General features: G+C 37.1%; 1 protein-coding gene across 2 annotated transcripts; it reads left to right on the top strand.

The window, feature by feature from the left end:
• Nucleotides 1-8,821: 8,821 nt before the first annotated feature.
• On the top strand, nucleotides 8,822-51,628 carry SLTM (SAFB-like, transcription modulator). 2 transcript variants are annotated; one of them, XM_012658068.1, is made up of 21 exons: nucleotides 8,822-9,064; nucleotides 10,029-10,116; nucleotides 20,159-20,223; nucleotides 22,823-23,020; nucleotides 23,902-23,949; nucleotides 32,893-32,920; nucleotides 34,284-34,698; nucleotides 35,317-35,366; nucleotides 37,532-37,650; nucleotides 39,507-39,656; nucleotides 39,897-40,000; nucleotides 40,095-40,258; nucleotides 40,731-40,816; nucleotides 41,042-41,205; nucleotides 43,632-43,812; nucleotides 44,532-44,656; nucleotides 45,473-45,643; nucleotides 46,174-46,488; nucleotides 46,597-46,741; nucleotides 48,450-48,610; nucleotides 50,573-51,628. In XM_012658068.1, the coding sequence occupies exons 1-21, from the start codon at nucleotides 8,903-8,905 to the stop codon at nucleotides 50,679-50,681; spliced, it is 3,048 nt and encodes a 1,015-aa protein (XP_012513522.1). In that variant the 5' UTR covers nucleotides 8,822-8,902; the 3' UTR covers nucleotides 50,682-51,628. The 2 variants fall into 2 exon arrangements, with proteins under 2 accessions (XP_012513522.1, XP_012513521.1); XM_012658067.1 differs by having other exon boundaries at nucleotides 34,230-34,698.
• The last annotated feature ends 13,411 nt before the right edge of the window (nucleotides 51,629-65,039 follow it).

Here is a 65,039-nt window from a genome sequence, read left to right as displayed (position 1 = left end):
GTGTTTGTTTTAAAGAAGGCACCCAAATATAAATTCATTCCCACTAAGTACACAGTTAGCTTTTGGTTAGTATAATTCTTTTTTTTTTTTTTTTTGAGACAGAGTTTCACTCTCTTGCCTGGGCTAGAGCACAGTGGTGTCAGCCTAGCTCACAGCAACCTCAAACTCCTGGGCTCAAGCCAGTTTTAGTATAATTCTTTTTTTTTTTTTTTTTTTTTTGAGACAGAGTCTCACTCTCTTGCCTGGGCTAGAGCACTGTGATGTCAGCCTCGCTCACAGCAACCTCAAACTTCTGGGCTCAAGCGATCCTCCTGCCTCAGCCTCCCAAGTAGCTGGGACTATAGGCATGTGCCACCATGCCCAGCTAATTTTTTCTATTTTTAGTTGTTTGGCTAATTTCTTTCTATTTATAGCAGAGACAGGGTCTTGCTCTTGCTCAGGCTGGTCTCAAACTCCTGAGCTCAAAGGATCCTCCTGCTTCGGCCTCCCAGAGTGCTAGGATTACAGGTGTGAGCCACCACGCCTGGCCTCTTTGCAGTTTTAAGATGCAATATCCTGATTACTAATAAATTTGATATCTTTTTCACATATATATCTGAATTTTATACATACACAGATTCATACCATTTGAATTGAATTTTCTCTTTGGTGAAGAGCTTTTTCAAGTCTTTTTTTTTTAGTTTAAAAAAATACTTATTTACTTACTTATTTACTTGTTTATTTTTAGAGATGAGGTCTCGCTATGTTGCCCAGGCTGAAGTGCAGTAGCTATTCACAGGTGTGATCAAAGTACAGTACAGCCTCAAACTCCTGGGCTCAAGCGATTCTCCTGCATCAGCCTCCCAAGAAGGTGGGACTACAGGCTCATGCCACTGGGCTCAGCATTTTCTTTTTTTTTATTTTTTAAAATTAAAGACAGGATCTCACTATGCTGCCCAGGCTGGTCTTGAACTCCTGGCCTCAGGGATCCTCTTGCCTCAGTTTCCTGAGTCCCTGGGATTACAGGCGTGAACCCCCATGCCTGGATTTTCTTTCTTTAACCTGTTAATTTTGCAAATGATATTGACTGGTTTTTCAAATATCTAACCATCTATCCCTAGAATAAGCCGATTTTGTCATAATGAATTACCTTTTTAATATATTACTGTATTCGGTTTGCTAATATTTTGCTTCAGTTTTTTGTAAATTGCATTTTTACTTTCATTTATATTTTCAAATATTTGGCCTGAAATTGTTCCTAATAACTCTTATTTTTAATGTCTGTAAGATGTATAAAATTCTTATTTTTAATATTGATTATTTGTGCCTTCTCTCTTTTTTTCTTTCACATTATCAGTATTTAAATTTTATAAGTTTATGTAAGAATCAGCTTTTGGCTTTGTGGACCACTCCACTGCATTTTTATTTTATATTTCATTCATTTTTGCTCTTTATCCCCTTCCTTCTTTTCCTAACTTAATAAGACATATCCTTGGCTTATTTTCAATCTTTCTTCTTTCCTAATAAATGCATTTAGTTTTATAAATTTCCTTTTAATCACTTCTTTGGCTGTTTTCCACAAGTTGTGATATGCTATATTTTCATAATCATTGTAATTTCTTCTTGACCCTTGGCTTATTTCAAAAGTAATTTATTCATTCACTCATTCATTCATTCATTTATTGAGATGGGGTCTCATTCTGTTGCCCAGGCTGGAGTGCAGGGATGTCATCATAGCTCACTGCAGCCTCGAACTCCTGGACTCAAGCAATTCCCATCTCAGCCTCCTGAGTAGACAGGAATATAGCTCAGTACCACTGTACCTGGCTAATTTTTTTTAAATTTATTTTTTGTAGAGACAGGGTCTCCCTGTTTCCCAGGCTGGTCTCAAATTCTTGGGCTCAAGTGATCCTCCTGCCTCGGCCTTCCAAAGCACTGGGATTACAAACTTGAGGCACTGTACCTGGCCTCACAGTGTATTTATTAACTTCTATACATAAGGTGATTTTCTAATTATCCTTTTGCCTTTTACTTTTAGTTACATTGCATTGTGGTCAGAGAATATACTCTATAATTTCAGTGCTTTGAAATTATATTGAAGCTTGTTCTATGGGCAGCATATGATCAAATTTTATGACTGTCCATGGATCCTTTTAAAAATATATATTCTACATTTGTTGGAACCAATCCTGTATGTTTGTCTATTAGGTCAAATTTGTGAACTGTGTTTTCCAAATCTTCTGCACATTTTCTGATATTCTGTCTGCTTGTTATATTAGTTACCGTGAGAAGTGTGTTAAAAATATCCCACAAAGACTGTTGATTTCCTTTGTAGAATTGTTAAATGTTAAGTTGTATTTTAAGGCTTTGTTATTAGGTGCATACAAACATATAATTGCTACATCTTCCTGGGTAATTACTCGCCAATATTAAATGAGCCTTTTGTCTTTAGTGTTTTTTCCCCTTCAATGGTATACAAGTTGAATATCACTAATCCAAAGATCCAAAATCTGAAATGCTCCAAAATTCAAAACTTTCTGAGCACCAACATGACACTCAACACAAATGCTCAGTGGAGCATTTTGGATTTCAGATTTTCAGATTAGGGATGCTCAATTCATAAATATAATGCAAATACAGTTGATCCTTGAGCAACACAGGTTTGAACTACACTTATGTACAGATTTTCTTTTGCCTGTGCCACTTGTGAAACAGCAAAACCAACGCCTCTTTTTCCTCCTCCTCCTCAGCTTACTCAGCATGAAGATGATGAGAATAAAGACGTTTTTGATTATCCATTTCACTAAATGAATAGCAAATATATTTTCTCCTCCTTATTATTTTCTTAACAACATTTTCTTTTCTCTAGCTTACTTTGTTGTAAGAATACATTACATAATACATATAACATACAAAGTATGTGTTAATCAACTGTTTGTGTTATTGGTGAGGCTTCCTGTCAACAGTAGGCTATTAGTAGTTAAGTCTGGGGGGAGCAAAAAATTATACACGAATTTTCAATTGCGCAGTAGTTTGGTGCCCCTAACCCCTGCATTGTTCAGTGGCCAACTCTATTCCAAAATCTGAAGAAAAAAAAAAAATTCAAAATCTGAAACACCTCTGGTCCCAAGCATTTCTAATAAGGGATACACAACTTGTACCAGCTTTCTATTGGCTGATGTTTACAAAGTATGTCTTTTCCAAATTTTTGCTTTCAACATTTTTGTATATTTCTTAAATGTGTTCTTCTTACTAGCATATAGTTTTTGAAAAAATCTAGACTGATAATCATCTTTTACCTGGAATAGTTAACCCACTAATCTTTAATACAATTACTTGTGTGTTTGTATTTAAATGTTTATCTTGTAACATGCTTTCCATTCCTGCCTTGTTTTCTTTAGGATTGATTTTTTTTCCGTTAGTTTGGAAGTTACACATTTTTTAAAATATTTGATTAGTGGTTACTCTAGGAATTAGGACATTCATCTCTGACTTTCTTTCTGTCTAAAGATACCATTTAGTATTTCCTTCAATGCAGATCTACTCATGGTTAATTCTCTCAGTTGTTTGATATTAGCAATTAGTTTCTTTAAGAACAGGTAAGAAAGATATCAATCCACTATCTTCTTGTTTCCATTTTTGCTGTTGAAAAGTTAGCATTCAGTCGCATGTTTGCTCCTTGGAAGGCAATCTAATTTTTTTTCTCTGCTTTTTTTAAAGATTTTCTTTTTGATTTTCTATAGGTTCACTATGATGTATCTTGGGTGTATGACTTTAAAATGTATCCTACTTGGGTTTTGTTGAACTTGAATCTATAGATCAATATCTTTCATAAATTTTAGAAAATTCTCCCCTACTTCAGAGATTGGTTCTGCCCCATTCTCTTTTCTTTCTGAAACTCTAACTAAAACTATGTTCAACTTTCTCTCTGTATCCTGTCTCTTACTCTCCGTGCTGGATATCTCTAGTTTCCCTCTTTTGCAATCCTCTATTCTGTGTCCCAAGAGGCAGATATTTATGGACCAAATTAAGTGGTTTCCATACTCTCACCTCAGGCTTCCAGCTGGGTTTGGCCAATGGGAGCACTGGTAGGAAATTAAAGTGTGGAAGAAGATTGAGCTTTGTGTATTTATTTTAACATCTATCCCCCCACCCCCCATGGTGTCCTTGCTGTGAAATTGCCATGGCTGAATCCCTCCGTTGGAGCCATAGCCTTTCATGTAGCCCTCTCCATGCAGCTACTTTTTCTGTGCTCTAGAAATCATTCCTTGTTTGCCTATTTAGGCTTAGAGGTAGTAACAGCTTCCAATGATTTTAATCCAAACATACTGTCTTTTGTGATTTCACTACATCCTGCCCACATCTTTGTAAATAACCCCATTATTAAACTTTTCTGAAATTATTCAATTTGAGTTTGCAATCTCTTTCCTGCCAAGACCCTGACTAATATCCTTTCTTCTGTACTTTCCATCTTTCTGCCTTTCCATGGTTCATTCCTAATAGTTTCTTCTGACCCATCCTCCATCTCACTAATTTTCTCCTCAGCTCTGTCTAACCTCCTGAAAAACCCATTCACTAATTTCTTAGTTTTCTTTATATCATTGTTTTAGCTCCAGAATTTCTACTTAATTCTTTCTCAAATCTGAAATGGCACTTTAAAGTTTAAAGTTCTTTAGTTTTCTCTTTTTTCCCCTCGAGTTTTAGTTACTTGCTTGCTCATAATCTGTGTCTTGTAATTCTATTATTCAGAGAACCAAAGGCCTGTTTCTGTTGTCTGTTGTTTGTGCTGGTTTCCATTCATGGAATCTTGCCTTCCTGTAAGCTTGATTGAATGCTAGACCCCCTAATTTAAAAAATATATGTAGAAACAATTGGTGGACACAGGTACTATGTTTTATATCTCCTTCAGGGGTGATTTACATTTGCTTCTGCCAGAGTAGCAGTGGCACTAACATGTATTGAGACTTCACTTCATGTCATTAGCATGGCATCGAGCATGGCTGGAGTCCATGGAAGGGTTTCCTTACTTTAAATTCATTTTTTCTTCTAGAGAGCAGTCTTTTAGTGTCCCAAAGCTAAGCGTGGGATGGCTGATTAGGCCCTCTTCCTTTGGCAGACCCTAGACTTCAACTTTTGTACTTTTTGTCCCTCAAATCACTTGAAAGTGGTGCTCAATATCTCAGTGGCCTTTCAGCACTAGCAAATACCTCCTCTTACTCCAAATGGTGGGCTCATCTCTCTAAATTTCAATCTTCTCTCAAATTTTGGCCTAGGAATTTGTCACTATCTTGTTAGTTCTTTGATGGTTTTGATGTTTTAAAAAGATTTTAAAAAATACTTTGTCAAGCATTTTTGTTATCTTCGGAGGGATATCTATCTGCTTTACCTCCTCTGTCATTACCAGAAGCTATGCACTTTTCATTAGGAGAAGGTCACAATAATGCAACTGTTGCCAACAAAAAATAGCTGGATCAAGTAAAGATGTTTCAAGATAAGAAATGTTTAAAAGCCTGTTTGAAGGTAAGGGTAAGGAACAATGATGTTGGACAGGAAGATGGTAAACAGTGTAAGTTCTTCCCCCCAAAATGGAGTGAACAGTATAAACTGGGGCTTAGCATTAGGAGAAATGAAGAAAATCTCTTCGGGGATGCAAATAAACTTTGATAGAAAACAAGAGGTTATAATTTAAGAATACAACAGGTTTGGAATCATTCTGGATCTTTCACAAACTTCCAGTATATTCTTGGACTAGTTATTGACTTCTTTTTTTTTTTTTAATTGATAGAGTCTTGCTCTGTTGCCCAGTCTGGAATGCAGTGGCACAATCATAACTCACTGCAGCACTGAACTCCTGAGCTCAAGGCTCAAGTGATCCTGCCACCTCGGCCTCCTAAGTAGCTGGGACTACAGGTGCACTCCGCCATGCTGGTTACTTTTTTTTTTTTGGAGACAGAATCTTACTCTGTTGCCCCAGCTAGAGTGCATAGCTCACCACAACCTCAAACTCCTGGGCTTAAGCAATCCTCCTGCCTCAGCCTCATAATAAAAAGTTTAAACAGTATACAGTGAACAATCTTATACCCTTCACCTGGATTTTCTAATTAATATTTTGCCACATTTGTTTCCCCAATTATTAACATTTTGCTATATTTACTTTAGTCATTTATAACACATTGCACATTGGCTTTCTCTTTCTCTTAAACACTTACATGTAAATTGCAGACAAAATGATATCACATCTCTAAGAACCTCAGCATGTGTCTCCTAAAAACTGAGACATTCTGCACAACCATATCAAACTCCAGGTATTTGTACACATTGGTGCAATCACACAATCTAATATAAATCAAATTTCTCAATTGTTCCCAGTTGTTCTTTTAATAGCTTTTTTGTTCCTTTTTCTCTCCCCTTCTTTTTTTTTTTTTTTTTTTTGCCAACCTAAGCAAGAAGAGGTCTAACTTTTTTGTTCTTTGATCCAGGAACCAAACAACAGTCACAGACACAATTTAGCTGTCATGTCTCTTTAGTCATCTTTATCCTAGAACAGCTCTATTACTTTTATTTTCATAATATTGCTCTTTTCAAGAGTCCAGAATGTTTACTTTGTCCTACAGTTGGAGTTGCCTGGTAGTTTTCTCATGATCAGATTCAGCTTAAACATTCCTGGCATTTTGCAAATGCTGCTGTGTCCTTCTCAAGTACACCACGTCAGAAAGCACAGATTACCATTTTAAGATAACTCCATTATTAGATTTGTGTTTGTTTTAAAGAAGGCACCCAAATATAAATTCATTCCCACTAAGTACACAGTTAGCTTTTGGTTAGTATAATTCTTTTTTTTTTTTTTTTTTAGTGTAGAATCTTCCTTTTATTTTGGTTGAAAACGCACAGTAATTTTGGGGGATTATAATTAAGATTTAACAACATTACAATTCTAACGAATAACTTAAAATCAGGGATCTCGAGATAAATATAAATATTTCACGGATATTTTGGAACCTTGGTATTAAGACTACATCTATTGCCAATGACTCAGATGTTTCTTTCTAATGAATTGACCATTACATTTCCAAAGTTCTGAAATGGCCAACAGACCATAGAAAGATAATTCTTTAGGCTCCTGTTTGAAACCAACAGCTTCAGCAAACTGCTGGCCTTGATTGAGGGCCAAAGTATAATTCTTTTTTAAAAGTGTCCACAGAAGGTAAGAAGAGGATGCCTGAGCAGGAAAGACACTGGATTGAGATCTGAAGTTTATTATTTTTTCTCTTTCTTTTCTTCCTTTTTTTTTTTTTTTTTTTTTTTTTTTTTAGGAGATGAGGTCTCAATATGTTGCCCTGGCTGGCATCTTAACTCCTAGGTCAAGTGATTCTCCCACCTCAGCCTCCTGAGTGGCTGGGATTACAGGTGCATGCCTCCATGTCCTGCAAGATCTGAGGTTTAGTACAAATGCAGCCAATAATCAGTTGTGGGCCCCTAGATAAATCTCTTAAAATCTCCACCTATAAAAACAAAAGAGGATTGGCCCAGAAGATTTCTAAGCAGCCTTTGAATTCTAAAATTCTATGATTGTGAAACCAACGTTGTAGTAGAAACAGAGCTGGATTTGGAATCAGGAGGCCAGGATTTGAGCACAGCTCTGCCACATACCAGCTCTGTGAACATGGACGAGTCATTTAATCTCTCTAAGCCTAACAGAGATTTACCTCATAGAGTTGGGAAGGATTAAGGGAGTTATTGTATGTCAAAGTGCCTTATAAACTGTGAAGAACTACCCAAATGTCAGGCATTATTCTATAGTGTCCAGTCTTCCCCCTTTTGAGCTAGTCAAACAGAAAAAGTAACCTAAAGTGAGTCAGATCTCATGAATTTAAGTTTTAAAAACCAAAATAGGCCAGTATAGTTAATTGTGCATGATAATCAGCTTATGTAATTTATAGAATAGTTTTAGTCCATAAATGCTTATGCTTTGATGATTAATGATACAGGCTAAAATTACAAATAGGTACTCACTTATACAGGGTGGTCCTCCATAAGAAGATGATCACTGTTCTTGGAATCCCAAACTTGGGAGGCAAAACAGTGAACACGGTCTATGATAATGGCAACAAGTATTTATAAACTAGTTTCCTCATTCAGTGACCAATTTCATGTTGAGCCATCAGGTTCACCAGGGAGGATGGCAAATCGAGGTCAATAGGAAGGGGAAGTTTTCTTGTTTTTCAAAGGGGAGGGGCAGCCCTAGAATAAACTAAGCTTCCATGGGCCAAAGGCATGACATTTTCCCGAGACAGCCAGTGGGGCATGTCACAAAGCCCAGCGCTTTATATTCTCTGGACTCACAGCCGTAGGATATCTTTGAGGCCTTTTGAGTGAAACTCATGGAACCTAGTTCCATAGTGTACACTGGCCGCATTTTTTTGATTTTTCACTGAACTGATCAAGTAATTCCCAGGGAGAGGCTCAGTGCACGCACTCACGCGCCCCCTTGGTTTGTGTTGAGTAACGCGCGAGCCAGCTATGCTGTGTAGTGCCTCGCACACCGTTGTTGCTCAAGACTCGAGACTCTGCAAGGAAATGGTCGATAAAGCGGCGGGGGAACGGCGACGCCGCGGACGTTGGTGCGGTTGGACGCGCCTGACCTCCCAGTCCACGCCACGGGTGGCACCGCCCAGGTGGTCGCGGCCGGGTCGGCGGAGCACGTAGCGGCCGTCCCCCGCGCGAGTGCGCACGCGCACCCGTCATCCGGGTGCTGGCTGCGGCTGCAGGTTGCGCTAGGGTGGCGGACCGGGGGCGGGGCCAGCGGCTCATTGTGCGCTGCGCTGCGCGGCGCCGCCGGCCGCCCAGGCCTGGGTGGAAGTTGGCGCTGCTGCCGCCGCCCTGCAGCCCACTCGCTGCCTCGGCAGCGCGCTGCTCTTCTAAGATGGCTGCCGCTACCGGTGCTGTGGCAGCCTCGGCCGCCTCGGGTCAGGCGGAAGGTAAAAAGATCACCGATCTGCGGGTCATCGATCTCAAGTCCGAGCTGAAGCGGCGAAACTTAGACATCACCGGAGTTAAGACTGTGCTCGTCTCCCGACTCAAGCAGGTGAGGCCCGGCGAGGTCCAGGAACGGGAGCTTAGGCCGCGCCTCGGCGCCCCTCTTCGCCGCAGCCCCCGGCCGCCTGCAGCCGCCCGTCCCCGCGGGGCGGCGTGGTGGGGAGGACCCCGGCGGCGTCCGCCCGCGCGTGGAGGGCGAGGACCCTCCCGCGGCGCCCTCGCCCCCGCGGGCCGGGTAGGGCCTGCGAGGAGCCCGCGAGCCGCCCAGGACCGGCCTCCGCAGCCCGGCGTGCCCCCGCCTTCCCCGGGACGTCTCCTCCAGGCTGCGAGGGTTGCGGACGGCGGGCGCGGCCTTCCAAGGGCGATCGTGGAGACCTGGGAGGCGCTCGGTCCCCAGTCTTTAGCCATGGTGAGCGCGTGCATTTCTTGGCCTCGATGGGAATGGTTACTTTGGTGACTTCTGTGAAGTTACCGTTTAATTGTGCCCAACCGTTTCCTCCCCATCTTGGGGAGAATTGGTAATGGGAGTTGATGGGTGGGTGAGAGAGGTTTTGTTTTCCACTGTGCGTTTAGTTTTTGCATCAGCACAATAATCTGCTTTTTGATCCCTGATTAGCTTTCAGGTTTGAGTGAGTGTTGGAATTGTAGTAGAGTAGCAGTAAGTTTGCATTACAGAAATTAGGAAAACTCTTTTTAGTTATTTACTTTAGTAGCTAGCAACTTTTCTGCAATAGAGCATTTAGATTTTTGTTCAGTATGATAATATGTGATATTTAATTATCTCGACTGGGTAGAATTTAAAATTCCATGTGATTTTGATACCTAACGATTTTCCCCCTGAGTTTCTAGCACTCTTTCGTGTAGTTTAATTGCTCTTTTTTGAAGTCGGTTTATGAAATGACTGGCAATTCTAATGTCTTGAGGCTTGAGGTTTGCTAATTTTTTTTCATTTCGTTTTTATAAAATAAGTTTAGATAGATTGTGTAGCATATTAACTTCTCTTTCTAATGTAGGCTATTGAAGAGGAAGGAGGCGATCCAGATAATATTGAATTAACTGTTTCAACTGATACTCCAAACAAGAAACCAACCAAAGGCAAAGGTTGTTACGAGTTATGAACATATTTTAAAATATATTTTGGTTATATAACTTGCCTCTGCTCTTGTGCCACTTGCCCTGTTTATATAGTGCTACTCTTTGCTATTTCCCTCTGGCACTCTGCCTTCTTGGGTCAAGGAAGAAAAGTTGCTGTTGCCAGATTCTGGGTGACTTGTAGCCCTTTAAGATTCGGCTGAAGCTGACCAGAAAGTGAGAACAGTTCTTTATTGCATCCGAAAAAATTACAAAGTCAAGTTGTATAAGGATCCTTCATAGTGTGAAGACCTGAAGAATAAAATACAGTTTAATACATGTCTACCTTGCCCCACAATTGGCAGAGTATTGTTGGAATTCCTACCAAATCTTTCACCTTGGCTCCTTGCTATTTTCTCTAGTATATTAAAATTCTGTAACCTTCATATTTAGTATTTTGTTTGACTTAGTGAACTTAATTTGCATTTATGCCATTATACATTCTAATTTTCAGTGAAATTCAAAAGACTTCACCAATCATACTAACAAGAGTAGGGGGAAAAATCTATCATTAATTAGCTAAAAAAAAAAAAAAAGTTTTAAGTTACAGGGATGCTAAAGATTTTTATTTTGTAACTTTTAAACTAAGCCAGAATATATTTCCAGAATATGGTGATTTAGTCAATAGCTAAAAGTGGTTTTAAAGAGCAGTTTGACAATGTAAATGGGACTTACATATTTTTAATAGCGTCTGGTGAGTGAAATCTTTATTTGAATAGTTGCAAACTTCTCCCTCCTATAAGGATAGTGGTAGAGGGTGGACATATGATGTATCTGGATTCTGGTACCTGCTTACAATTTTCTGTCAGAGTATGTTGTGGACAGCTGCAGCATTGCTTTGTTATCTAATTTTCTTTACTACTCTAAGTGATCCAGTTGCTACCCCAGCCATCAAATTATTGCAGCTAGAATAAAGTGGTTGAATGGATTAATCTTGAAAAGAAGGGAATATTTAATTTTGAATGTAACCACCCTGGGTCTAAGGACCAGGCCAGCTCGCTATTTGAGTCTTCATAGTTGCTAAAAGGAAATTGAGAAAGGCTAAGAAGCAGTCCCTGGAAGAGGGGGAGATGAAGTTTAAAGAAGTAACAAAGCTATCTTGAAGGAACTTACAGTGTAACTCCAACTGAGTGTCTGTCACTTTGAGAGATATATTTCCCCTGTTTAAAGAAGCTTGTCCTGAGAAGACTTCTGACAAACCAGAGGCTATTTCTAAATGAAGAAGCATAAAAATTCAGAAATAAGTATATCAGGAATTAACTGTGGTTCTTGTAGTGGTTTTGATTCATATCATTTACTTAGCATATTGTGATAGTTTGACATATGCTGTGTATTAATCATAGTCCCAAATTATTTGAATTGACAATTACTTTAGCATTTAAAGTAAACTTTATTTGATTTATTCGGTCGTCACCTACTTCTGATTTCTCTGTGTATCTTTTTCTTTTTCAGTTTTGATTAAGAACTTCATTTATCTTACTGTTAGGAATAATTTCAGCAATAAAAAATTTAAGGAGTTTTTCAGTACATTTAAAATAAACATTTTTATCAGTGTGTTAATTTTTCTTTTATATGGATTATAAAGATACGTGAACTTTATTTTGTAACTCTGACTTTAAGGTGCCTTAAGTTCTTTAGTTAGATGTTGTAACAATCATTTGTAGCTGGCTACTGAGTACTTTGAGTCTGGGAGCTGCATGGCAAATAGCTCTAGTCTCCTTGAATTCCATCTATCATTGTTATGAAAATGCTATGAATTACAAAGAACATAATGTAAATCTCCATCTCTGAACCAGTTCAAATTAATTTACAATTAAGGTGCTTATTGATAAGATTATTTTAAATTAAAAAGTTTAAAGAATAATTTTTAGAAATCAAATTTGAATAGGGAAACTTGTTAAAATATCAGTGATTAACAGATTTTTTAAAACCAAGGATATAAGGAATTAAATATTGCTTTAATGTGGTATCAGTTTTTCAGTCTAGTTGCTGAATTACTACATTAAGTTCTTTTGTGCCAGATCGTATTTTACTTAATGGTATCTACCTCGAAAATAATTTTGTCTTGGTCATGCCGCTTTTCCTCAATGAGTCTGTTTCCTCTTTTGTAAAATTGGAAAATTTTAATAGTTTATCTGTAAGGCTTTTTTAGTTCTGAGATTTAATAATTATATATAGCCAGAATCGAGAAGAAAATACTTTCTATTTAACTAACATAGATGTCTAAGGAAGGAACAGGAAAGCTCATAGGCACTCAATCAATATAGTTATTCTTCAGCGCAATTTATTAGAAAAGGAAAAGAGCAAAGCAGGATTACTTAGAGGCAGTTATGTAGGCATCAGCAAACCACAACATATCTGGGTCCAAGGGTTTCACCAAGAATTTGTGGACCTGTACAAATTTATGTTGCATAAATAAGGAGGCATTTCTAGCATTGTCTTCTTTTAGTGTATACATTTTTACTTTGTCATTTTGCTTTAGACCCTAAAATCATGCAAAGCACATTTTAGCATATTTTATGTAATTTCAAAATAGCCATATGTTACTTGTCAGGAAAAGAAAGAATTCTTATGATAATTTTAAGGTAACAAGTAAAAGTTAAATGATGTTAAGAAAGCAAAAGAGAAGTTTCATGGGTTTGGAAAAAGTAAGTGAAACATTGAAATTATTCTCTTATAAAATGTAGGGTAACTATAATAATTCTTTTAAAAATTTTCCATGTTAAAATGATTGTGTTTAGATAGTGGAAAAGGAACCTACATTCTTAAGTTTATTGTAGAATTTTTTTTAAATGAAGTTATTACAAGCACAAACTTGTTGATGTTCATAATATGATAGTGGGTTCTGAGATTTATAATTAACATGTATATAAAATCTGTTTACATGTAGTTAACATTAGTGGAACAGTTTGTGTCTTAGATCAGTTTTCCTGAGTCTTTTTTACACTCTTTGCTATGAACTTTTAAATAAGTAACCTAGAAGAAAGCTTCACCTATTTAGATTTACTGTCATATTAATTGGGTGTGTGTTAAGAAAGTAGTTGAACAGGTAGAGCTAACTCCTCTTTAACTTGTTTTGGAGATTATAAAATCTTTTGGTTCTCCTGACAGTGGCCTATCATTTTCTTTTAGATTTTCAACCTTTAAAGTCACCTATAAACTTCAGCAAAAGTTATGTGGTTTATTAGCTCAGTATTCAGAATTATATATAATGCAGTACTTACCAGCATTGAAACTAATTTGTGATACATGCTGGCTTTAAAAAGATTTAAAGTGCTATATAAAATCTGGTTTTTCTCCTATATAAACAAGTATAATTTGGGGTTATAGGTTTGACCGAACAGTTGATGTCTAATTTTTTGTGGAAAATACTGTAAACTATATATTTACAATTAATTTCATGTTTACTCTGTAAAGCTTTCTAAAATTTATGTCAGTCAAATAGGACAATATAGTAAGCAACCACTTCAAACACATTTCTTATACAGTATCATAATGTACTGTAATTCTTGCCTGTTCACTTTTTTTCAACTGTAATTCTTGCCTGTTCACTTTTTTTCAACTGCAGTTTGTTCAACCGTTAGAGAACATTTTAATCGGCACTGTAGCATTGAGGAGGACTTTGGGCACAGAATTGTCATTAAATATTTCTTGAGTACCCTCTGGGCTGGAAGCTTTGTAAAGGCCAGGATATAGTCTTATTTGCCTTTGTCTCTGTAGTGCCTAACATGGAACATGACAAGTGCTCAAAAAATATTTGTTGAATGAATACTAAGGGTCATTTGTTGGCCTTCTTAGTTTTTTTTCTTTTCTTTTCTTTTCTTTTTTTTTTTTTTTTTGGTATATCATGACTGCAATATTGGCTTTCTTAACAACTGCTTTTAAAAATATCTCTTCGGGTGCCTATTTTAATTGCATATCTCTTTATAAGAAGTGCCCACATCAGGGATTAACAGTCTTTACTACCTTTCTTTTTAAGGTGCCTTTCTCAAGAGCACTAGTGGCTTCTCTTTACATACTGATGTGTAAAGTATACTTACTTTTAGAACACATGAATCATTGCATCACCCTCTTATTCCTTCCCAAGTTGTTGCTGTGTTGGAAAGCCTCCTAACCTTTGCTGGAATATTGTTCACCCTCAAAGTTTGTATATGTCATTTACATTTCATGAAATCAGCCCCTTTATCTTAGCCATTAAAATCTGCATTTGTCTTAGGTAGTTGTATATGGTGGATTATGTTTATTGCAAAGATACTTTTGTGATTTTTAAACTGTTCTATCATATCAGACATGATGTGTGGCAAGGATCCTGGTGGGGAGATAGGTAAAATTTTCTAGTACTTTAAGACAATGTGCTTCTCCCAAGTCAGCCATTTTCTAGATGTGCTGAATTAGAGGTGTGCTAATTGTGCAGGTATTGGACAAAAAATCATTATTGATGGCATCAGAAAAGTTTTTAATGAAGAGGTTGAACAATGGCTTGGAATTTATTATTTATTTGATCAGCTATTCTCTATTGACATATTGCAATAAAAGAGGCTCAGTGTTGTGCAATTCCAGGAGTTATCTATTCACATCATAAACTCCATCACTTGAGTAGTCTTACATGGCAGCCCTAGCTAGTATACTGGAATAGTAGTTTAATTATGGCTTTACAGTATTGTTTCCCAGATTATAAAAGTGAAACGTTTTCATTTTTTAAAAGTAGGCAATCCAGAAAAGTACAAAATGAACATTGCTCATAATCTCCCCACCCTGAATGAATTTATCCTAGGTAACATTTTGATGATCTAAGGTGTGTAGGTATGTGTGCAAGTAGTCACAGGAGGTTTATCTTTAAGGTCCCCCTACCCTTTTCAACAACTGAAATAGATTCACACCATACATGGTATTTTGTTAAAGGTAGATAGAATTTAAATTTTCTCTAGTCTGGAGAATCTGAAAACAATAACCTTCCTCCTATATTCTTCTCACTCTGGTTTCTTTAGATACATTCAGTCATCTTAGTGGTTCTATACCTGCATTAAAGTCTACACTCTTCGTTAGAGTCATTTAAGTTTTAAAAAAATACGCATAGCAGGCTTTCACTCCCGCCCCTCCCCCCAGAGAGTTGGTTTCAGTTGCTCTGTTGGGGGCCCGGGCATCTGCATATATTTTCTGGAAGCTCTCCAAGTTATTCTCTTATGCATCTGGAGTTAAGAACTACTGACTGCCCTAGACCAAAGCTTGAAACTTAGGATCATTTTCATTCATCCTCTTCCACAGGTCAGTTTCCAAATTGTTTTATATAGTTTACAGTTTTCGGAACAACTTCCACATTGCTTTATTTGATTCTCACAACAGTGCTGTGAGTTAAGTAGGGCTGTTTTATTTTTATTGACAGAATATAAAGGTAACCCATTAAGAATCCACTTAAATTTTTGCTACCTTTTAAAGTTATGTGCATGAGTGTGCATGAGCACACCAGAAATGTTTATCCTGGTTATCTTTAGGTGATAAATTTAAAGGTTTAAAAAAAATACTTCTGGTATTTTCCAGAGTTGTTATAATGAGTGTGAATTCTTTGTAGTAGATTTTTTAAAAAACAGACTTATTGTATGACTGCTAAGTTTAAGACGATGTATAAGGCCTTTTAGAAAAATTATTTCATTAGTAAAATATCGGTTTAATAGAAGAGAAGCTAAAATACATGCAAACAATTAATGCCAGGCATAATTTATGATTATTCTAAGGTACTGCATGCAGTTGGGGAGAGGTTGCTGGAAACATTAATGTTGTTCAGTTTGGCTTACCCACTCAATCTTCCCCTTTTTTCCAACAGAAATTTTTTGACTAAGCATTTTTTTTACATTCCGTAGTAGCTTCTGTGAATGTTTAAGGGGGAAAGTTACTCAGCCACAAAATATTTTGACAAAATTACTTTAAGATCTAATTATTAATTGCGCTTTTTGTCGGGGGGGGGGGTGTCTTGTTTTTGTTTTGGAGGTATTTCTGAACTTGGAAAAAAATTGCAAGCCCTTATAAGGACCAGTTCGCCTTTGAAGGAGTAAATCAATTTATGATCCCAAATCCTTTATTCATAATTCTGAAATACAAAAAGTCATGAAAACTGAAAGTTTTTTTTCTTCAGTTTGGTGGCAAAAGTGAGGCTATTTGTAGTCTTTTTGATTTACCCTATTAATGCAAGTATTTTCATTGCACAAATATTTCTGTGACTGTGAGATACTGTTCAGAAGCTGCAGGTAGGGTAAACTTGATAAATGGTATATGCACCATCTTACTCTTCTAAAATCTGAAAATTCTGAATTCTGAAACATACCTGACTCCAAGTATTTCCATAAGAATTTGTGGACCTGTATGTTGCATAAATCAGGAGGTGTTCTTAGCATTGTCTTCCTTTGGTATATACATTTTTACTCTGTCATTTTACTTCAGAACCTAAAATCATGCAAAGAACATTTTAGTGTGTTTTATGTAATTTCAAAACAGCCTTATGTTACTACTATAGTAGTTTAGGATGTGATAGATTAATTTTGCTTCCATTTTTTAATTTTGTTACTCAGATTATGTTTACTGCCTGATATATTTTCTCGTTTTGTTTCTTAAAGCATTAAAGTTAGGCTTCAGTCTACATTAAACTTTCAGTTACTTCCTTCATCCTGGTCATGCTACTTAACTTTTGGTCAATTCACATTTTTGTGGCACATGCTAGATTCTCTGAAGGACCAGAGAGGTGAAACTGTTAGTTGATTAATTTGCTGCAGGAGCTTTGATAGCACAAGCTTAAATGTAACAGAAATATAAATGGTTACTAATTGCACAAAAATGTGCTGAAGCTAGTGTTGCTCTTGGAATTTATGGTGATTTGGTTATTCTTAATCTGTGACATCACAAGAGTTAGGGACCTGTAGATGTAGTTTGTGCCTCATTAAAGTTAGGAGTATACAGTCCTTACTGACAGGATGGGGTTGCACCGAAGACTAGTTTAACTGCCATGTCACATCTTACCTTTTCTCAGTAGGGCCAAATAGAAAGCCACACCTTCTTTACTATTATTAATGCCGTCCAACCTGGGACTTACTCCATTATCAGTCAGGAAATATATAATGCTCAGGTATCTGCTGAGTGTAGTGTTGTACTAGGTTCTGGGCTGGGTGAACATCGTAGCTTTTAAAAATGAGTTCTATTTTGTATGGGGAAGGGATAATACTTTTTTTAGAAAAAAAGAAATTGCAAACCAGGCATGGTGACACATGCCTGTACTCCCAGGTACTTGGGAAGCTGAGGTGGGAAGATTGCTTGGGCCCAAGAGTCCAGCCTGAGAAACATAGACTCCCATCTCTTTAAAAAAGAAGAAGAAATTACAATATAGTTTCTGATTCAACATGTGTAAAACAAACCCAAAGTTACAGATTATGAAAGCAGTGCAAAGCTAATGTAAATTCTAAGTTTTCTTAAACACTGTGTATCTATCAGTTTATTGCTCTAGTTTCATCACTGTTTGAAAATCTTGTCCTAGTAGTTTATAAGTTTATAAGCTGATAACATTCAGCCTCTAGTGGTGCTTTTGTGTGATGACAGTTGGAAACAGGATGGAATAGCAAAGTTAGGCCTTTTTTATACACTCAGTTCTGCCTCTTGTTGCCTGTATATCATGGGGCAAGTTACTTAATCTCTGTGTCACGTTTTAAAATTTCGTAGATGTGGCTTTTGGAGCCTCTGTTTACACTAAAAGACAATATTTTAAACTAGCACATGGTAGCTACTCAAAAATCTATGGTTTCACGAAGTGGAAATGGGTCTGGGTTTAAATTGAAGCATTGCCATTTACTACCTTTATAATCTGATTAATTTTCAGCCTCAGCTTCCTCTTTTGTAAAGTGGAGACAATTGTTTCAGAGTAGGTATGAAGATAAAATAAATGAACACAGGTACATTAATGTGTGTAAAGAATTTATCCTAGTGCCCGGATAGAAGGCACTTCATAGTGGTGACTGCTGGGGTTGTTTTGTTGCTGAAGTATACTTTGATTTTCCTGTAAGTAAACTAAAGCAAGTGAAATTAATCGTGGCGTGTGCATAGTATATGTAGTTTGTCATTATGCTGAGGGCTGCCATTTCAAAGATAATATCTTTAAATTAAGTTAATTAACCACTCCTTACAAGAGTAATCTCTTTTAAGTAGGTCATAATAAGACGTAGTGGAAAGAATTTAGGACTGGAAGTGAGAAGTCTTGGCTTCCACTTCTGACAACACCATCTTCAAGTTTTAGGCAAGCTCTTTTACCTCTCAGGCTCATTTTGTTTTCTGTAAAATTGTGATAACCTGTCCCATATTCAATAGGGTGCTTAAAAAATGCAGTTGAACTTTTTTTTTTTTAAATGTGCTCTGCAGATTATAAAGCAGTTTGTAATTGTTAGGAGTGAGCAATTGTGATTGATCTAAAGGGGTTCCCCCAGAAGCTCCGCTCTATAGTTTATTTGGTGGTGTGTGTATGGGTTTGATATTTTTAAAAAGTTTCTTTCTCCCAAAAGATAGCATCTTTAAAGTTTTTTTTTTTTTATATTAAGTAACTTTTCTCTCTTTAAATGTGGTAGAAGAATTTAATGAGCTCTTTCTCATACAGTACTGTTTTCTTTTTCAGGAAAGGAACATCTTTTTTTTTTTTTTTTCTTTAATTAATAAACATTTTCTGATGAATAGGCTTTCTTAGTGATTGCCCTTTTAGTAACTTCTAATTTTAGACTTCAGGGCAAAATAATCAGCTAGGCTTTCTTATTGGTGTGTGAAATTCTCATATACAAATTAACTTTGGTAGTAAAGAGAATGATGGCAATAATTGTAAAAATTAGATACAGTACAAGGCTTTAATCTACGAAGGGCATAGTAAACCAAAAATTTGTTTTTCCTAAATGCAAACACCAACATTCTCAATAGGAAATTAACACCCACCCTAAGCTCTGTGCTTCATCTCTCCTTTGATTCTCACAGCCTTCAGGTACTACTTGGGAAAAGGAAAAATACCTACTCTTGATCTTATTTTTCATGTACCTGGAAAGACTAGTATCTGGTTTCCCTTTTTATCACTCATTCATGAAAAGGGTTTAGAATTGGGAGTAGATGACAGATAGGGGGTGGTGGGGAGACTATGGAAAGGGAGGTATCCTAACTGTTTTTACATTTATCCCAGCATCTAAACCCTCTACCCTGGGTCCCTGAAGCTGGGGCAGGGTAGTAGCACTGTCCATGCCTGTAGCAGGCAAAAGGAAAAGTTTATTAGTTGGCCTTAGGAAAAAGCATGGAAAATATTTTTAAAGTTCCAACTACCAAAGTTTTGAAGAAAAGAGTTGGGCAGAGAATGCCTGTAGTCTGTCTGGAAGCTATTAAACAGTTTTCAGTCTGAAGTAATTTCTACTTGCCTTAGATCAGTTAAATCAGTCATTATGTTAAGTGACCAGCACTATTTATATTTAGGCTTTTGGAGAAATAACGCCTGAAGGCAAGATATACTTGAAACAGAATGCAAGGCAATATGTAATCAACTGATGGATTGTAAGGCAGAGATAAAGTATGGGGGTTTTTATTTCAGAGAAAGCTTGTTGAAGAGGAGCACTTAGAAAGGACTTTGTGGGAGATACAAGTCTTGAACTTAGCTATCGAGTGTCTGGTTATATATACAGTTAATAGAGTATCATTGAAAGGTGCTGCAACTTCTGAAAGAATTAAAGATGAAGATGTAAAGAAAAATGTGTACATATGTGTCAAGTCAGTTAAGATGATGAGTTCGTATGTAGGATTGTGTACACAGTGCATTACACTGAAAAAGCATGATATTGTTAATAAAGGTTTTTTTGTTTGGGACACCAATGACCGGGTGGTTTATAAGCAGTTGGCATTAGCTTTGTCAGATGATTTGGGAGTGGAGAGTGATACTGCAGGGTAAACTCTGAATGTTTTTTGCTCTTAAAGTAATAAAATATTGGTCATTTAGCCCATTTTTCTTCTTCTGCAGGTAAAAAACAAGAAGCAGATGAGTTGAGCGGAGATGCTTCTGTGGAAGATGATAATTTTGTCAAGGTAAAGTGTTACTTACTGAGGTTAAGATGTTTATTTTGAGCCTAGTATTTTGCATGATGAATTTTGTACATTTTACTTGAACAATAGACACTGAAGTATGTAGGTTAAATAAAGACAGAGACTTATGTAATATTGTCAATCTCATTAACTCATAAATGAGAAATATAATAAATAGCTTTTTCTTTAGTTAAATGAGACAGAAAGCTAAAAATAATAATCTGTCTGTCCAGGCACCTAAGTAGAAATTTAAGACATAGGTGCCCGGGGAACATATCAAGACAATTGATATGTTAGTTCCTGGACAAGATACCATACGAAGGATATTGGTAATTTATTTTTTATCTGCTCATTGAATTTAGCTTTTATATATAATATACAGAACTTAGATTAATGTAGACTTTAAAATGGAGAGAGAAAATTGCTATTGTGTTGCTACTTGGTAAGATCAAATTAAGAAATTTGTTTTGCCCTGAAAGATAAATAAGCCAGGTCTTTTTTGGCTGAAAAGGAGTGTACTTCAAACTGTCAGAAAAATAAAGTATGTGATTTTAATTGGTGCTGTTGCAGTTCTGTATACTAGAGATATAGAACAAGTTATTTTTAATTGTAGTCAGATTTTTTTATTTGTTTTCATTTTTATGGAAAATGATCTGCTTCTCTCTCATTGTTAGGTCTTCAATATTGTTGTATTTGCAGGAATTATTTAATGAGCATAGTTCCTATTAAATGATATACATTTACCAACCCCACATCTTCTGTTTTCTATGTATATTTAGTCCATATTGTTTTGTTGTCTGTGTGTTCCACCATGAAGTCAGTTTATGTCCATCCACCCACCCATCTCTCCTACCCTCCTCACCCTCCAGCCCACACTTTGCACCTTGCACTTTAAGGCCAGGCATGGAGAGAAAAAAAGTGGTTGAGGAGTTAACCCTGAAATCAGATGATTTTAAGAAATATTTGCCCAGGGATCCATTAAAATTGATGATTGCATGCCTGTAATCAGCTTTTGTTTGAGCTTTAAGAGCTCTTCAGTTTTGGTATTCTGTTATCCTTGTTGTGTACCGTCCGTTAGGCTTGTTCCTTTGTCCTTATTTTCTTCAGTTGTCTTTACTAGTAAGTGTATGATTAAGCAAAAATTATCCATAAGCTGGAAAAACATTGGACTTAGTAAAAAATCTTTTAACTTTCAAATGTCTTTCTTTCAGCTCTTCAGTTCATAAAAATGTTACAATCATTTCAAATGTTATAAGGAAATATGTCCTATTCAGAAGAATAATAGTACTGTCTCTTATATGTGCTGCAAAGGATGCCTTTGTGTTATTATTAAATAAACCTGGTCATAATATCCAGAAGAGCAAAAGAGCTTTTTTAAAAATCCTATTTAAATATATCTTTAGTTTCTTTAATTTTACTTCAGAAGTATCAACATATGTGATGTGTTTGATAAAAATTAAGTGAATATATTTTCCTTGGCTCCCAGAGTTAGTAATTTTGGAATTTATGCCATGGTGGTGGGTAATATCACCTATTGCCTTTGTATCTGAAAAGTATAGAAAGTACTTCTGTGTGTGTGTAAGTGAGGACATTGGTCAGAGTTGATGTTCAGAATTGGTGGAGTTCCTTTGGTGACTTCCCTTGATCTTTTTTGCACCTATTCTTCTGCCATCATAGGACCACCTACTCCATTTTCGGCCTCCATTGTTCCCCACTTACACAGTGAGGAAGCTGGGCAAACCAGAGATGCCCTGCTCCCCAAACACTCCATATCCCAGAGCAGTGGGATGTGCCCACCTCCCTCAATAGAAACTTTTGTTCCCTCACTGCAGTTCAGCTACGAATAATAATCATGCCTCTGCCCAGCCCGGAAACCTTTTCTTGAATCTGCTAGATTTACTATAAGAATAGGAAAAGAGGAAGGAATGTTTATTGTTTTCAGCCCTTTCTCTACAGTTAATCAGAGAGGAAGTTAAGCAGATCGCTGTTTTTGTTTCCACTGAAGTACCACGTATCCATAGACTTTGAAGGACAAACAGACTGGATTCCAGCCTATGTTCCCCTGCCTAATTGACATTGTGGCACAGTGATAGATTTCACAACAAATACATTTAAATTAGTTATTTGCATATTTTTCAAGAACTGACATTGATGTAGCAGTTGGGAGTTCCTTTTTGTTAATTAGAAATAAACTTTTTTTAATACATGAGACTTCCAGGTCTTGAATTTAAATCAATCTAGGGCACATGGAGAAATCAAGTCATTTCTTCAAAGCCATATCTTCTGGTCAGCTTCTAGAATGTGGCTTGGTAAATATTAAATAACTAGAACTTAGAGTATCTCCAGTAGCAATCCAATCAGAGTCCATTTCAGTGTGAGAGATTTGAGAACTCAAATTCCTGGTTTTATGATCTTGGTATTAGACCTCTTATTTTTAAAAACACTTAATATGTAAGGTAAAATGATTGAGCTTTGGCTTTGGGAATAGTAGCAAAATAAGATAAAATTTGACACATTTAGAGATGTAAATTACCAAAAACGTTTGGTGGATAGCCTACACTACTTTGCCTCTAGTTGTACCAAATTTTCTTACCATTAAAAGGACTGTGAATTGGAGAATCAAGAGGCACATGAACAAGATGGAAATGACGAACTAAAGGACTCTGAAGAAATTGGTGAAAACGAAGAAGAAAATGTGCATTCCAAGGAGTTTCTTTCTGCAGAAGAGAACAAGAGAGCTCATGAATTAATAGAGGCAGAAGCAATAGAAGATGTAGAAAAAGAGGACATCGAAAGTCAGGTCTTTAGCCAGTTTTTTTAAAACATGACACAGATAAATTAAGTTTTAAATAATAGTATTTTTTTCTAATTCAATTTGGAAGTCAGAATTATTTTTAAAATATACTTTTAAAGTTACTTATAAATCACCCAGAATCCTATCACTTAAGGTGTCCTTTTAAATTTTTGCTTATTCCATGTATATATATTTTTACAGAGTTGTTATACCATAAGTTGCTATTTATTCTATATTCTATTTTTGCGTATCATAATGACTTCATAATTCACGTGTTATACCATAATTTATTAGACTGCTTTCTGTGTGTCCAGCAGCCACTCCTCTAATTTTGGACATTTAAGTTTTAAGTTTTTTTTTTTCCTACCCCACTAAGAATGAGTGTACCAATTGCACTCTGACCTTGCCAACATTACTTGGTGGTAGGTTTTTTTCCCCTTTTGCTATGTTAGTAGGTAAAAAAGGTTACTTTAATTTGCAATTTCTTTGGTTGTATCAAGGGTGAGGAAATTACTTATGAAAGTTTAATTTCAAAGCAGATAATTTTTCAAATCTTTGAAATAGGTCATTTGTCCTGCTTTTGAAGTATATCAGTAATTCTTAAGAAAATCAATGGATTAAAGAGTCAGTGTTGTTAGTATTCATGCTTAAAACTCTTCCCTTCTACCTGGCTCAAGAAAGATTTGAGGGTCTCAAGAAAGATTTTTCTAATTCTCTAGCAACATGGCTAATGTTTTATGTTGGCATAAAAAATATAGTCTGAATTATTAGGCATTGATTTAGTACCCAGAACATGAGGCAAATGATAATCAGGTTTAAGCATAAAAGCATTCTCATGTTACCCAGATATTTTGTAAAGCAAAGCTATTATATACCCTTTTACTTAGGAAATTGAAGCTCAAGAAGCTGAAGATGATACCTTTCTAACAGCCCAAGTAAGTTTACATTTAGTCCTATGAATTTGATATTGTGGGTGGAAGGGCTTGGAAAAGGAATCTTACTTTGACTTCATAATTCTTTAATTCATAAAACTGCTTAAAATTTAATACCGAGTTATTATGTGATGTCTTGACAGCTAAAATTTCTTTTGCCACAATGGTAGCTAGGAGTTATCATGAGGTTCCTACCATTTTATTTTTTTAAAAAGTCCATCCTTTATGTAAAACTTTAGTTACCAGTCTTTTGCAAAAATCAACACTCTTCTTGATTTTTTTTTCCCCATCACTTTGCTATGAAATAAGTCATTTAAAAGTACTAATATCCTGCCGGGTGCATTAGTGCACACCTGTAGTCCCAGATAGTCGGGAGGCTGAGGCAGGAGGATTGCTTGAGCACAGAAGTTTGAGACCACCTTGGGCAAGGTAGCAAAACCCAATCCCAATAAAATTAAAAATTTTTCAGAAGTGCTAATATGTTTTTCAAAGCTTTATTTAAAATTGTGTTAATTTAACACTCATAGGATGGGCACAGTCTAAAAATGATAAAAATTTACTTGGTATGTGGAAAATGACTATCCTTCAATGTGTAATAAAATTTGTTGATATATGTGATATACGTAGTGTACATTTTAAAGCATGACTTACAGATGCTATGAACAGATATTTATACAGTTTTAAAAATTATCCTTTATCTTTTTCTCATATCTATACTCAAGAACCCCTTGTTCATGTGCCCTCTTTAAATTGTATGCTTTCAAATAGAGATAGTAGTTCCCTTGTTTACTAGAGTGAGGAAAAAAATAGTGATCAGGTTTATTTCCTCTCTGGTGTATCCTAGAAGAGTATTTAGAGGGGCTCATCTTCATGGACTGCTTAGCTGCCTTCTTTTCTGCAGCTCCCTTTGAAATCCTGGTGAGGCTTTATATTGACTCTCTGTTTATTGCAATGGAGGAGAAATTGCATTTCTGGGAAAAATGTTTCTGATTATTTGGAATATTTAGGAAGGAAATGTTAGGACTGAGAAAGTCTAGAGGCCTGATCTCCATCCTATCCCCAAGTACATTTATTTCCTAGTGATAAAGAATAGACTGGGGCCGGGCGCGGTGGCTCACGCCTGTAATCCTAGCACTCTGGGAGGCCGAGGCGGGCGGATTGTTTGAGCTCAGGAGTTCGAAACCAGCCTGAGCAAGAGCGAGACCCCGTCTCTACTAAAAATAGAAAGGAATTAATTGGACAACTAAAAATATATAGAAAAAATTAGCTGGGCATGGTGGCGCATGCCTGTAGTCCCAGCTACTCGGGAGGCTGAGGCAGGAGGATCGCTTGAGCCCAGGAGTTTGAGGTTGCTGTGAACTAGGCTGACGCCACGGCACTCTAGCCCAGGCAAGAGAGTGAGACTCTGTCTCAAAAAAAAAAAAAAAAAATAGACTGGGGTAGTACCTTTTCTAGATTACTGATTTGAAAACAGGTTGAGTTAAGGTCTTCATATTCTTTGGGAACTAGCTTTTTTTTTTTAAAGAAAAAAAAAGAAAGAAAGAAAAAACTTCATCAAGGGCCACTCCTGTAGTTATGCAGGTTGTGAGTTGTGTTAAGGCATCATGTCTAAGGATCTCCACTTACATAATCAACTTTATTAAAAACTTTTTTTTAACAGATGCAGATAAAGTATCTGAAGGGATAGGTCCCTTTTTCTAATTATCATAAATTTTTGTGGGCTAGAGATGGCCATGCTCTCATTCCACCCTAATAATGAAAGAACAGTTATTTATTTCTTATCATAGGGCCATGGGGTATAAAAAGATAGGGAGGTTGTTTCTTTAGAGAAGTTTTCTTTAAGTAAAATGACCTTTTACCTCTTTCCAAATAATATAGTGGAACATAGAGAAACATAAATGTATCTTGATTCCATCATGATCTAATGGTTCTAAACATGCTTGCTGGATCTATTACTGTGTGCATTAAGGGTTACTACATATGGGTAACCATCCCCCAGCTTCAGCTGTTTTCACTTTATGGCCAGTCTTATTTCCTCTATACCTCCATTCGCTTTCCCCCTTCTGCATTATTTTGAAACAAATCCAGACATATTTTCTTTGAAAAATCTCAGTATATGGCTGGGCGCGGTGGCTCACGCCTGTAATCCTAGCACTCTGGGAGGCCGAGATGGGCAGATCATTTGAGCTCAGGAGTTCGAGACCAGCCTGAGCAAGAGCGAGATCCCGTCTGTACTAAAAAAAATGGAAAGAAATTAGCTGGACAACTAAAAATATATAGAAAAATTAGCCGGGCATGGTGGCACATGCCTGTAGTCCCAGCTACTTGGGAGGCTGAGGGCAGTAGGATCCCTTGAGCCCAGGAGTTTGAGGTTGCTGTGAGCTAGGCTGATGCCATGGTACCCTAGCCGGGGCAACAGAGTGATACTCTGTCTGGAAAAAAAAAAAAAGAAAAAAATCTCAGTATATATCCCTAAGAGAGAACTCTAATTTTTTACATTATCACTCTGAAAGTCAAAATTTTAATATCATTAAATACAGATTCAAATGTTAATTGTCTAGGTTGTATTTTTTTTTTTTTTTTAATGACAGGTCTTGTTTGAATCCAGATACCAATAAGATCTGTGCGTTGTGATTGATTGAATTGTTTTTAGGTCTCTTTTAATCCATAGGTTTTTCTCCTCCATCTTTTTTTCCTGCCCATTATTTTATTTATTGAAAGAGTTGACTCATTTATCATATAGTGTAGTGGTTGGCCAAGTTTTTCTTAAAGGGCCAGATAGTAAATATTTTAGTCTTTGTGGGCCATATGGTCTATGTCACAATTACTTGACTCCGCCATTGTAGTGTGGAAGCAACCACAGACAATATGTAAATGAATTGACGTGGCCATATTTCAGTAAACATGTTTACAAAAGCAGGCATCTTGTGTACTTTGCCAACCCCTGCTGTGGAGCTTCCAAAATCTAGATTTTACTGATTATATTCCTGTGGTAGTGTTCAACATGTTCCTCTGTTTACCGTACTTTTTGTAAATTGGTAAGTTGGTTGTAGGATCTAGAGGCTTGCTGTCAGGTTCAGGGCTACCCCCTACCATCACCACAACACACACAACCACTTCATAGGTAGTATTGTATTCTTCCATTTGGATGCACATAATATCTGGTTGTGTCTTTTTGTGATGGTACAAATCAGTGATGATCCATACCCCATTAGCAGTTGCAAAGTGATGATATTCTAATTCTATCATTTCTTCTTTTATTAAATAAGCTGGAATATTTCTAGAAAGAAAAACTGTCATCTACTATTTGGTTACTCAGTGGTATCATTTACAAAGGAAAGCCAGGGAATATATGTTTGATTCTTACCTTTTATTTACCAATCTTTAGAAAAATGAACTGGTTCACTAGCATCTTTAACAGTAGCCAGTGAATTTTTAATTTTTTCTTTTTTCCTCCCTTAGATTCATTTTGAACTTAAGGATCTGAGTATATTTTATATATTTCAGTCCATTGCAGTTATTATCCTTACTAATGCTCACATTTTCCCATCTTGAGCTAATGAGAGTGTCTTCAAGTTGGCTCCTGAGTTCTTTCCACATGATCCTAGTAGTTTGATTGATTTATTGCCTTCTGGTATGTAGAGATTTTCCACTTCCTGCTTCAGATCTATAAGTAGCTATTTCTTCCTTTTATTGGTAAATGGTATTTCAAGACAGTCTGGGTGGTAGGCGTGTTCGTTGATACTGAGTTCATTGTTTCTAGGTCTTTTCAGTGTACAGTGCTATAGAATGTGTTTTAGTTTTTTGTTTTCTTTGTGGTTGTTTGTTTTAACTTTTAAGATAAAATGCTCTTACAAATAATACCAAATTAATCATTTCCTTTACCTGATAGTACACATACAACAGTCTTAGAATGATAACACCAATATCACCATGGGTACTGAAAATAAGGCTTTTTTCCCGGTTATATTTCTCATAAGGATGTTCACCTCTACAGATGAACAAATTACTGTGTTATAGATTAGTTCTACTCTGTATGGTTGTATCACCAACTGATACATATTTAGGTTGATTGTTTCATTTATTTTCAGTAGTTAGGTATTGCTTTTAAAATGTAATCTGCAACTTCTCGTGAATCTATAATTTTTTTAAGTTAGAAAATTTAATCTGATTTTATAATTATTAAAAAAGTTACATGATTCCTAAGTCAAGCTATGAGACAAGAGATATTCAAAAAAAGTCTTCTTTGTCCAATTCCCTGCCATCCTCTTATTGGTAACCTTTTAAAAGTTCATGGTTTATTCTTCCATTACTTTTAAAAATATAAATAAGCAGCATGTTTGTATAGGGATGTTTTTGTTTCAAATTAGTCCTCAGGCTTTGACTTGAAGCTTAAATCTTTAGGCTTTAGGCTCTATACAATTCGTTACATTAGATAGAATTTGTTTCAGATTCTACTTCTATTAATTAATTACAATATTGTGACTTTGGGCAGGTTGTCAATTTCTGTCTATAAAATGAACTTTTTTATTCCTACCTTCTAGATTTATGTAGGGATTAATCATACATCCTGACATGTAATACATGTACAATTAGTCGTTATTTGTAGTATTATTTTCTAGCTTCAAAATACCAGTTACTTGAGAATTTTCTGGAAATATTGCTCTAAAATGTTCTTGTTTGCTAATGCATTAATTCTTAAAACTTTCTTCTAGTGTCAAGAACCTCTTTAGTTGATGGTAACATCATTCCTATTCCTTTTGCCTTTGCCCCTAATGTTCAACTAACCTTAAGGACCTTCCCTTTTTTGTCATAGGAAAGCTGTATACCTCTTGGGCTGGACATGGTGGCTCACGCCTGTAATCCTAGCACTTTGGGAGGCCAAGGTGGGGGTATTGCTTGAGGTTAGAAGTTCGAGACTAGCCTTAGCAAGAGCGAGACTCCGTCTCTGCAAAAAATAGGAAAATTAGCTGGGCGTGGTGGTGCACACTGCCTGGAGTCCCAGCTACTCGACAACTCAGGAGGCTGAGGCAGAAAGATTGCTTCAGCCCAGGAGTTTGAGGTTGCAGTGAGCTATGATGACGCCACTGCTCTACAATCTGGGTGACAAGAGCAAGACTCTTGTCTCAAAAAAAAAAAAAAAAAGAAACAAAAGAAGAAAGGGAGGTAGAGAAGGGAGGAAGGGAAGGGAAGGAAGGAAGGAAATAAATCTGTATACCTCTTAAAGGCAGATTTTTCCCTCTTCCACAAAGCTTTCTCTAATACCTCTGTCCTATGTAGTGCTTTACCATTTAAAAAGAACTTTTTATATCCATTATCTTAACTGTTTCAGTGATAAAGACAGGATAAATACCTAGGTCTCGTGGTGCCTGGTGTGGTATTCTTTTCAATAAATAACTCTACACTACTAAATATTTTCTGAATTGTATTGTATTTGACATATTGCTGAAGTTAAGCCCTTTAGATACATAAAAACAAGCAGTTCAGTCTTTCCAGCTAAAAATAGCAATATTACACTACATTTATTCAAACGATTGAACAGATTTTTATTGAGTACTTATTGTGTGCCAAGCATTTTGTATTTTCCATGATGTTTACCCTATTGCCAGATAGATAGTTGATGGTTTAAGGTTATGTTGAAGGTTTATTTTAAATCAGTCAGGTGGAGTACAGTGTATACAAGTCAGGGGAAAAGAGGTCTTTTTACTTAGCACATATGTGTACATATATTATAAGATATCCTAGGGGAAGGTAGTAGAATTGGGTATGTAGTAAACACTTGGGTTAACTGAAAAATAAGTCCTAGACTTGTCTTTGTCTCTTAGTAGTCATTGCTGCTCATAGGATGAAATGAAAATAATAAAGGGGCTTTTATGTGTCTTTTAGCATTTGACTAAGGATTGTAGATTCCACTACAAAGATAAACAACATGAGTACCTACCTTATAGAGCATTTGCTTCATTTTCATATATGCAGTGTATTTTTTCCAGATAAACTCGAGTGGTTAATTTAAAAGGATGCTTTACATTTAATAAGTAAATGTTTTACATTCAATTATTTGCTATATTCCTCATTCTGAAATAAATCTGTTTTCAGTAGGGGGAAAATTATTTTCGACTAAGTTACTTATCATGTCTGTGCCTATATACCATTTAGACAGAAAAACTTCACATCGTCTTTCTTGTCTTGGTTTGTTTCTTTATTGCAAGGATGTTGGGGCTTATTTAGACTTTTGGTTTAACCTTAGTAGTACTATGTTTGCTGCACATTCTACATAGTAAAGCAAATAGACACTTACATGTGGTTCATCTTTTCTACTAACCGTAGTTGTTTTTGTGCTTGACCCCCATTGTAATCAGTTGTGTTTTCTGGAAGCTGGGTCAGGCCCTTTTCCTAGGGACATTTAAATATATGTAATAAAGCTGATAAAACCACTATGTAGAAGAACTTAAATTATGAAACCCTTCAGAAGACTGTTTTGAATTATTAAGATAAATACCTAAAAATTCTTCAGCAAATAAGGTAAGCCTACCAGTTACCTTAGCAACTAGAAATAACATTCTAATTGACAGGAACTACAACAGAATTTTGTTTTTTATACCATAGTATTTTTTATAAGTTTTCCTTTTTTAAATAACAATTTGGACTTTTTTCTTGAACCTATCAATGTTGCATCTCTAAGAATAACTTGGAAGTGGTTTGCTGTTGGCATCATAGGTAGACAGGGGAAGTCAAGTTACATTCTTTAAGTTCATTTCTTCTACTTTTAAGTAAATGTTAAGGCATCCCAGTTTATCCTTTCAAGAAAAATCACTAAGAGTTTAGAAGAAAAAGATTTATCCGTAATTCAAGCATAAGATATACTTCCCTTGGTGCTACTGCCTACCACTCCACTGAAGTTACAGCATTTTTCTTTCCATTCCAAATGTTACAGATTAGAGATATAAAGTTTAAAAGTAAATTCCAGTAAAACAATTTATTAAGAGATTCTTAGAGGACAATATAAAAGATTTACATTGCTATCAATCAGTGCCTTATTTGTTCTGGACTATTTTACTTCCCGGCTTGTGGCTAATTTTAAGTATTTTTAGTTTCCTTCATGTTGCTCTAGATGTAAAAAGTCATTAGTCTTTCCCTAATTGGGCATTTATATGTTAACTCAGTCAAAATATCATTTAAAATGCTTTCTTAGAAATCATGATTGTTACCCAAATGCAATTTTGAGCACATGGTAAAATATTTGAAATTTTAAGGAATGCGTGCTTTTATATGAATCTAAGATTGTGTTATAAGATAAATATGCCACTTAAAGTTCTATTTACATTTAAATTTTGCTTTAAGTCTTCTTTCACAGCTAGGGTGTGGCTCTAAGGTAGTAGTTCTCAAAGTGTCCTCTTTGGACCAGCAACATTAGCATCACCTGGAAACTTGGTAGAGATGCACATTTTCAAGCCTGGTTCCAGACCTTCTGAATCAGAACCTCTGGGGTTGGTGCCCAGCAATCTGTGTTTTAACAAGTCCTCCAGGGGATACTGATACATGCTCAAGTTTGAGAACCACCGTCCTAATGCTTTGTGTGTGGTAATTCACAGGCTTCATACCACCTGACTTAATGCAATCTGCTTCTACTCAGCTTTTTTATTTTATAAGTTATAATTAAAACCTAAAACATTCCTTAAAATTTTTTTCAGTTATTGAGATTATAATGCATATTACTTTACTTGTTCTTTGTAGTCTTATTTTGGGAAAATGCTGGTTGGTATGATTACTTCAGTGATTTTTGCAATATTTGCTCTGTACAGTAAATAAAGCTCTTCGCCTTTGTGACATTCCTGGGGTTTTTTGTTTGTTTTGATTTGGTTTTGGGGGGTTTTGGTTTTTGTTGGTTTGTGTGTGTGTGTGTGTGTATGTGTGTGTGTGTGTGTTTTGGACACAGAGTCTCACTCTGTCGCCCCGGGTAGAGTGCTGCAGTGGTGGCATCATAGGTCACTGCAACCCAAACTCCTGGGCTCAAGTGATCCTCCTGCCTCAGCCTCCCAAGTAGCTGGGACTACAGGTGTGTGCCACTCAGCTGGGCTAATTTTTCTGTTTTTAGTAGACACGAGTTCTCTGCTCCTGCTCAGGCTGGTGTTGAACTCCTGAGCTCAAACAATCTGCCTACCTTGGCCTCCCAGGGTGCTAGGATTACAGGCATGAGCCACCACACCCAGCTGACATTTCTGTTTTTAAGCTAGTACATTCTTAATTTTAGATTTAGTGAAGCTATCAGATATTTTGGAATTAAAATCATTTTTTTAAAAATGAGTGGGTTACTTGTTTGGATTAACCATAGCACAAATATCATTTTAAAATTGGTTGGCCACCAACTTACATGTGACAGCTATGAATTCATTTTTAACAGATACTTAGAATGAATGATTTGAAACTGATTACTCTAGTAATCATCCTTCTCACGGCTGAAATGCTCAAAAAGGGAGTGTTGTTTGTTTTGTTTATTAATGTGCATTCAAGCCCTCGAAAGTATATGTATACAGGTTATACTTTCTAGTATTATTTTGATAATATGCCCTAAGAGTACCTGTGAACTGAGTGACATAAAATACATAATCAGGTCAGTCTTTTTATCAGTAGCTCCTTGATATGAGTAAGAGTTGAGTTATATAAACTAGTTTTTAATACCCAAACTAAATCTTACAGCTTATTCTTGATCTGATTATTGATGGATTTACCTGTTGCTTTTCTAAAATTGTACATACCAGACTTGTGCCACACATCTCTAAACGGGCTCAGGTTCTGATTGGAATTTCCTGTTTGTTTGTTAGTGATAGGTATCCCTAATTAATATTATTAAATTATCTACCAATTTAACTTGACTGATTCTGTGCTATTACTAAAGACTAGTTTTATGTGAATTCATTTTACATTTGATTATTCTTTGAATTTCAGGATGGTGAGGAAGAAGAAAATGAGAAAGGTATGTTTGATGCTAAGTAGAGTTTAAACACTGCTGACTTTTAGAAAAACAGTAAATTATATGGAAATAAAGTATTCCTTATTTGAAATCTTAGTTTTGAAATGAGTTTATTTTCCAGTTTATCTATTTAGTGAACTAAGTATATTAATTTTATTTTTCAATTGATTTTAATTTTCTTTTGAACACTTAAGATATGTTCTATCTTAATGGTACATATCAGTTACTGTAGTGGGCAATGCCTTTTGTTTTTTAGTTAACCCAATTTTAATTTTATTTTTAAAATAACTTCTGGCATACGGTAAGTTGATTAAATCCTTGATACTGACACTGCAGTAACTCATACGTGCTTATTGGAGTCCCAATGCTTAACACACAATGAATTTCACAACTGGTCCTAAAAATGGTGAATGGCCAGGAAACTGACTTTGTGTTTGCTGCTTAGAGAAACTTTCATACAGTCTTCAGACAGTTTTAGCGGTTTAGGAAAGCTGTCTCATCCAATACAATTACAGGGACAACAGTAGCAATATATGCGGTCGGTATGAGGTTATGGAAGAGTTCTTGGACAGAAGTGAAAGGATCCTACTGTGGACTGGAAAGGACATGGAGCAGGGTTCTAAGCAAGGCAGAATAAAAGGACTAGAAGCTGGATGACTGAACATCTCATGTGCCTGAAGCCTTTCTATTTTGGGGGAACGCAAGACATCTTTGAAAACGGTAATTGCAGACTGGCTGGACAGGATGAAGACTGGAATGCCATGGAGCAGGAGCATCTTCGGAGCCTTCTGTAGCGGTTTTCGATACGATTCTGGACTACTCAAGCATTGAAGACTGAAAAAGATGGGGCCCTGAAATACTCTGAAGACTGATGGATATCCTCAGACTGTGACCTTTCAAGAAGTCACCATGGGAGTTCTAAAGGTCACAAGGGTGAAATCCCAAGATGATTTGAACATTGAAGAACAAATCTGCACACTTATCACTGTCCCATGGAGGAAAAAAAATCTTCCATATGCCATTAACTTATAACCAGCAATGAAGACCTGGGATCTTCAGGATGGAACCATTTCCTCACTATTGTTGTTTGGTATTTGTATGTAGCGCTCATTTTTTCCATGAAGAATAAGTGATCCTGGGTAAAGGATTGTTTATGTTAGTTAATACCCTTGTGTTCTTTTTTTTTTCCCCCCTAACCTTCCATCAGTGATAATAACTGGCTTTATATTTTCTAGGTCCTATTCTAGCTTATGAATATGAAATTGTTTAAACTTCTTGTTTTGCCATATTTATTCCTGTTAAATCCTCTTAGATATAGCAGGTTCTGGTGATGGTACACAAGAAGTATCTAAACCTCTTCCTTCAGAAGGGAACCTAGCTGAGGCTGATCACACAGCTCACGAAGAGATGGAAGCTAATGCGACTGTGAAAGAAGCTGAGGATGACAACATCTCGGTCACAATCCAGGCTGAAGATGCCATCACTCTGGATTTTGATGGTGATGACCTCCTAGAAACAGGTAAAAATGTGAAAATTACAGATTCTGAAGCAAGTAAGCCAAAAGATGAGCAGGACGCCATTGCACAGAGCCCGGAGAAGGAAAGCAAGGATTATGAGATGAATGCGAACCATAAAGATGGTAAGAAGGAAGACTGCGTGAAGGGTGATCCTGTCGAGAAGGAAGCCAGAGAAAGTTCTAAGAAAGCAGAATCTGGAGACAAAGAAAAGGATACTTTGAAGAAAGGGCCCTCGTCTACTGGGGCCTCTGGTCAAGCAAAGAGGTTTGTTTTTCTATGTCAGTTCTTTACGATACTGAATTCCAGCATTCAATAAGATCACTCTACATTAAGGGGGTGGCTTCAAGAACATGTACAGTAATTAGTGTCTTATGATCCTGCCTATAATATTTTTGACCGTCATAAGTTACTTTAAAAAAAATATCAAGATCTTCGTAATATGCAGTGTGTCCTACTGATTGCATTGTCGAATTGTCAGCATATATTTGGTTTTTTTGTTGTTTTTTGTTTTTTTTTTCAAATTGACAATTTTTTTGTGTTTTATTTTTAAAAATCCTTGTGATGATGGTTAATGAACAACTATCAGTTCTAAGAACACAAAATGAAGTCAAGTCCCAGTCCTGAAATCTGGAGAAGATGGCCATATATCCACTGAATAGAATTGTCAGAAAATCTAGATCTTCAGGCATCTTGGGGAAAATCAGTGCAAGAATCCTAAGGGAGTCATTTGTTCAAATAACCTAACTAGGCCTTTGGAATTCTTAATACGTATGAATAGCACTAGTTTGAAATATAGTCAATATCAAGCTGTTCGATTTTGGGGGGTTTTTTTTTTGTTTGTTTTTTTGATTTCAATTTTCTTCTGGTGATTTGCCTCTTTAGCTCTTCAAAGGAATCTAAAGACAACAAGACATCATCTAAAGATGACAAAGGTAATGGATTTTTTTCCTATTTCTTTCAGTGGTAACATTGCATATTTTCATTAAAAAGTAATAGTTGCCTGGTGGTGTTTCATTTGACATTTAGTCCTTAAACATTTTATTGACAACTAGAAACTTTGGATGGCCTTTATGTAAACTACGGAATTATATAGATTGTAGCAAACTCCGATTTAAGCATTACTTTTTACTTACTTTGTAAACTGGTATGAGTATATTAAAAGCTCATTTGCTAGGGAACACTTACCTGGTGTGTTCTAAGGAACTATATTGAACATTAATAGATACTTCATTCTCTACCGTCGTAATTTCAGAAGTATTTTATCTTTAGTTGCAGTCATTTGTAACCACTATATATCACCACAATCTTTCCCTGTTCTGTCTAGTAGGAGATGTGCTATAAATAATACTTGTGTATATTTGTGGAGTATAGTATTTAAAAGAAAATCTCTAACATTTGGTTTTACTTTCTTCATTCTTTAAATCAAGGCATACTGCTGTTAACATAGCCAATGTATAGTATTTTAATTCTTTAGAATTTACTTCCTAATTTGACTTATTTTGGATTGATGTTGTCTTATGTAAGAAAGTGATTTTATTTTAAATTCTCATAAGTTTCAAGGTGCAATATTTGATTGCTTTCTGTAATTGGGAAATCTCTGGTTATCTCATGCCCATGAACTATAGTTTCATCTTGTACATGTGCTGTATCTACTTGAAAAATATTCGTTTTCTACAACAGCATTTTAAGGGAAAATATACCATTTGGATACTGCAGAGTTCTAAAATACCTCCTGAGAATGGAAAGGAGGTTTGTACATCCTCCGTGGTTTATTTAGTGTGTTTTGTTGGTATATTTTAATAGTTGGAAATTATGATGATTTGATTTAGTGATTGACATTTTCAATACCCTCATCTCTTACAGTTTTGGTTAATGGATAAGATACAATAAATTTATAAAATTTTATACTTTAAATTTAGAAGCATAGTAGTCTTGCTTAAATAGTACCTTTTTTTCTGTATTAAGTTGTTGTTCTGTAATTAGAAAAGTACCTGGGCCCAGATGTCATTGGTGACATAAAAGTTATACAGACTTTGAGTTAAGATGTCCTAAGGTAAAACAAATCCTTTGATGAATGCCCTTCTTACGAATTGGAAAACATCAACCATTAATATTTAAAATATTTGAGTCAAGTTTGTGTTGTCGTCTCTCCCTGCAAGTCTCACTGAGGGTAGTTTTTCAACTGTTAACATGTGTGTCGTGTGATTTTTTTAAAGCATTGAAAATTTTTTTCTTTCTGCATAACACGAAATTATAGAAATTATTCCTTTTAATTTCTTATATACTATCTCTCTTAAAGTAAGGGTTGTTTTCCAAATAAAGTCAAATGAATGAAATTCCCCTTTTATCATGGCACATTTTGATGCAAACCACTAAAGGGTGACTGAGTAGGCTTGTATTTTAAGATATGGCAACTCTATGAAATCATAATTTGTGTGTGGAAATGTACAGAAATGATTGATATTATTTAACTGTTCTACAGGATTTTGAGATCTCTCATTTTAATCTTGTAGTTGTTTTGTTTTAGAATATTGGTATTTATTGAATCAAGAGTTATCCAGTTGTATATAATTCCCATTTTCTCTTACCCTTTCTCTAATAGAGAATGAAGGTGAACTTGTGGTTAGTCTTTGTTATTAACCATTTAAATTCTTGAAAAGGTTATCCCTTGCTCTGACTTTTTCCCTCTTCGACTCCATTTCTCTGGAGCTAAAGCCCACAATGGATGTGGCAGTTAAAGCAGTTTGTTCATTCATAAATGACTGCTTCCTGGTTGAGTGTATTCAGTGCAGTGATAGAATGTAAATTATTAAAACTTAACAGCAGAAGTCCAAGATACGTCTTCTTTGACTTAAAACTCATACAATAGGAAGTGTGCAAATATTCAGATTTGTTTTCTCACTAGTTATCTGTTATCTTTAATTTTAACAATAGAAGATTCATAGGATTTTGATATAGTAAGGTCATACTATCAAAATTAAATAAAAAGATTTTTTTTAAATAAAAAGATTTTATAGTTTTAAAAGAACATGGCCCTTATAATTATGCAAAAAATATGATTAAGAAATTTAAACATCTGGTATTAAATCTGTTCTAGGAAGTACAAGTAGTACTAGTGGTAGCAGTGGAAGCTCAACTAAAAATATCTGGGTTAGTGGACTTTCATCTAATACCAAAGCTGCTGATTTGAAGAACCTCTTTGGCAAATATGGAAAGGTACATTCTTTTTACCTTTTTACCCATCTTTCTAGTATCTGCATTTGAAACAGGGATTAATTGAAACAGTATTATGTAAAATTTTTCTAATTTCTTTTATCTCTTAGAACTGTTTAGACATAATTATTCAATTGTGTGGTAATGGTAGATTAGGGTTATGGGTTAAATTGGATTTCATCTACTAATCTCACTCTGAACTCTGGGGATCTTTTTATTCCGAAGCTCGAAATGAGTTTTAAATCATCATGATTTTTTTAGCACCTAGCATGGGGTCTAGCGCACTGGTAAGGCTGATTTGGTCATCTTGAAAATACAGTTAGACTAGAATTAGGCAATAGGATATATAATTGGGGGGGTGGAAACAGATATAATCTCTACTGTCATAGAGATTCCAGTCCAGTGATGGAGAAAAGTGTAAAACTGGTTAAAAAATAAATAAATGAAATGAAATAAATAAATATATATATATATAAACTTAAGAACTTGTCATAAGTGCTATGAAGGAAAAGTGCAGGGTGTGAAAGGAAGAAAGGGAGGCTTTACTATGGTTAGTTCATCAGGAAAAGTTTCTGTGGCAGTTAAGGGGAGACAAAGGAAGAGCAGGAGTCAAAGAATATTCAATTAATAGCTATTGTATTGAATGACAATTGATCTGTGTCCCTTAGGGCACTCAATACTTTCTATTTACATTATAGTTTTTCATACATATTTAACCTACTCCAGTGTAAGCTCTTTGAGGGCAGGGACCTTATTTACTGTATTTTGTGTGCACATCATAGGCTTTCAAATATTTATTGAATTAATAACCAATATTGGTAAACAGCCATTAATGAATGTCACAAAAATCTGTCCTGTTGATTTTAGGAGTTTTTTCTCCTTTGGTGAATTGCCTGAGCTGGAGGAAGATTGTCGTAGGTGTCAGACACAGAACACAGAATTGTGGTTCTATGATCGACTGTTACATTTTTCATTCTGTTTTCAACAATGTGTTGTTAGAGATGTGAAAACAGTATTTTAATGTTGGTATTTATTAGGACTACCGATATATGAGGATACTATTCACTTGATAACAAAACCTTGGGCTTAAAAATTAAATTGCTATGGAGCAAATCAGCCATTTCTAGACTTGAAATAAAAGCTGATAGTTTCCAGCCACCCACACTTTAAATCCTCCTAAATTCCCTGTTAACCTCTTCCTGGCATTGTCTTTGTTTCTCTTTGTTCAGCACTAGATCGTTCTGTCTCACTTTTCTTCCCATTCATCCCTGCTTTGTCTCTCTTAACTAGCCATCTTAAAGAATTGAAATTATTTTTTACTTTTACACTGATATAAATTTTAAAAGCACCTAGGACATAGGAAGGTGTTGTCTTTCAAGTTTTAGGGTGTATTTTTAAGTCTGCTTTTTTACGTGTGACTGGTTCTTTACTAATTTTTTAAATATAAAGCAGCTCATTATAGGAAACTGTTATCTTTAAAATATCTAGAAACTGGTTTTTTCTCTAGGAGATTTAGGATGAGCCTATGATAGGGATATTTTGGTCCAAATCCAATTTATTTGGTTTTGTTAATTGTGCCAATACTTCATTGGTGTGACTAGTTGTGTTTTGGCTATATATTTGGGAGGAGAAAATAAATATGTGTGTGTGTGTGTATCAAGTAGGTTAAATTGCTTTTTGACACTTTGTAATGTTCCCGTGAATATTTACTAAGTGGTTATGGGTAAGGTAAATGGTAATCACAAGAATAAGAAACAGAATAACATATATCTTCTAATTTGACATCTCAGTTTTGAACTTTCATCTATTTGGAAATGTGTACAGTTATAAAACTTCTAAAGTACAATGTCATTTTATAGGTTCTGAGTGCAAAGGTAGTTACAAATGCTCGAAGTCCTGGGGCAAAATGCTATGGCATTGTAACTATGTCTTCCAGCACAGAGGTGTCCAGGTGTATCGCACATCTTCATCGCACTGAGCTACATGGACAGCTGATTTCCGTTGAAAAAGTAAGCTTGCCTAACTGTTTGTCAAAGTGGGCTTACTTTGATGGCTAGTAATTCTCAACTTAAAGATGTTAACACTGGCAAGGAGTAGAATTAGCAATGATTTTTATGTTTTCACATATATATTTTTTTTAGTTTATACTTCTGTCTTTTCAAAATTTTCTGCCATCAAGATACTTTTTATAATCATAGAAATGTAACTTTAAAGCTTATAAACTTTTTTTTCTGGTTTGAACCTTTCAGGTAAAAGGTGATCCTTCTAAGAAAGAAATGAAAAAAGAAAATGATGAAAAGAGTAGTTCACGAAGTTCTGGAGATAAAAAAAATATGAGCGATAGAAGTAGCAAGTAAGGGGTTTTGGTTTATTTGATAAGCAGATAGACTTTTTGGGTACATTAGGGAGTACTCATTCTGTTTTCTCGTCTTGCATGGTATGAGCAGGACACAAGTCTCTGTCAAAAAAGAAGAGAAAAGTTCTGAGAAATATGAAAAAAAAGAAAGCAAGGATGCTAAGAAAACAGAAGGTAAAGATGAGACGAATGATAATGGAGCAAGTGGCCAAGCTTCAGAATCGATTAAAAAAAGTGAAGAAAAGAAAAGAATAAGTATGCCATGTATCTTTCTTTTTAATCCCTTTCTAATGCATTGTACCACTTAATTTTTACAGTGGGAGGGAAAACTTGAGATTACAATTGAGATAAATATTTAAACTTTGTTGGTGGGTGTCACTGTGGTAGAAAGAAGGTTTAGTAGGACAAACTGTCTTCTGCTTTTCTACTCTTGGGAAACAGCTGTATTCTTCCAGCTGAGCTCCTTTTACTGTTAAATCTGGGCTGACTTAAAATAGTCATTGATTTATAGTATTGAGTTAGGATCTTTTGGTGTCACTAAAAATATTTATGTTAGTAGATTGAACTGTTTAAAAACCTCTTTGCATTTAAGTTCTCATAGAATAAGTAGGTTTTTTATTTCATGTATTGGTTTGTGAATATCTGGCTAAGAATTCAGCATTTTATATATATATTTTTTCTTTTTCAATTAATTTTTTTAGACATTATCTAAATTTTCTTTCCTTAGGTTCAAATAGTCCAGGACATATGGTAATATTAGACCAAACTAAAGGAGATCATTGTAGGCCATCAAGAAGAGGAAGATTTGAGAAAGTAAGTCTCTGGGAAGGTACTAACTATACTGTTTCATCTGTTTATAAAAGAAGTTAGTTCTATTTTTCTATAAGTATTTTTGCTTCTATGCTAGAAAACCTATGAAAAAGGAAATGTTACTAGTCATTTGAACTTTTTAAGTGACCGGTTATACTTGAAAAATACTTGAAAAATAAAACCCCAAATTATTTTAACTTCTAGTCCTCTTAAAATTTTTTTCTATAGATTCATGGAAGAAGCAAGGAAAAGGAGAGAGCTAGCTTAGACAAAAAATGGGACAAAGACTACAGAAGGAAAGAGATTTTACCTTTTGAAAAGATGAAAGAACAAAGATTGAGAGAACATTTAGTTCGTTTTGAAAGACTACGGCGAGCAATGGAACTTCGGAGGTATGAAAGGAGTCTATTTTTCTACCTGTCTTTAAATATAGGTGCATCTTTAACATTAGTTATAAGCCAAATTTCTGGAAATTGTACTCCCACAGAAAACTGTTTGCCACTTTAAAGAAATACAGTAACATCTAATGATTTCTTAAGTTTGCGTAGCACTTTGTAATTTACAAAGTACTTTTCCATCTGTTGTCTCCAGCTCAGCAGTTCTATGAGATTAGGCATGCCCATTGTATAGTTGGAAAGTAGAGGCCCAGAGAGGCTAAAGGACTCTTCCAAGACTACATGGCTAATGAGTGGCAGAGTCGGGACTCAGACCCAAGCCTTCTGACTCCAAGTCCAATGCTCTTTCCTCTACTCCAAAATTGCTGCCATTAAAAAAACAAACAAAAAAACCAAAACAAACCATGATTTTAAAGGAAAAGTTGATTTTGACATGAGGTAGTTTGAAAGTAAGCTGCAATGTTCAAATACTGTATTGAAATTTTAAAAAGAAATTTAACAAAAATTTGTTTGGATTGGTGCCCAAGCAAAGGAAGCTTTGCCCTCTGGTATTCAAACTCTGTCCCAGAGCAAGCATTCTCTTTAAAACAAACAAACTGAAAACACAGAAAAAACCAAGATGTTTCTATTTTTAGTGGCAATACCTCAACAGTTCAGCATAAGTGCCTGTTTACTTTTGTGTGTCAATTTTTGGATGCCACTTAAAATATTCTCCAGAATGTGTTTTATAGTATATTTTTTCAAATGTTAACCTGTCTTGTCCAGAGGACACTTTAATCATGGAATTTCGTCTATTCATTCACAAGAGTGAGTGGAACTACCAGAGATACTTTTAGCAACTTACATAATAATATGCGATGACTGCCATACAACTTTACTAAAAGGATAGAATCCTTGCAGCACTCAACCCATTTCCCCTTTTTAAAGATGAAATCCCAAGGTGCCTAGCTTCCCAATTATTTAGTTGACAACAGATTGGGAGGAGAGTGGGAATGGGGAAGCAGCTAGAGCAGCAATTCTCAAACCTATCAGGCCAACATTCTTTTTATGTAAAAAATGTTGCTCTCCCCTCCTTATGAGAGATTGATGTGTGACATACCTACCTATACAAATAATTTCCAAAAAATTGATATAATGTTTCAATGGTAATATAAAGGAGAAATAAAAGTAATTTATAATAAAACATATATTCCAGATGTGAATGTTTAGGCATGACTCTAGAAGACTTAATGAAGTAGTCCCATGTTTGCATTCCTATTTAGACTCACTGAGAATGTGACAGCTACAAATACAAACTGATATTGGTATGTTGTATTGGTGAGTCAAATGCCAGGAGTGGTGTTGACGTTATGGCATGATTTCTGAAATGGTGAGCAACTCTTGGTAAAGTTCTCAAAAAAGTATAATTTTCCCTCTGTTTACATGGAGTTGCATTATTAGAAATTGGAAACAAGCCTAGCCCTTATTAAAAATAGAGTTAAGGTCTAGACTCAGATGTTATTTTTTCAAGGTGTTTTGTTGTTCTTTAATGACGTGAATGCCTATTGAGGCATCTGAAAAGTGTGAGTAGTATTGCATAGTTATTGTTGTGTAGAGCTACCCTGATGATTTCATGCATCATGTTTAGATTCCTTGGTCCCTACCGACTAAATGCTAGTATCAGCCCCATAATCACTGTGATAATTAAAAATGCCCCATGCGTTTCCATAGGAGTAGTGCTGACCCATTGAGAACCATTGGGTTGCTAGAGGAAAACATGCTGATAGACCAAGAAAAGTACACTGACTGCCTTAGAGTGAGGAAATGACAGAAACACTACTAAAAGTCTAATACAATGACATAATTCAGTTCAGCAAACAGTTGAACTCCCCCTGACTCAGAAAAGCATACCTGGAGCCATGTTTTATGGGCCGGTAAACACTACAAAGGAGCCCTTAAGGGCACCATTTTGTTATATGTAGAATTTGCTATAATTGATGGTCATGGTTGTGATCCCAAGTCATCAAAATAAAGTATATACCTTGTTTAAGGACATAGAGTATAGAATAAGGACATTGGAAGTCTTTCTATCAAAAACAATTAACAGAAGTTGTAGTTTTGTAAATTCGTATATACAGAATATCTCCTTTCAATATGTCGATTAATGGGCTATTATTACAGTGATTTTTATTTAAACAGGAATCATCTATAAGGCAACTACTCTATGCAAAATTCAGTGCTCAGTTGACAATCTTGTAACTAAATAACTACTGGAATCTGTTTAAAGTTTCATTTTGAGTTCTCTTTCCAATTACATTAAAACTACTTAGATTGAGTTGAAATTTAAAATTGCCAACCTGAAGGAAAAATTCAAATTCAAAAACTATTCTCTTTCACCCAGTGCTAGCATAATTTAAGTATTTCTAAATACTGATTTTTGTTAGACGAAGAGAGATTGCAGAGAGAGAGCGTCGAGAGCGAGAACGCATTAGAATAATTCGTGAACGGGAAGAACGGGAACGCTTACAGAGAGAGAGAGAGCGCCTAGAAATTGAAAGGCAAAAACTAGAGAGAGAGAGAATGGAACGCGAACGCTTGGAAAGGGAACGCATTCGTATTGAACAGGTGCAGTCAGAAAATCTTTTCATCTTAAATAACTCACCTTTTTCAAACACTGTGATTTTTGCCCTAAAATTTGCTTTACTTGTCGTAAAGCGTCTGTAGAATGAGTTTAGCTAACGATCATTTAAGTATCCCTGAAAGATAACAATGAATTAGATGCTAATTAAAAATACATTTAGTAGTGACTTTGTTCTAGATAATTGGTAATAACTCTAGCTCTGCAGTATCATGGCAGCCTAATAGTCTGAGCATAGGACTATGAGTCCAGAGTAGTTGTAATCCAGGCTCTGTCACTATCCTAGTCTTAGAAAATCATAACTATTTCCTTACGTATTTTAGTGGGAATGATTTCTCAAAGCTGGAAGGAAATAATGCCTCTCTTTGCAGAATTGCAACTCAGGATTTTAAGGCACTTAGTCTCCATACATATATTTCTAGTTCCTCATTAGGTGCTTTTGTTTCAATCAAATGATGAAACTAAAACTGATCTTCCCAAATACTTGGCACCTTTCACATCCAATCCCTCTTATTTCTAATGTTGCAGAACAATAGCCATAGCCTAGATTATTGAAGTCACATTTATTTATTTGTCCCAGGTGTGTGTTTTGCCTGGTGCTTGCCTATGCAGTGTCTTAATGGCAACATTAAAACAAGGTTGCACATGTACTTAACTTCTGTTTTCATTTTGCATTGGTTGGTTCTTCCTTCTGTGTTGTCTGAAGGAACGTCGTAAGGAAGCTGAACGGATTGCCCGAGAGCGAGAGGAACTCAGAAGGCAACAGCAGCAGCTTCGTTATGAACAAGAAAAAAGGAATTCTTTGAAACGCCCACGTGATGTAGATCATAGGTAGCTGCTTACTTTCTTCCTTCACAGTTACACTTGATATCTTATTCCCTTCAAGCTAAGGCTAGAGAAGTGGGAAGTCTGGGCTCTAGTCACTGGGAGGGGGAGGATCTGAGTAGTGGCGTAGACCTGGTACATTGTCAAGTAGGAGCAGTCTGCCCTCCTTTCCCTTTTATTCTTTCTGATGCCAAATGTTTTTCATTATGACTGGAAATACATTGTCATTGTAGGCTCCAATGGCGGTTCTCAAACTCAGAACCATTTTGAAAGTTCTTACAGGGTAGTGCAGATAGTGCAAAAATGGAAGCCATAAACTTGGGAAGACAAATCTACATTCTGGTGTATGTTCGCATTCATGCTTCTTAATAGATTTAAAAACATAAATATATCCATTTGATTTTGTATGAGATTCAATTGATTGTGTGGAGGTGGAATAAATGATTTGTGCTTGGCACTTAGCTCTCTGACCTTTTCCAAAGTTGAGGATAACTGAAGAGGTTGTAGACTAGTAGTTAGGAATTTATTATAAAATGGTTTCAAGTATTTTATCTTACTTGTCTTTCCCATATAATAATTTTGAAACAGGCAGTTTTTCGACTACTTTTCTCTCCTGTTAAATTCCTCTAACACTATAGGACTTTACATAATTTAACAATTAATTCTTTGCTAGCTTGTACTCCTAACCGAATGTGTTGTGTCTTGAGTTTATTAGCCCTCTTATGTTCACAGTTCTAACATATGGTATGTATGACTCCAAGTAAGTATTGTCTGATTATTGTAAAACTAATTTATATAAATGAGCAAATATTTCTCTTCAAGGCGAGATGATCCTTACTGGAGCGAGAATAAAAAGTTGTCTCTAGATACAGATGCACGATTCAGCCATGGATCTGACTACTCTCGCCAACAGAACCGATTTAATGACTTTGATCATCGAGAGAGGGGCAGGTTTCCTGAAAGTTCAGCAGTACAGTCTTCATCTTTTGAAAGGTAGATAGAAATGTTGAAAATTGTTATATTTAGTATATGAGCCTTGTGAGTGATAATTCCGGTTCTCCATTAAAGTCTTAATTAAGAAGTACGGGTCAGAACTGAATGTTCAGAACAAATTATATGTTTGGTTTTTGTTTTTGTTAATGGAAATTCAGTGTGCAGAATTAATTAAATAGGCCACCATAACAAGGTTAGGTTGGGTTTATCTTCTTACCTTTAAAACTGAGTGGGAGCATTGTTTGCTTTGGATGTGCCTCATCTGTTATGAACAGTGAAATATCCTGCAGGTAGGTCGTGGCTTGATGTCATTTCTCCTGGATGCTAAAAAATCAGTCTTCATGCCAGGCATTTCATTCAGTTTAAAAGAAAATGAATTTTCATAATCAATAACTGTAGCTCTTTTTGTGGCTTTGCCTTAAGTTCATTTTTACAGGCGGTATCATCATTATAGGCTATGCAAAAGTAGTTAAGAATTGAGATCAAGTAAGTACTTCTTTGGACCTGTGTTCTTTGTTTCTAATCAATAGGAGGGAACGTTTTGTCGGTCAAAGTGAAGGGAAAAAGGCACGACCTACTGCACGAAGAGAAGATCCAAGCTTTGAAAGGTATCCCAAAAATTTCAGTGACTCCCGAAGAAATGAACCTCCGCCACCAAGAAATGAACTTAGAGAATCTGACAGGCGAGAAGTGCGCGGGGAGCGAGATGAAAGGAGAACGGTGATCATTCATGACAGGCCTGATATCACTCACCCTAGACATCCTCGGGAAGCAGGGCCCAATCCTTCTAGACCAACTACCTGGAAAAGCGAAGGAGGCATGTCCACTGACAAACGGGAAACAAGGTATTCATGTGCTTTTAATGTCTCCCAGTAGTATATAATGCATTTGGGGGGAGAAAAACGATTGTAATAAAGTTTTGGTCATATATGTTTTTGTGTTTTGTTTAACAGAGTTGAAAGGCCAGAACGATCTGGAAGAGAAGTATCAGGACACAGCGTGAGAGGCGCTCCCCCTGGGAGTCGCAGTAATGCGTCTGGCTATGGAAGCAGAGAAGGAGACAGAGGAGTCATCACAGACCGAGCAAGTGGAGCACAGGTAAATGCTGAGCGAGGCTCACTGTCCACGCTGGGGACACTAACTCAGAGGACTTAGGAGCTGCTGTGTAGATACAGTATCGTTTCGATGTGGCCTAAATTAGATTGGAATGACTGGAGACTAAGAACTTTCTTTAAAAGATCTTAATTTTTTTCATATGTTACTGTCAATACTTGAACATTAGTAGTTCAAAGAGATAGGATGCTAGCCTTAAAATATTTCATTTTTATTAAACTCCCTATTGAAATTTAAGAATCGTTATATTTCATAAATGAGTTTTCCTAATGATGACTTTGGTTTTACTTCTTTTTAAGAAATTGAGGCTTTCCAACTGCATCAGAAATCTTTGGCCCCTACTTGTGTTTCTTTTTTACTTTTTCCTTTTTTAAAAAAATATTCTTCTTTCCTACCTCATTAAGTAACTTGAAATGTAGAATTGAAATAAAACTTTTGTCTGTTTTTTTGTCCTCTTATTTCTAAAGGTAGGTGAGTGGAATGTTTTATATTTTTTAATTACTTTTTGTCTTGTGACACTTTACTGGCTTGAATATTTTATACGTCAGTGAACTAGTCAGAGAAAAGTATCTCATCTCTTAGTAACTCTAATGAGCAAAAACCTTTTGCCTAATTTAAAATCATTCTACTGATGAAAAACTGGCAGTGTGGGTTGACATTGAGCACGGATAGAATATACTTTTATAAATTATATACCAAAGAGAATTCTGAAATGTGTGTGTCTCTGTTATACAATGGGGCTTTGTTTTGCATTTGAATACATGGTAGGTTTCATAACAGCATTTTTGACCAGAATACTTTTTAATTTCTTGACATTCCAGCTAATATTGCTATACGCTCTTCATTTCGTCCAGAGCATTTATGAAACAGATTTGGGCCTGGTGGCTATATATAAGTTTTAATGTTTCTAATAAGTAGAAATGTTTGATACATAAGTTCTGTTTGTCGGTTTATTGAAGTATTTACTCTGAACAGAACTTTAAGACTGAGTATATAATCCAGATATTCTGCCTGTTTAAAGTAAAATTTAAGAAAGTCTCATAAACTCACCTCCTGCATTCAGATGTTCTTTTAGAAAAGATGTCCTAAGGCGGAGATCTTGTGTCCTCCCTTGAAAGTTCTCTTTTTCATAATTATAGTCTGTAAGTTGTTCTGCCCATATTATATCTAAGCCTCTCTGCGAGGTACCTTCAGCTTTATTTCCTATGGGCTAAGTGTCGCAACTCTTGACTCTTCTTCCCTTAGGTCCTTAGTTCCGTGGCTTTCGCTTCTTTGTGTTCACTACTCTGTTTTTCATAGTCGTGGATGCACCGGGTCAGAGCCATAGCACCAGCTAGTACTGTATAAAACGACAGCCCCTGTTTCTGTGTGCTGTGTGCATGTTGTCCTGACAGGTTGATCATGCCCCACCCTGGTTTTTCTTAAGGTTTTGACCACTGGCTGGCTGTGCCTTCTTACTTATATATAGATCCAAACATTTGAAATACTCCAGGGTCAGAAAGTGCTTGGGTGCTAGAAGGTATAGAAATAGGAATTAAAGTACTGAATCATTTCCCCTGTACCCTACCCTGAAGCATGAGTAGCTTCTCACTACAAAATAGATGGAAACTCTTTTCATAAGTTGGCATGAGACTGAGGGTGGACGTTTAAGCTAAAATAGTGTCATGACTGTTCATTTAAATGTATTCTTTAGCACTATCCTGAAGAACGGCACGTGGTTGAACGCCATGGACGAGACACAAGTGGACCAAGAAAAGAGTGGCATGGTCCTCCTTCTCAAGGGCCTAGCTATCATGAAGCCAGACGAATGGGTGATGGCCGGGCAGGAGCAGGCATGATAACACAACATTCAAGGTAAATAGCTAATTGGTTAAGGCTTTTTTTCCCTAACACAACCAAACCTTTATAATTTCCTTTAAAGGTCATTACAGTTTCTGAGAGATTGGATTGTGACTAGTAAAAACCCTATGTCTGCCTGAACATTTCCCTGTGTGAACTCAGAATCTCCAAGAGATTGTATGCAGGGTGGTTGATACTAATGCGTTAGTTTGTAGTCCTCATTGTAAATTAACGGATTGGCCTTCTGGCCAGTCCGTCTACATACAGGTGTGTGTACGTGTGTGTCAGAATCCAGCAGATAAGGAACATTAACCTCATGTTGGAACCATCATCCTGCCCACTGCCTAGCATTCCTAACTGAAGAAGCCGAAAGTGTGTTCTGTTTCCTCCCTTTTAAAATAACTCTTACAAAACTTTTGGACATTTAAGCCAAAGCTCGTTCATGTGCTGGGCTTTATTTTCTCTTTACACCAACGTCCGATGTGGCCCTTCAGCCGGCAGGTCTTCAGGCTCCATCTCTTCCACGTCCTCCTTTCCTTCCCGGTCCCTTCTCTTAGACAGTGGCTTGGCTCAGTGACCAAGTCACTCCTATCCCGTTGGTCACTTCTACCACCAAACAGTGTTTTACTTGTGCCTGCATAGCCTTATCACTCATCCTGTCTGGTTTTTAAAGGTCACCAATGACCGTTTTCCTGATAAATACAGATTCCTTTATTTTCTTAGTTCTCAGGCTCCTTGGTGGTGAAGCACTGTTTCACACTGTTGGCCTTTCCTTACTTTGAAGCAGTCTCCTTTTTTTTATAGCACCATCATTTACTTTCTGCCTCTCTGATTGCCTCTGCTGGCTCCTGCCCATGGCTGAGCTTTAGACACTGTCCTTTCTTTTCAGCTGTGTGTTGCTGTCTCCATGTAATGCCTTGCTGGCTCTGTGAATTCAAGGTCACAGGCAAACCCATTCCTCTCCTTTCAGACCTTCATGTTCCTTTTGTTGCTTCCACCTTCTCTTAATTTGCACTGCCACCACCCATCTGGAAGAACATGGGCCTCGTCTTTATCTTTCCTCCTTCCTAACATGAATTTCTAAGTGTGGTTCCTTTTCTTTTTTTAAATGTTTCTAATAGCTATCCCTTCTTCCTCATTTAGGCTTTTATCTGATCTTCCCAAATCAGTCTTTTCTTGCTCCATTGTTCACACTATTTCTAGTGTGAACTGTTGGAACACTCATTTTGTTAATACCGTTTATTTGCTCCGAAACCACAGGCAGCTTCTCTAGGTCATGGGCTGTAACCCAGATTCCTCAGCCTGGCCTTCAAACATTTTCATAATCTGGTTTCATTCTGCCTAAACCATTTCACCATGGATTTTTATCTCCCAGTTTTGTTATAGGATTTTTTTTTTTTTTTTGAGTGGGTCTGTTTTTTCCGTGCCACTGGTATCTGCTCTGTTGCATTATACATAGAGTCTAGAAATATTTGTGGAATGGCTTCCAGTGATTCAGGTTCTCGAGCAGCACAATCAGGTCCCAGCCCTAGTGTTTCTCTTTCAGCGGTCTGAGGCAGAGGTTGAGAGTTTGCATTCCTACCAAACTGCAAGTAGGTGCTGCTGCTGCTGACCTGGGGTCCGCATCTTGAGGTCCACCACTGTAGTCCGCTCATGGGCACACATGGCTTCAAATGGCATGTGAAGAAGAGGGGCTGTGAAGTGAGATTGCCCAAGTTCCAATCTCTGCTCAACCATTTATTAGCTGTGTGGCCTCGGACAAGTTACTCAACCTCCAGATCTCAGTTTCTTCATCAGTAAAGTGGGGTTAATAATGGTACACACCTCACAGGACTGTTGAAAAGAGTAAACGATTAAATATATTAATAGATAAAGCACCAAGAATAGTGCCTGGTAAATGGTAAGTGCTATGTAGGTATCTTCTGTGATTATTTGTTCTTTGTTCTCTGACATTGCTTTCTTTTAAACTTTTTCCAGTAATGCATCCCCAATTAATAGAATTGTACAAATCAGTGGCAATTCCATGCCAAGAGGAAGTGGCTCCGGATTTAAGCCATTTAAAAGTGGACCTCCACGACGGTTCTGAAAATGAGCTCTTCGCCATGGTTTTAAGATAATTTATTGAAATCTCCTGTAAACTTTACTTGACTACTTATGAAGAGGACCTCTGACTTGCTTGAGAGTTCTGTCAGACCTTTTTTTTTTCTTTTTTAAAATTTAACATGATTGCTTTTCTCACTTTTGGAGAAGATGTTTCAATAGTTTTGTTGTAACTTTTAATAGTTTTGTGTATCATTCAACTTTTTTTCTTGCAGCACCGAGACACATTTGAAAAGATTGGGATGAACCGTTTTGTTTAATGCTGTGTGAGTATAAAGAGTAGTTTGCAGCTGCGTGGTAGTGGTTTCATTTGCAGCCTTAGCTCTGTGGTGTCTGGCTCTAGACTGACTTCTTGTCATCAAGCAATTTCAGCCTCTATTTTGAAGGCTGTTTAAGCTTAAAAAGTCTGCTGTCTAATTTTTAGAAAATAAGATTGTTCCTTGCATTTCTGAGTATTATGTAACCTATTTTTGCAGAAGGTACTGTTACATTAAGTGCATCTGTGTATCCTGGTTTAAAAAAATGTAATCTTTTTTGAAATAAACCTTCATATTCTGTATAGTTGCTAAAGTGTTGAGAACCTTTTTAATTGTAAAATGAGAACCGATTTTCAGTTTAGCGTAGCAGCACACTTGTTCAGGTTTGCATGGTATGAAACCAAATAGATGAATGAAACCTTGGCCATGAGGTTTGTCTCACAAGGTTCTTAGACTGAGTTGTGCAGGTAAGTGCACTGTTAGGTAATCTGCACTGTTTGATGGGTAAATTCCATCTCTGGGAATTGTGTGGCTATTAATGTTTCCATGTTCCCAACTATGTTGAGAAGTGGAAAAAACCCAGGTTCTAGATTGGTGAATCAGTTGGGTTTTGTAAATACTTGTATGTGGGAAGACACTGTTGTCTTTTTGTGAAAATAAAAATCCACACCTGGAAGTGTATGTGTCTTTGTTTCCAGCTTTTGGAGTGTCAGTCCTCCAGTCCTTTCTGGAGTTAAACCCAAAATCATGAGCTAGGTATAGAGCTATAAAGGCAGCCTGTTGGTCTTTGTTCCTAGGAAAGAAATCTAGCTTTGGCTCCTCACCTCAGTACCTGGGCAGCACACTCTTTTGATGTGTTGGAGAATTCCGGCATTTTTTTAAAGGCATCTTTCTATGTAAAATCTGAAGGCCACCACTTTCATAAAAGTTTCTCATGTCCCTGAATACAAATCAGTGACAATGCACATGGTCTGGATTCTTGGTAAATTCAGCCATCTGAATGCCCATCAAAGTGAAAGTTGGGCCAAGGGGTCACTTGAGGCCACCCCTTTGCTGTAAGGAGGAATCTTTATAGAAGAAGTTCTTCTAAGTATTTGTCCCTGGGTGGGTATGGTCATGCCCGTGAGATGGCTCAGACTTCTGAGTGCTGTGGGCAACGAGGGTCTTTGGCCCTTTGGAGAACTAGTATTTTGTGTACTCCTCTGGATTCCATAACCTTTTGTGTCATTCTTGGCCCTACAACTATGAGAACAGGTGGAGTGGAAGGGGGTGCAGGAGGTCTACTTCTTCATTTTCTGATCCCCAATACTTTGTAGAATAGTACAAGAGAAGCCTCAGTATACGTAGGGTGAACTAAGTCTAGTTTCAGCCCTGCCTGTTTGTGACTTTGGGTTATTATGTCACTTCTTATTATGTCATTGTGTTTCCTCATTTGTAGAATGGGACTGTACTTCTTACAAGGGATTATCGTACAGTTGCTAACATTGGCTAAGCATTTTAAGTGCATTTGCTTGGTTAATACTCAGAAGAATCTTACTGGCCATAGGTAGAATTCCTCACCTGCCCATTTTTCATTTGGGAATCTAGGAAGTAATTCGCTTTTTGAAAATTAGATCATTGACTTGTTTCAGTTTTTTTCCTACACTTACACTATGCTACAGACACTATAGGTAATTGTTTTTCCTTAGGTTGCCATGGTTATAGCTTTCTCAAGTTCAGAAAACCTGACAAAACCACCTGAAATTTTGGCGTCGAGATTGAGAGTAACCCTCAAGGTTCAGGGATCTGGCTGGCTCTGAGTCAATCACGAAAACCAGATTTAGAGATTTTGCAAAGGAAGATGGGCTCCTCGGTGTCAAGAGAAAGGAGGAAAACTTGCTATTCCCCATATACTTGAGCAATCCAAATGTTTCACCACAACGTAGAAGGTTTCAGTGATTCTGAAGTAATAGCCAACTCATAATAGTTCAAGAAAGATAAGAGCCAGTCTTAATTTTGAACAAGATACTGCAGTCAGAAACTACACCAGCCAAAAATAATTGTAAAAGAAAATGAAATGCTTAGGGATTACTTGGAAAAGATTCCCAAGCTCTTAAATACATGAAGTAATGAAAAATATTTAAAAAAAAAAAACACTCTGCCTATATTTGTATCCCTTGTTAGATTGTCGCTTAACTCAGTTGCTCCATACTTAATCCAGTCCCAACAATTAAATACTGAATCCTTACTGAAAAAACTGTCCATTTTTTTGCATTTTTTGTAAAGAATCTCAGCTAATCCAGTCCTTACCTAAAGATGAATCTCTTCAAATACCTCCCACAAATGCTTAATTAGCACTTCTCTCAAGCACCCCACATTTAACATACAGTTAACCCCACAAACTCATCCTCACAATAGTCACTATCTTCAAGTCAGTCAGGCTGTTATAGATCACTTCTCTTTCCTACATTCCTTAAAATGTACTGCTCAAGAAATACTGCTTATTTTTACCTGAAACAAATTGTTTTCTGAAGTCCTTAAGTGCTTCCTACATATAAGTTTCTATCTTTCCTTTCCTGCTCCTTTTGACTTAGCCATTCCAGCCAGGGCTTAGGGTCAGGTTTCACACAGTTCATTTTCTCCTGTATATTCTGTACCAAATCACCTTTACGCCTACATCATCACTACACCTCGTGTCTTTCTCTGAGACTTCCTTCTCTGCTCCAAGCCCTCTGACACCGCCCCGCCTCCCGCAGAACACGTCCACTCTTCCAAGTGCCTCACTGCTCCCCTCCTTGCTCCCTTGGATTCAGTCACTGACTTCCTCCTGTTTGCTGAACACATTCCATCTTGGCCTTTTGCACTTGCTGATTCCTTCATCTGGAATTCTCTTCCCAGATACCCACATGGCTCACTTCTTCACTCGCTTCAGGTCTTTGCTAAAGTGTCATTTTCTCAATGATGCCTTCCCTGATTTTATTTAGTACGGCCACACTCTTACTCCCTTTCTCAGCATCTGATAAATTTATAATGTCTTTTCCTACTTGAATGTAGGCTCCCAGGACAGTGGCTTTTGTCTGTTTTTTATTTCCACTGCTGTGTCCCCAGCACCTGGCACTTAGTAGCCACTCGGTAAGTATTCAATGAATGAATAACCACGTGGAGGATTCAGAATTTTTTATAGTAGGGGCTTGGGGCAGCAATCTGGTTGGAATAGGGGTGCCTGGGCTGTCTTGAAATTGCATTGGTGTGGCAAACGCACTTTTAGGGGTGCAGCCACCAGTAAGAAAAGGGATTGTTTAGAGACAGGCTGCCAACACCATCAGGTCAAAGCTTGGGGCTCACGCTCTGGGAGGAAATCCCTGTCTCAGGCATAAACATTAGCTATGAAGATGTCTTTGCTCCGGCTCCTGCTCACCAAGCATATTGTTTGTTTCCCACCTGGATTTGCCAACAGGGTTAGGAAATGAGTATGATATCTGCTCAGTAGTTAAATTTTCATCTGTTTAAAGCTCAAGCAATGGACAGATACAGTTTTCCTTTTCTTGATAAGTTTCTAGTGATATCCATCAAAATATATAAATTCATTAATTCACTTTGGGAGGCCAAGGCAGAAGGATCACATGAGGCCAGGAGTTCAAGACCAGCTTGAGCAACATAACAAGACCTCATCTCTACAAAAAATAAATTAGCCAGACGTGGTGGTGCTCCTGAAATCCCACCTACTTGGAAGCTGAGGTGGGGTGGAATGATCACTCAAGTCCAGCCTGGGCAACGTCATAAGAACTTGTCTTAAAAAACAAAGAAATGGTGCATTCCTCAAGGATATAGTAACATAAGACTAAAATTTCTAAACAATTTTGATAACAAAATAAGGAACTGCTTTTCTCTAACATCCTAATTTTTCTACAGTTATCATATTACTTATTAGCTTCTTTATTGTCTTACTTTATTCCCCATGGATCTGCCATCCCTGGCCGCTGGAAAGGTAGCCGGCCAGGGTCTGCTTCACCTGGTCGGGATCTCCTGACTCCCACTGAACTGCTTGCTCTAAGAACAATCTAACCTTAGGTGAGGGAAGGCCCTCCCAGCTGGGACAACTCGCAGGGTTGCCAATCTAAAGACCATAGGCTTCAGCATGTGCAGGAATAGGGGCTCAAGGGCCAGTTGTGCCACTTACTAGATACGTTCAATTATGGGCAATTTTTCTGTATGTCCAGAATGCCATGATTGACTTGGCTTACGTGGCAGGGCTATTTAAGGATTTCGGTGGGGAAATACATGTCAAATACTGAACACATTCTCGTTATTTCTCTTGCTCTAGCAAAGTTATGTTACACTCCCTGATTAAGGAGAAAACCTCATTTATAAAGTTTGCTGGTTAAACGGAGAATTGAACTGGTATAGCTGCTGACAGGGCAAAGTCTGAGGTCTAACTGGGTGAGTTCTCAAGCCTGGGCCACACGCCTAGAGATTCATGAGTGCAGCCCAGGCATGTTTCCCTACTAAAAGTTCCCCCAGAGGATTCACATGTGCAGCCAGGGTCGAGAATCACTATAGAGATGGAGCTCAGAGTAAGACCAAATGCTTTTATGAGCAGCTGGCAGTTTTATGGGTAGTAGCTTTTCCTCATCACTGCTCCAATACCTGTCATTTTAGTTTTAGAAACTGCATGTTTTTGGCAGTAGGATGAGGTGCTCTGAAGAGTATAATTTTCTGGCTAACTGATGATTAATTTCTTTATATAGGTGAACCACCCAGGGTCGGGGTGGGGAACCTCCACATCAGCTTTAGGAACTTGTGTCCAGAGCTTTCAGAACTGTCCTGGTTGAGGTGTGTGATATTAATGTTGTGTATTATTTAGATAAGCAATACTTTGTTTTCATTCTATTAGGTAGAAAGTCACCTTTGAAAGGTGTTTAAGAGGATTATAGCAGGGGACCAAGATTAACACACTAGATCAAGAGTTAGAAGGTCTGAATTTTGATTCTGATCCTCTTAGACTGGGCATATCGTTTAATCTTTTGGGGTACCAGTTTATTCATAAGTTTATGACCTTTATAATTCCTACTAGGTCTAACTTCAAAATAAAAATTCACAATATAGGCATCTCTGATCATTTTAGCCAATCACAGGAAAACTAAAGGGAAAAAAATAATGTCACACAATAAAGTAACCAATATTTCAGGCCTACTCTGTCAGGCATGGTAAATCTATTATGAGCGTGATTGTCACATGGAAGTTAATATATTTATGAAGCACTTGCCATGGGCCGGGCATTGTGCTGGGTAATTTGCATGCAGTAACTCATTTAATTCTCACAACAAGCTTATGATTTAGACGTAGGTACTATTATCTAACATTATTCCCATTTTATGTGCATGGAAACTAAGGAATAGTTTGCCCTAGATCATAAAGATAGCAAGTGGTGGAACCAAGATTCAAACATAGGCACGTATTTCATACATAGGATAGTCTATGGATGGTATGACCAGCGCCATATGTAATGAATTTTATAGCACAAAGCAGATAATATATAACACTCCTTCCTCTATATGACAGAATTATCTTTCATAATAATCATTTCCTTTAGTTCTTTAGTTTTAAAATAACAATTCAAAATATTTCTATTTTAGAGATATTAAAATTCGGTAAAACATTTTGCATCAACTGAAATTTGCACTCATCAAGCAAAAATATTACACTTTCCAGTTCACACTCTATTCAGCTACTTTTTTCAAGCAGGTTTATCCTATTTAGTTACTTCTAAAATTTGAATGCAAAAACTCCAAGTGGTAACACAGAATGACAGAAATGAAGTAACTCAAGTTCTAGTTTTCAATGAATAGGTTTTGTATATATTTTGCTAAATTTATCTCTAAATAATATGTGGTTTGATGCTATTTTAAATGGATTTTTAAATTTCAATTTTCAATTGTTCATTGCTAGTATATGAAACAGTTATTTTGAAGTAAAATTTGCAAATGATACCATGCATACATTTTAAGTGTACAGTTTAGTGAGTGTTGACAAATGTATACAGCTAAGTAATCCCAACCATGTTTAAGATGCAGAATATTTTCATCACTAAAAGTTTTCCTGTGCTCTTTCCTGGTCATCCCAAAGCACATCACTAGCCCAGGGCAACCACTGACCTGCTTTTTGTCACTAGAGATTTTACTCCTAGAGTTTCATACAAACAGAATCACATGCAATTGTCTTCTTTTGTGTCTGGCTCCTTTTGCTCAGCACGATGTTTTTGTAATTTAGCCATGCTGCCGTGTGTATCAGTAGTTCCTTCTTTTTGTTGCTATGTAGGTTTCCACTGTACGGATATAGCATGATTTTTTGTGCATTACCTATTGATGGAAATTTGGGTTGTTGACAATTTTTGGCTATTACGAGTAAAACTACTTACTATGAATATTTGTGTACGAGTCTTTGTGTGGGCCAGGCGCACTGGCTCACGCCTGTCATCTTAGCACTCTGGGAGGCCAAGGCAGGAGGATCACTTGAGGCCGGGAGTTCAAGACCAGCCCAAGCAATAGCAAGATCCCGTCTCTACTAAAAATAGAAAAAATTAGCTGGGTGTCATGGTGCATGCCTGTAGTCCCAGCTACTAGGGAGGCTGAGGCACGAGGATCGTTCGAGCCCAGGAGTTTGAGGTCACAGTGAGCTATGATGATGCCACTGTAGTCTAGCTGGGGTGACAGAGCGAGATTCTGTCTCAAAAAAAAAAGTCTTTGTGTGTACATGTGTTTCAATTTCTCTTGGGTAGATATCTGGGAGTGGAATTGCTGGGTGATATATATGGTAGTGTATATTTAACATTACAGGAAACTACCGAAGAGTATTCTAAAGTGATTGTACCTTTTTACATCAATAATGTAAAATGTCCAAATTGCTCCACAGTTGCACCAACACTTGGTACTGTCAACCTTTTCAGTGTTAGCCTTTCTTAGCGAGTATGCAGTGCTGTCTCGTAGTTTTAATTCACATTTCCCTTCTCACTAATGATGAAGAATGGTTTTACAATTATGATCAAGTTCAATTTCTAATTTTTTTCTCTCGAGTTTCATGAATTTTTTTGTCCTAAGAAATCTTTTCCTCCCCCAAGATAACATAGGTATTTCTCCTAGAACTGTTATAGCATTTCAAGTTAACTTATACCTGGCACAAATTAAGGATTCAGGTTCTCTCTTTTTTTTTTATTTCAGAATATTACGGGGGTACAAATGGTTAGGTTACATATATTGCCTTTGCCCCGCCCAAGTCGGAGCTACAAGTGTGTCCATCCCCCAGACGGTGCACACCACACCCATTAGGTGTGAATATTCCCCTCCCCTCTGCCCTTCCACCTGCCTGCCTTTCTGCGTTGGCTAGTATCTCCAATAGAATGCTGAATAGAATTGGCTGTCGTTCCCAATTTTGGGGGGAAATGTTTAATCTTTCACTATTGAATGTGATGTCAGTTGTGAGTTTTTCACTTATACCCTTTATGAGGGTGAGGAAATTCCCTTCTGTTCCTAATTTGAGGAGAGTTTTTGTTACAATGGGCATTGAATTTTGTCAAATGCTTTTTCTCTATCTGTTGAGACGTGATGGTATGGAGTTCCCCCTTCGTTCTGTTAATATGGTGAATTACATTGACTGATATTAACATGTTAAGTCAACCTTGCATGCTTGGGAAAATTAACGTTTGATTATGGTATAATCATATACATGTGTGTATGTGTTTTTGCTGAATTGGATTTGCTAAAATTTTAATAATTTTTTTCAAAACCATTTTATTAAGATACAATTCACACACTATACAATTCGCCCAACGTATATAGTTCAGTTATTTTAGTATATTATCCAGTATGTGTAACTCTCACCACAGTGAATTGTAGAACATTTTGACCACCTCAAAAAGAAACCCTGTATTCTTTAGCTGTCACTGTTCACTCCCTTTCCCCAGTCCACTAATCTACTTTCTGTCTCTATAGAATTGACTGTTCCGGACATTTTATTAAATGAAATCACAAAACATGCTCTCCTTTATGACCGACTTTTTTCACTTAGCGTAATGTTTTCAAGGTTCAGCCATGTTGTGGCATGTATAAGTACTTCATTTCTTTTTATTAATAGACACATTGTTCATCCACTCATCACTTGATGGACATTTGGGTCTGTTCTACCTCTTGGCTATTGTGAATAATGCTATTATGAACATTCCTGTACAAGTTTTTATGTGTATGTGTTTTCATTTTTTTTGGCTATACACCTGGGAATGGAATTGCTGGGTCATATTGTAACTCTATATTTAAGCACTTGAGGAACTGCTGGATTGTTTTCCAAAGTGACTGCGCCATTTTCTATTCCCATAGGAGGATTTTGATTTCTTTCTCACCATCACTTATCTGACTTTTGATTCTAGCTAGTAGGTACGAAGTGGTACCTCACCGTGACTTTGATTTGCATTTCTGTAACTAATGATATGAGCATCTTTTTTCTTACTGCTTAGCCATTTGTGTGTCTTCCTTGGGGAGATATCTATTGAGATCCCTAGCCCATTTTTAAATTGGGTTATTTGCCTTTTTGTTATTGAGTTGTAAAAATTCTTCATATATTCTAGGTACAAATCCCGTATCAGATATGTGATGTGCAAATATATTCCCCCATTCTATGGGTGGTTGTTTCACTTCTTGTGGTATCCTCTGAAGCGCAAAAGTTTTAAATTTGAATGAATTTCAATCTACTTTTTCCTTGTTGCTCATGCTTTTGGTATCATTTCTATTAATAAGAATCCATTGTCAAATCAGAAGTCATGAAGATTAGCACTATGTTTTCTCCCAAGAGTTTTATAGTTTTAGTTAGCTCTTATGTTTACTTGTATAATTCATTTTGAGATAATTTTTGTATATAGTTGTGAGTTAAGGGTCAAACTTCATTCATTTGCATGTGAGCAGTCAGTTGTCCCAGCACCATTTGTTGAAAGACCATTCTTTCCCCCAATGAATGATCTTGGCACCTTTGCCAAAAATCTGTTGACCCAGGACACATGGTTTTATTTCTGGACTCTCAATTCTATTTCATTGATCTATATAACTATCTTTATGCCAGTATCACACTGTCTTTATTACTGTTGGTTAAATTAATAGTAAGTTTTAATCCGGAAGTTTGAGCCTTCCTTATTTGTTCTTTTGTTATTGTTGTTAAGGATCTCTGCATTTATTTTCGTGAGTAACATTAATCTGTAATTCCCTTTACTTTTTCTTTTAATTGGTTTTTAATTACTATTTTCTTCAGACTGCCACAATTGAACTTTTTTTTTGAGACAGGATCTCACTCTATCCCCCAGACTAGAGTGCAGTGGCGTCGTCATAGCTCACAGCAACCTCAAACTGCTGGGCTCCAGCAATCCTCCTGCCTCAGCCTCCCTAGTAGCTGGGACTACAGGTGGGCACCACCACATCTGGCTAATTTTTCTATTTTTTGTAGAGATGGGGTTTTGCTTTTGCTCAGGCTGGTCTCGAACTCCTGGCCTCAAGCAGTCCTCCTGCCTCAGCCTCCCTAGGATTATAGGCATGAGCCACCACACCCACCCTGTATAATGTAAATATATGTTTTTATATATATAAAGAGGAAAAGCAATAAATGTCCCATGTCTAACTTGTTATTGCCTTAGGCAGCCCATGGGCATTGTTTGTGCAATGGTCCCAGTGCTGAGGGTAATGTCATCCCTAATGCAGGGAGCAAAGTCATCCTCAATGGTGAGTCTTAGGCTGGGGCAGTGATGTCTGAGGAGATGCCTTCTATGGAGGCAAGCTACTGGATCAGAGCAGTGTCATCTGGGATGTGGATACCCCCACAGGTTGTTATGGGTCATGTTTCTGTAGCGGTACGATATCATGACAAGACTGAGCTGTTTGTAGAATTCGAAGGCAATGTTAGGCCTGAGAGTTTGACTTGCAAATATCTTTTATGTCAACCAGCTTTGTAGGTGCACAGCTAACAAAAGTGTTCCTGGCATTTGTGATACTGCCGTAGTTGGACCAGCACCTGATTGGCACAATTAAAGCCCCGACTAAGGGTGGCTGAATCTAAAAGACCCCAGCAATCTAAGGCAAATAGGTCTGACTTAGGTACATGTTGTTAATAAAATGTCAGGCTGTTTGCCAATGAAAATATCCATGGCTGGGGTTGGAGCTTCAGTATTCAACTGTAGGCAGGTCCTCCAATTTAGCAAATTATTTTGGGCTTTTTGTTTTCTGTGTTGGTTTGATTGGCAGCATGGAAGCCAGCAGGGCCTTTGGGCTATAGAGCTTGTAATAGCCACACTTGATGGCATGCAGGCCTCCGAATTTACTGTTTGGTTGGAACAATGACTTAGTTGTAGAGTTTGTGCCTCTGGATTGCAAACCAATGAAAGCACTCAGACCAATAGTAATGATGGAAAGGTGCACAGCTGCCCTTGACAGGCTGTTGTTGATTTTCCTCCAGTATTAATTTTATTATTTTGGGATATGGTGTCTGATTTTACTATTATGGGATATGGTGTCTGATTTTATTATCTCTGAATGTGATTTTCATTTATCATGTGCACTTTTCTATCTCCCTTCTTGATAATCCACACTGTCTGCGGAAATGGCCCTGGACAACTATTAATAATGTTTACTTCCTTGAGAGGTTCAGAGGGAGAGTGTGATTTAATTATTCACCCCTTATAACCCAAATACTGAGGAAAGTTTTTGGGTAGTGTAAAGTCAAGCTCAAATGGGCCACATACCAGATGGGCAGGTTTCTGACCCACGAGACAATCTATGGTGAGCAAATCCAAGGAGAGTGTGCACCCTGGATCTGGCCTTCTGCCCTCATGGATGGGGCGGAATTGAAAATCTATAAACACAGAGGGAAACTTTATTAAAAGACATCATGTATAATGAGTCTTCATATACATGGAGGTGAGACATAGCCCCCTTTAAATAAATGAAAGAGCTTTGGAACGCTTTTTAAAGGTTGGCGTAGGGTGTGCGTTGTCTAAGAGGCCTTAAATTAAGAGAGATTAAGGCCTAGAGCAAGACCCATTTAAGGGTTCATTTGTCTGACTGGAGTTTAAAAAGTTGTTTGAAGAGACTGTTGTGTCTCATTAAACCTGCTGCCTGGGACCTACTGAGGAGATGAAAGTTCTTTTGAATGCCTTTTCCAAGAGCCCAAGATTATGTTTATTGAGAGGTGAAATGTGTGCCTTGGTTACTGTCAGTAATGTCTGGAATTCTGAAGGGATAAGGAGTGTCTGGTGAGGCCTTGTATTTTGGCCTTAGTATATATAGATACGTGTGTAACTTTGATTTGTATTTGGGTATCTTTGAGGCAAGAGATTCTTAGAGTTTTTTCCCCGAAGAGAAGGGAACAATTTTTAGACAATAGCCCAAGAGTTTGTAAAAATGTGCAGATAGGGCCATTTGCTGACCAAGGCATCCAGTGCTAAGATGACTGCCTGACGTTTGGCCTATTGTGCTAACTTTTGGGTCCCATCCTTTGTCAGGGACATCCTAGCTAAGGGATGGAAACCAGCTACATTCCACGAGCCCCATCATGTATGATGGTTGTAATGCTGTCTACACAGACCATGAACTCCCATTGCTGTTCACTCAGTTAATCCCAAGGGGCTCCCCAGGTAACCAAGGGGTCTGAGGGAGGGGTGACATCTGGCAAAAGACTGAGGACGAGGAAGGCCACCTCTCCTGCAGATGGAATACGCCAGAGGGCCCAGGTTTGGTTCCATCCTGTATCAAGGAGGCCTCAGGAGCCATGGTGAGTTTGTAGGATGCTGTTCCCATGACCCAAAGCATCATGGGCAATAATGAGGGTCACATGCTCAGGGTCCCCCAAGGCATAATGGATAGCTGGATACAGAGGGCCACAGGCTTAAGGTCTGTAAGAGCTTCTGTCTCCAAGATATCCCAGTATGTAGCCAGAAATTTCTGCTTTAATGGTGTACAGCGTGAGGCTGAGAAGTGTAGTTTTCTATTAATGCATCAGAAGCCTATGGGCAATTTATGGCCATGATAGGTGGCCTGGAGAGGAGGCATGACAAAAAGTTGCTCAGACTTGTACAGTGAAGGAGTCTCTGCAGGCACTAATGGGAATGTCTGCTGATTTTAATTTGGACAGATTCCAGAGGCTTTTTTTGGAGGGGGCCCCGTTTAAGGTGGGCTGATTTGTAAGTAGCAGCATCAGTGAGATTAAGTAAAACTTGTAAATGAGGAATACGTCGCCTTTAGGACCCCAAAGGAACTTTAAAAATGTTGGATTTGTGTGTCCTTAATGAGCGTGTCAAATGAGTCTCCTCAAAGGAGGATGTTATCGATGTAATGTCCTAACCAAGCTACCGGAGAAAGGTGAATGCAGTTAAGACCTTGTCTGCAAAGATTGTGTGTGATGGCAAAGCTACTGAGGGACCCCGTGGGTAGCCTAGTAAAGTTGTATTGTGTCCCTTCAAAGGTGAAAGAAAACTGTGGCTGAGAGGCTGTGGGACTAGGTACTGAATAAAACATATTGGTCAAATCCATAATAGCAAAATATTACGAGCTTCTGATCGGATGGAGTTACTAATTTCAGTAATGTTGGATATTGGGTATGGGGACCTGTCTTAGCCTGTTTTCTACTGCTATAATAAAATATCTGAGATTGGATAATTTCTAAGTAGAAGTTTCTTTGGCTCATGCTTCTGGTGGCTGGGAAATCCAACAGGTGCCAGCATCTGGCGAGGGTCATCCCATAGAGGAAGGCAGAAGTGAGCGCAAGAGGCAGTGATAGAAATGGAGCCAAACTTAACCCTTTTGTCAGGACTCACTCCCACAAGAACCAACCCACTCCAGAGATGATGGCATTAATCCATCCCTGATGGCACAGCCCTCATGACCTAATCACCTCTTAAAGGTCCCACCTCCCAGTACCATCACAATGGCAATTAAATTTCAACCTGAGTTTTGGAGGGGACATTTAAACCCTAGTAGGGCCTTGATGGACGGGACCACAGCCTTAAGGATGCAGTAATCCATGGTGAAGCATTGTTTATTCTTTCTAGGTTCAAGAACAGTCAACATTGGGCTGTCAGTGAGGAAAATCACCCCATTCATTAATCAGGTCTTATATAAGTTTCCTTCCTTGAAGGCCCTGTTTTAACTTACATTGGACTATATTAATTATATTACCAAGGGGTCCATGAGGTATCCCATTTTGTCAAGCCAATTTGTAAGTACCAAAGACTTAATCTAATTTTAATTTATTATTCACTGAGTCAGAGAATCTATGCTCACTATAGGATATTGTAGGGGAATGGGTACTCTGTGGGAAATTTTTAAAATTAATTTTATCTTTATTATTATTATTATTTTTTTTTTTGAGACAAAGTCTGGCTCTGTTGCCCTGGCTAGAGTGCCATGGCGTCAGCCTAGCTCACAGCAACCTCAAACTCCTGGGCTCAAGCGATGCTACCGCCTCAGCCTCCCGAGTAGCTAGGACTACAGGCATGCACCACCATGCCCGGCTAATTTTTTCTATATATTTTTAGTTGTCCAGATAATTTATTTCTATTTTTAGTAGAGACGGGGTCTCACTCTTGCTCAGGCTGGTCTCGAGCTCCTGACCTTGAGCGATCCACCTACCTCGGCCTCCCAGAGTGCTAGGATTACAAGCGTGAGCCACCGTGCCCGGCCTTATCTTTATTATTGATACACAACAGATGTACATATTTTCAGGATACATGTGATAGTTTAATACAATCATTTCATTTTTTAAAGATCAAAATCAGTATATTTAGGACATCTATCACTTTAAAATTTGTCTTTTATTAATGGTAGAACTATGGGAAACTTAAGCAAAGCTGTAGTTAAAGTGAGGCGTACCTATTTTTCTTTATTTTATATTTATTTATTCTCCTAAGATTATCGGGGTACCATATTCAAATTTAGTGAGATCCCCAGGTTAACACTGTAATTTGAGCCCCAGTATTGATTAAGTCCATGAAGCTTTGCCAATTGGTGTATTTTAGTAAATGTTAAAGTTTAATTCAGAACTTATGTTATAGAGGCACAAAAGCCAATCAGTGCCCTTTTTCC

The sequence above is a fragment of the Propithecus coquereli genome, unplaced genomic scaffold (genome assembly GCF_000956105.1).
Source record: "Propithecus coquereli isolate 6110/MARCELLA unplaced genomic scaffold, Pcoq_1.0 Scaffold57, whole genome shotgun sequence".
In the NCBI taxonomy this organism is placed as follows: domain Eukaryota; kingdom Metazoa; phylum Chordata; class Mammalia; order Primates; family Indriidae; genus Propithecus; species Propithecus coquereli.
Note: the sequence above shows the minus strand (reverse complement) of the source record. Positions and strands in the feature narration are given on the sequence as shown.

Coding starts and splice junctions, on each gene's coding strand:
- SLTM (XM_012658067.1), top strand. CDS start 8,903: ATGGCTGCCGCTACCGGTGCTGTGGCAGCCTCGGCCGCCTCGGGTCAG. Junction 23,021..23,901: donor AAGAGGACATCGAAAGTCAG/GTCTTTAGCCAG, acceptor CCTTTTACTTAG/GAAATTGAAGCTCAAGAAGC. Junction 40,259..40,730: donor TGAAGAAAAGAAAAGAATAA/GTATGCCATGTA, acceptor TTCTTTCCTTAG/GTTCAAATAGTCCAGGACAT.